Consider the following 72,089-nt stretch of genomic DNA (forward strand, 5'->3'; position numbering starts at 1 on the left):
TAGCCAAAACACAATCTGAGTCTAGCTCTAAAATAACAAGATCATCCACAAGCTGCCAAACAACCTTGACTTGGGTCAATTGCGACTCTCCGCAGCTTTTGTACCCTGGTATATCATCTCAGACTGAGGAATCACTTCCTAGTACGTCAAAGTGTTCTTCTGATCATAAATCATCGTCTCAATCACGCTCAGAGTCTCAATCGTCATCTGATAGGTTTATGTTTACTTTTAACAATTTGTTGACTAAGCCTGATCCTTCAAAAAAACAAAGTGGCAGAGCCCCAAAAGGGTCACAAAATAAAATTCAGTTGTTCAACAAATATGGATCTGTTGAGGACATGGACGTGTCTGAAAACGTCCATTCTAGGGCACATAGATTGTCGCCCTCCAAACAAGTGCGGGGTAGATCCCCAATAAATCCCCCCAAAAGATAGTTTATTCCAATAATATTGTGCAGTGGAACTGCAGAGGACTGATGACTAATTTAAGTGATTTACAGCTATAAGTCCCAAGATTTTACACCATCAGCAATCTGTCTACAGGAGACTTATTTAAAACAGACAGATACTTTTGACCATCGTCATTTTAATGCATATCATTGTTTTGCACCCCCGGGTGATAGGGCCACTGGAGGCTCTTCCATCCTAGTCACACAGAACGTTATCCATAGCCCTGTTGCACTTACTACTAATCTTCAGGCTGTTGCAGTGCGAATTACTTTACATGTTGCGTTTACATTATGCTCTCTATATATCTCTCCGTCTTCAACGTTTCACAAAACCGATCTTCAAGCTCTCCAACTGATCTCCAACTGCCGAAACCCAGTGTTATTATAGGAGGTTTAACTGGCCACAATCCACTCTGGATTGGTGCAACTACAAACGCTAAAGGTAAACTTCTTGAGGAGTTTTGTTCAGATAATGATTTATGTATTTGTAATGATGGTTCAAACACATATTTACACCCTGGTACAGGAACATATTCTGCTCTCGACTTGTCAGTCACTAATTCAGAAATAATAAATGAATTTGAATGGTCAGTCCAGTGACCATTTTCCAACTATACTAAAACCTGTAATTCCATCTGATGTTCCTCCCTCATCACGTCGGAATTTTATAAAAGGCTAACTGGGCTCTATATGAAACACTGTGTGCTGCAAAGCTTAAACCTGAACTTTTTCTGGACGCTCATGATGCTATCAAATGTTTTTCTGATGAACTGAACATCATAGCTGATGAGTGCATACCAATGTCCTCTGCAACTCCACATATTCGAAAATCGTGGTTCAACGATGAGTGCAAACAAGCTAGGAAGGCAAGGAAAAAAACAGAACATTATTTCCGTCGCCACCCTATGGTGCATAATTTAAATAAATTTAAAATTTTAAATGCTAAAGCGCGGCGTACCTTTAAACAGAACAAGTGTTTGCCACTTATATGGCAATGTCCCCCACCGCTAAAGAATGGAATATTTATATTTACTACTTTTTATTTTTGGTTCACGTACAAGATACCTGAAGTGACTGTAGGCTGTCAACATACTTGAAAACATTGGGTGCAATGTTTTATGAGATATCGCCTTTAAAAAGCGGTAAATGTATCGTGGTGACCTTGAAGATAAGGTCAAGGTCACCCAAATAAACTGGTGTCTGTGTAATACCCCAATGTAAACTGTCAAAAAAGTTGAAGACATTGGGTACAACAGTCCATGAGATATCGCGTTAACATGAGTTAAAAGTGTGAAAAGTGTCGTGGTGACCTTGAAGATAAGGTCAAGGTCACCCAAAATCAACTGGTGTCTGCGTAATCCCCCAATTTATGCTGTCACCAAATTTGAAGACACTGGGTTCAACGGTCCGTGAGATGCCGTGTTAAGAAGAGTTTGAAAAGTTTTCAAAGTGTCGTGGTGACCTTGAAAATAAGGTCAAGGTCACCTAAATAAACTAGTGTCTGTGAAATCCCCCAATGTAGGCTGTCACCAAATTTGAAGACATTGGGTACAACAGTCCATGAAATATCGCGTTAACAAGAGTTAAAAGCGTGCAAAGTGTCATGGTGACCTTGAAGATAAGGTCAAGGTCACTAAAATAAACTGGTGTCTGCGTAATCCCAAAATGTCGTCTGTCACCAAATTTGAAGATACCGGGTACAACAGTGCATGAGATATCACGTTAACAACAGTTTGAAAAGTGGTCAGTGTCGTGGTGACCTTGAAAATAAGGTCACGGTCACCCAAATCGACAGGTGTCTGCGTATTCCCCCAATGTAGGCTGTCACCAAATTTCAAGACATTGGGTACAACAGTTCATGAGATATCACGCTAACAAGAGTTTGAAAAGTGGTCAAAGTGTCGTGGTGACCTTGAAAATAAGGTCAAGGTCACCCAAACCGACTGGTGTCTGCATAACCTCCCAATGTAGGCTGTCACCAAATTTGAAGACATTGGGTACACTAGTTCATCAGATATCGCGTTAACAAGAATCGGGACGTACGTACGGACGGACGCCGCTGAATACATAGTCCCCCGTTCTGCGTTGCGGAGGGGGACAATAAACGCCAATCTTGGCAAAATTCTGTATCCAAAATAAATTCTCGAACGCCCATGTCCAAAGTATGGAACATGGTACAGAAACTTAAAGGTAAAGGTACTAAATCTTGCGTCCATCATCTTAAACATGGTGATCAATTACTCCCGATAAATCAGATATTGCGAATAAACTGGGCGAAACTCTCGCTAAACACTCTTCCTCTTCTAATTATGTACCTAAATTCCAACAATATCAAAAACAACACGAAAAGAAAACTATTAATTTCAATTCAGATAATGGGGAAGATTATAATGAAATATTTACTATTCATGAGCTCCATACTGCTGTTGAAGAAGCTCACGATACTGCTACAGGGGCTGATCACATACATTATCAACTCCTGAAACACTTACCAGAATCCTGTCTAGAGACTCTTTTAAATATTTTTGATGATATTTGGATATCAGGTAACTTTACTCCCTCATGGCGTGACGCTATAGTAATACCAATACCTAAACCTGGACGTGATCATACGGATCCGTCAAATTATCGACCGATTTCACTAACTAGCTGTGTTTGCAAAACCATGGAACGCATGATAAATAATCGACTTGGTTGGTACTTGGAAACAAATAACCTTATAACAGATATACAATGTGGTTTCCGTAAAAACAGAAGTACTGTCGATCACTTAGTGCGTTTGGAATCATTTGTTAAAAACGCTCTAATTAATAAACAACACGCTGTGTCTATCTTATTTTATCTTGAAAAGGCATATGACACTACCTGGAAATATGGCATTTTAAGAGATTTACATGGCTTCGGATTGCGAGTCCGTTTGCCTCAATTTATAGCCAACTTTTTAACTGATAGACAATTTCAAGGCCGCGTGTGTTCAACCCTGTCTGATCATTGCAATCAGAATCAGGGTGTCACACTATTTAGTATAAAGATTAATAGTTTATCAAAAGTTTTAAATGATTCAATTGATGGATCGTTATTTGTGGATGATTTTAATGTTTCCTATCGTGGTAAAATATGCATACTATTGAACGGCAACTGCAGTTATGCTTAAACAAAATAGATAAATGGTGTCTTGAAAACGGGTTTAAATTTTCTAAATCGAAAATTAATTGCATACATTGCTGCCGTAAATACAAACCACATAAAGACCCTGAACTATCTCTAGATGGTACGCCCATCAAAGTTGTCAAGGAGGCCAAGTTCTTGGGTCTACTTTTTGACTCACGCTTAACATTTCTGCCACATATTAAATCCCTTAAAACTAAATGCATGAAGGCACTTGACTTGTTGAAAGTGGTTTCAAATTCTAAATGGGGAGGGGATCAAGCTTCCCTCCTCCATCTATATCGATCACTGGTCCGTTCCAAACTTGATTATGGCTCCATCGTATATGGTGGAGCCTGCAACAGCAACATAAAACTATTAGATTCTGTCCACCACCAAGGTCTAAGACAAGGCAGCACTCAACAAATCTGTGACACCACTGTGTATCCCATACTCTGATTACAAGGCTGCTATTAGATCTTATATCCGTGATCTGATGCAAAAGAAGTGGGACACCCAGGTGGGTATTAATAAATTACATGAAATAAAAAACAACTATCGGTTACACCTACTTGGGTTGTCATCATAGGACGATGTCGCATTGGCCACACAAGATATACTCATGAGTACCAATTAAAAGGTGAGGATCCTCCGTTTTGTATCCCTTGTGATGAAAGAATCACGGAAGTTTGAATTATTAACTCAGATTGTTAGTGACTGTATCCTCAAGGGGGATTAAAGTACTGTAAAATTATTGTCCTCCTGAGAGGATATTGATCTTTGATATAATTGAAAACTGTTCTCGTCACGATATGGCTGAAATATTGCCGATGTGACGATAAATATTAACTCACTCATTCACCCTCGCTTTTAAGCCAAACGGACTATAGTCGCAGAGCGGTAGGAATCCGTGCTCCCCACGACGAGAACGTTCGCCAATTGAGCCATCATGACTCAATCGTCAAAAATAATCCAATGGAATTGTAGAAGCCTAAGGAATAACTGAACTATTTACAGGATTTAACACCATCAGCAATGTGTCTACAAGAAACATATCTTCGAGACACAGACAAATGTGATATCAGAATATATAATTTGTATAACCGCTTTTCACCTCCAGGTCACTGGAGGTTCCTCCATCTTGGTGATACAGAGCGTAATTCATAATGTTGTTCCACTAACTACCAATCTTCAAACTGTTGCAGTTCGACTAACATTGTGTGAGTGCCTTAACACCCTGCTCTTTGATCATTCAACCCTCCTCGACCATTCATCTAACTGATCTTCAGTCTTTATAAGATCAGCTCCCCAAACCCGTGTCATCATGGGTGATTTAAACGGGCATAACCCTCAGTGGGGAAGTGTTAGTACTAACGCTAAAGAAAAAATAGTTGAAGATTATATTTCCTATAATAACATATGCACCTTGAATGGCTGCCCGAACACGTATTTACATCCTGCGACAGGAGCGTATTCGGCATTGGATCTACCTCTTACAGATGCCGATTTACCAAATACATTTGACTGGTTTGTCCATGATGACTTATGTGAAGTAACCATTTCCTTACACTTCTTAAGGCTATCACCCCTACTGACGAGCCACCTTTGACTAGATGGAATTTTACCAAAGCAAACTGGCCATTATTTCAAACTCTTTGTACCGGAACACTGAAGCCTCATACTCTCTGAAATATTCAAGACCCTATTCAGTTATTCTCAGAGGAACTGAAAAGTATAGCTGATGAAACTATTATTAACTCCTCTATGAACCAGCACATACGTAAACCATGGTTTACCGATGATTGCAAACGGAAAATGTAGGACAAAGGCAGAAACATATTTCCCTACTGTAACAATAAATAGAGCAAAGGCTAGACGAACATTAAAACAGAATGGGAGACAATATGTATCTAAAATAAAGCAATTCACGCATACCAATATCAAAGGTGTGAAATATGGTTCAAATATTAAAAGGTAAGGGTTTCAAAGAGAGCATTTACCATCTCAAAGATAGTCATCATATATTAACAAATAAATCTGACATCGCAAATAAATTGGGTGAAACTTTGGCCAAACACTCTTCATCATCGAATTATGATCCTAAATTTCAGAAATTTCAACAAAATCAGGAACGGGAAAAAAGTCAACTTCAGTTTTGACAATGGAAAAGATTTCATTGAAGCATTTTCACTTCATGAGCTCAATATCGTCCTTGAACAAGCTCCTGATACTGCAACCGGAGATGATAATAAACATTATCAACACTTGAAACGCTTGCCTAAATCATGGCTCCAGACACTTGTGAGTATATTTGGACATCGAGGAATTTTTCTCCTCCGTGGCAAACGGCAATTGTCATCCTGATACCGAAGTCCGGCCGAGATCATGCAGATCCGTCCAATATCTCTCACTAGCTGTGTCAGCAAAACAATTGAGCGTATTGTGAACAATCGATTAGTCTGGTACTTGGAAACTAATCATCTCATTACTGATATTGATGTGGTTTTCGAAAACAGTAGAAGAACCATTGATCACCTTGTGCGTCTAGAATCCTATATTAAAAATTCCGTTGTAAATAAACATATTGCTCTGTCCCTTTTGATCTGGTAAAGGCATATGATACGCCATGGAAGCATGGCATTTTAGTCCCCCTGAGAGGATACGTCAGTCAGAAAATATTCAAAGTAAATTAAAACTTTCCACGTTTTTAATCGTAGAATACGTGTCTTTTTAATGTATGGCTAGATTTCCTAAATTGCTCACGGCTGAAGGAGTGGTGTAAACCCAGCTAGGGTCCACGCAGGAAGCAAATGTCTCTAGTATGGTGATCTACCTTCAGTTGTTGGCAATATATAGCCTGGGTTTTTTTATATTGTATTGTTATTTATAGTTAAAATATTTTAGATTTAATTTGCAGACAGGTAAGTATATTATCTAAATTTATTTTTATTCATTATATATTTACAACTGTCTTAGTCACGATATGGCTAAAATACTGCCGATGTGACTTTAAATTTGAACTCACCCACTCACTTGAAAATCTAGGCCCTGATATGTAAGAAATAACACCATTTTACATCTCACGTGTTCCTTTGTGTATTGGCATTCAATATATGCCGGAGTGGCTAAATCACAAGATCTCGTTATATTAATGGTGTTTCCCTTGTCACTTCACTGTTTTACGTAGATGTGGTATGTAACACCGTGGGCGTCATATCAAATAACATTAGATAGAATACATTTGGATTATTCTCAGACAAAAATGTTCTTATGCCCACTTATCGTCTCGACTGTTCTCCACTTCGTGGGCTGTTTTGTGTTGGACATTTGCAAGGAGAATTTCAACAAAATGCAAGAACTCATCATTGCATCGGTTTCACTATTGTTGCTGTTACATACATGTACTGAAGTAACAGCGGTGAAACAAAAGCGTTTCGGAATAGAACTCTGTAAGAGACACTGTGCCAGATACAACCGTTGTTACGGCATCAGGTACAACATAACCTCCATTACATGCTTTATACTCAACGACAGACACACCGACGGAGAAGACGTGCACCTGTCCAGGAAGGAAATACTACAGGTTTGTATGTCTCGAAAAGTCATGAGAGCATTTCGATTGGACAGTTCCAACCACTCAAATGAGGATGGTTACCAAGTCATGTAGGCAAAGCAGGTAAGCCAAAAGCCGATGCTGGAGCTAAAGTGTCTTTTTACAAACCTTTAACGCCAACGCTTATCCTCTCCAGTGATCAAGTCAAGTAAATGATCAGAATTTATACTCCAGATCTTATGAATGAGTGAGTTAAGATTTACAGTCAACTCGTCAATATTGCAGCCATATCATAACTAAAGCAAGTTAAAATTCATGATAACTACAGTTAAATTATAAAACACCTGTCGACGAATGACAGTAAAATAACAAGATTATCACAGAGGGTAAAACTAGCATGTAACTTTACAATTAAATCAATTTCTTTCAACAAAGCAAGAAATAAATGAGTCTTAATATACTGAACCGCAAAAGAAACGCAAGTCAAAATCCAGATGTATAAAAACTTTTGACAGATAATGCATGAAAACAGGTACATAATAACAATCAACACTGATTGCATGATTATTGGGACATGTCAGTCAATGCATGGAAACATTGTTGGTTTACTTTGCATTGAAGACAAAAACGAAATTGATCCAACAAGTCAGTAGCGCGTATGTCCACTTCGTGCATTCACTACAGCTGTGCACCGCCTGAACATGGAGTGATTCAGACGGTTGACAAAGGCCCTAGGGATTGCCGCACATGTCCAGATGATGGCTGCCTGGAGTTCTGCTGCAATTGTCGGACGTGGTCGGACTTCATTCAGTCGTCTCTGCAGCTCGTCCCAAAAATGATCGATCGGGTTTAAATCGGGACCGACAGCAGGCCATGGCAGTAATCGGATGTTGTGCTGAAAAATGCCTGAGTGACTCTAGCAGTGTGGTGCCTGGCATTATCTTGCTGAAAAATGTGTTGCTGGTGTCGGACGAAAAATGGCACAACCTGGGGTCCGGTGGATCTGGTCGATATAACGTTGGGCAGTGACTCCATTTCCCCGACCTGGCCCCATATTCTGGAAGAATACCAGCCCTAATCTCTGATTCATACTATACCATACCATAACGCTCGGACCTACCCATGCATCAACTTCCATAACACATTCGTCAGCAAAGCTTTTACCTCGTCTTCGCCATATTCGAACTGCCGTCAGCATGAGAAATGCAAACCCGACTTTCATCAGAGAACAATACCAGTCTCCACTGTGGATGACGCCTGTTTCGATGCAACGTAGCTCACTGCATCCGATTCTGACGATGTCTCTGTGTGAGGATATGACGTCGAGCTGGACGACGACAACGGAGGTTGACTGCTCTGACTGTGCGCCGAGCTGTATCTCCGCTTATTGCTCGGTTGTGACTTCTCGTTGGCAGATAAGAATCGATCCCCGATGTGCGAACGTTGAATGTGTTGATCTTGCCGTGGTGTTGTGACTCTCGGACGTCCAGGACGTTGGCGGTCAGCAGTGGTCTGTGTAGCAGCATTCTGTTCCTGAAGACGGTAGATGGTCGTTATGTGCACATGGAATGCACTGGCAGCATCTGCAACACTCTGTCCAGCTTCAAGACGGCCGATGGCTTGTTACCTCTGTTGCGTCGTTAACCTTGGCATTCTTGGTGGGCGTTTGTTGGAAATGATTTCAAACTGATTTGAGGGCATTTTTATACCCCTATGTGTCCGTGACAAACTGCGGATCATGATTTTCATGAAAAACTTCTGCTACCACATCCCACGGGCAATTCAATTGCTGCGTTTTGGCGATGTACAATATCCAAGAAAAATCACCAAACAGAAGCTGAACATTACAAAACTTTATTCTCAACAAAGGTAACCAATGTGTAGTAAAACTATAATATTTAACAATGTTCTGTCGAATATTTATTAATTTTGAAAATTTTGCGTTTTTTGTGCGGTTCAGTGTATCATTAAAATGATATTTCATAGTTGATGATTTGAAATATTGATCCCTTGTAATCAGAAGAGTCAATACAGTCACGGCGGACATGTTTGACCGCGATAGGGGTGCTGGGGGAAGTCTAGTGGTTAAATCGTTCGCTCCTCACGTCGAAGACTCAATTTCGATTCCCAAAATGAGTACAATGTGGGAAGCCTGGTGTACCCCGCCGTGATATTGTTGGAATATTGCCAAAACGGCGTAAAATAATCTCACTCACTCACTTGACCGTGCTGCTCCCATCACAAGGGATACAAAATAATAATACTCATGCGTAAATCTTGTATCGTCAATGCGACATCGTCGAACCAAATAGTATAATTGCATGTAATTGGGTATCCCACTTGTTGTTTCATTAGACCACAGATGCAAAATCTAAATGCTGTTTTGTAATCATGGTATGGTATATGAAGTGGTGTCCCGGATTTGCTGAGTGCTGCAATAGCAGCAGAATCGGCCATTCTGTAACCAGAAATGCGAACATGGCTGGGTAACCAACAGAGGACGATGCCAGTAGCAAGATCATTATATAATTCAAGTATTTCGATGTCAATGTTTACAAGACATTTTTTAATAGCCTGAAGGCACGAAAGCGAGTCTGATAATATTATATATTGTTGATATTTAAGGTGTTTATTCATATGTTTAAGGGCTGTTAACATGACTGTTGCTTCTGCTGTGAACATGGAGCTGTTGACTGGTTAGTAGTTATTGTTCCAAAGACATTGGCACAAGCGACTGCGCCACCATTCATGGATCATCTGTAAATAAGGATTCATATTATATTTTATTAATATATTTGTTTGTTAACTGTATCAGTTCATGTCTACACTGTAATTGTGATAATATGTGGTCAATGTTAGGTCGGCTCGAACTAATTGCCAAGAAGAAGAAAGCAGTCAAGAAGGAGATATGTTTTCTAGTACTATGTTACCAGCAGAAATGAATGGTTTTATTGTTATGCCATAGGTGGAACACGTGAACATCATGGACAGGGTTAAACAACGCATTGATGGATTCATAGTTTTGTGATATATTGTAAACATAATTTGATACAGGGTGGTGGAGTAGCCTAGTGGTTAAAGCGTTCGGTCGTCACGCCAAAGGCCCGGGTTCGATTCCCCACATGGGTACAATGTGTGAAGGCCATTTCTGGTGTCCCCCGCCGTGATATTGTTGGAATATTGCTAAAAACGGCGTAAAACCATACTCAGTCAGTCAGTCAGTGATACAGCGATATTGTACAGATGACGCATTGGTTTCGACGTAGAGACTATCAGTAGGAGAGGTTCTGAAAGATCAAAGACAAAGTCTTAGACCTTAATGGTGGACAGATCAAGTAGTTTCAGCTTGCATTTGCCGGCTCCACCATTTACGATGGAGCCGTTATGAAGTTTTTATCGGACCAGGAATCTACGTAAGTGAAGGCGGGTCATCAGAATCCGACGTTGTATATATGAAACTAAGTTATTGGTTTCCAGCTACCAAATTATTCTATTATTCACCATTTCATTGTTTTACAGACAAATCATTAAAGACGTTGGTTTGTAGTTAGAAGGATCAATTTGATCCCGGCCAGGCTTCAATGGGACTGCAATGGCATTATGCCAGGTGGAAATTGGTGTACGCGAATTTATTTTGGAAATATAGTTCCTCCAAGATTGACACTTATTTTGTTAAAATTCGAGTCGAGGCTTGACTGTTGGAATTTTAACTTTATCTAAAAAGAGGACTGTGGGATGTCGACGCAAAATTCTTTTCAGCTTTCCTCCTACTCTTTCTTGCCTGTTTACATTCATTATTAAACCATGGTTTACGAATATGTGCAAATGCATTTGACTTTGGACTTGTTTTATCACCAATGCCATTAAGTTTAACAAAACAACCCCGACTGTATAGGATCTTCGCTGTTTCTGTAAAAGTCATGCTTCAAGTATTCAATACACAGAGTCTCATATAAAGACCAATTTGTGTTATTATGGAGTAAACTCGCGGGCGAAAGAAACGTCACCTCGCTTTTTTTAACATGTCACAAAACAACAAACTCATATTTTGGAAATTTAACAATCATATGCGGAATATTAATGGATTTACAACATTCTGAATGATAAATGTGTGAACTACAGATATGAATAATCACTTAGTGTACGATAAAAGATAAAAAAATCATTTTGGTGACGTTTCTTTCGCCCGTGAGTTTATATATACTAAGCAGCAAAAGAAACGTCAGTTTGGAATTTTCCGTCGCAGGAACGGATAACTGTAAACTCATTTAATGTTTTGATTGTATATTGTTGACAACATCTCCAACTTATCTGAGCAAAGACATTCCTTCCCAAACTCAGAATGGAAACCAGAGAATGGTCTCAAAAAACGCAACCTGATCTCGGAGACGGTACGGTGTTCTCCATGTTTTCATGCAACTCATGCTGCACGTGCTGTTCACAAGGACCAGCCCTATAAAATTGACCTCCCAAACCTGGTTGAAACATTCACATTACAACGTCAGCAGGATGCCGCGACACAAGACAGCTCAGAGGAACCAGGCGCTAGGAGGACTTGAATCTGGCCACACTTCACAAGCCGTTGCCAAGCACTTCCAGGTCAACGTTCGGACCATCTACAGGCTGCAGCAACTTTTCCGGGCCACCAACACCACTAATGATCGCCCCCGTACTGGCAGACCAAGGGTGACCACAAGACGACAAGACCGCCATGTTGTGCGACGGCATGTACAGAATCCCGTCATGCAGGCACCCGAAACAGCACGCCAGGCAGTGGGAACACACGGAAGACCAATCAGTACTGATAAAGTACACCGACGTCTTAACAGCGGGAACCATTGCCGTAGACCTTACCGAGTACCTATCCTCACCCCTCGTCATCGTCGTGAACGTCTACAGTTTGCCATACAACACCAAAACTGGCGATACAGGCAGTGGAGGACTGTTCTGTTCACAGATGAGAGTCGGTACTGCGTATCAACTGCAGATGGCAGAACAAGAATATGGCGACGACGTGGCCAGCGTTACTCAGACCAATGCGTTATGGAAAGAGACTCATGGGGAGGTGCAAACATCATGGTATGGGGTGGAATAGGCCTGAACCAGAGAGTGGGTCCTGTGGTGTTCCAGAACCTTGGTCCAGGGAGAGGCGGCGGCATCACAGCGGTCCACTACATCGACCAAGCTCTCAGACCCCATGTCATACCACATTTCGCACGTCACCGGAACAACATTTTCCAGCATAATAACGCCCGGGCATATACTGCCAGAGCTACACGGGACTTCCTACAGCAGAACGGTGTCAACATTATGCAGTGGCAAGCCCTTAGTCCTGATTTAATCCCAATTAAACATCTTTGGGATGAAATTCAGAGGAGACTGAATAATGTCATACCAAGGCCGAACACAGCCGATTTATTGCGCCAGGCCTTTTATTAGAGTGTGGTTCCAGGTGCCAATGTCCTTCATCAATCGATTGGTGCACTCTATGCATAGACGCTGTGCTGCAGTTATTACCGCTCGTGGTGGTCACACAAGATACTGAAGTCAAGAATCTGAATGGACTGCAAACGTTTGCGTAATGTATTCATTGATGTGTCAAGATATTGTACACAAAAAATGTTTTTGATCCGCTTATTATGTCCATTTCTGTAATGATTTGATCACAGTGCCTATCTAATTTTGAATTCGTACTGACGGGGTTTTTTTTGCTGCTGAGTATATGTGTAAACTTGGTCTCGTCGCTTTATTGAAACAATACGACATTAAATTCTAACTCACTCACACTCGCTCATGAATGCTTATGAATCCCCATCAAACAATGACGATACCAGCATTCACTAAAAGTGTAAAGTTTCTTGCCCCCGTACCCTTGGTGCATGTCACACACTTATGCAGAGGCAAATTCACATCTGGAACACCTGTGAAGATCCAGGTTAGACAGTGAGCATCTAGAATTAAAAATGGATTATTTCTTTAATACATATTTTTAACAATAATTGTTTTCTATTTATTACCTTAAGACTCGTGAATATCCGGTTTAGAATTGATCTTCAGCAACCCATGCATGTCGTAAGAGGCGACTAACGAGATCGGGTGGTCATGCCCGCTGACTTGGTTGACACATGTCATCATATCCCAATTGTGTAGATCGATATTATGCTATTGACCACCGGATTGTCTGGTCCAAAATCTATTATTTACAGATCGCCGTAATATAGCTGGAATATTGCTGATTGCGGCGTTAAATATCAAACAAGCAAAACACAATTGGAACATATGGTAAAGTCTGAATAGTGAATGCATCGGACATCATTTGTGTGACTGATGCACCACAGGTAGGTAAATCAGTGGAAAAGAATTGGTTGTTGGTGGTTATTGAACAGTATCAGATCACCATTGTGCCCGATTTTCACGTTAAACGTCTTGGTAGGATTAACTTTTGAACATATTTCGAGCAGGAAACAAATCAGGGAGGTACAATTAGTGCCCATGAGGATGTCCGCTTCTTGTCTAATGTCTCACTCCAAAAGTTCACATATTGTTTTCTCAGTAAGAGTCAGATGATGATTTTTTTTTACAAGATGTTCTAAATCTGAGTGAGTGAGTGAGTTCAGTTTTTCGCCGCTGTTAGGAATATTGCAGCAATATCACAACCGGGACACCAGAAACGGGCTTCACACATTGTATCCATGCGGGAAATCGAACCCGGGTCTTCGGAGCGAACACTTTAACCACCAGGCTACCCCTCCGCCACGTCCTGAGTCTCTGAAGATGTATATGTAACTATGTCTATGAGTGCGGCGAGTAGCAACACATGCCCCATGGATCAAAGAAAGAAGCATTGCATAACGTTTGTACAAACAAATGAAAGAGACCGAAAATAGAACTTTCAGGGTGTACTATATAGTGTAGGGAATAGACCCACCTGGTCCTTTTAACAACTCTACAATACGTTGGTGCTTAGAGTCGTATTGCTGTGTATATTTTGCGTTTATCAAACCGCAATTTAAAGCTGAAAATACTTTGGATCAAATCGTTTCATTAGTCCAACATGTGGATAATGTACATTGCTGGTGAAACACGATGTACCCATGATTGCAAACAGTTACATGTACGCATGCATGTTATTGTTGCTCTATGTGTGTTGCTATTTCTATATCCAGAGTCTCCGACCCCAAGCGGACTGCGTTGCATCCCAGTATTACCGGACTCGTCTCTGCATTGTCAACAACAAAGGTCACAAAATAGACATTGCTGGTAAGCTCCGTTCGTCACCTTTTGTAGAGTCACGTGTCTGCATCCTGTTAATACTGACTGACTGACTGAGTTTGGTTTTACGCCGCTTTTAGCAATATTCCAGCAACATCACGGCGGAAACACCACAAATGGGCTTCACACATTGTACACATGTGGGGATTCGAACCCGGGTCTTCGGCGTGACAAGCCAACGCTTTGACCACTAGGCTACCCCACCGCCCCGCGTCCTGTTAATAACTTAGAAGAATTAACTTCATCTACTTAATAGCTTGAGGCTGTACCCACTACTGGTATGTTTTCTTTTTCAAAGTTGAGATATACAGCTTTTCCATGAGTGAGTGGGTAAATGTTTGTATGTTTTTTGTTGTTGTTGTTAGTTTTTTTTTTAGTTTTGTTAATTTTTTTTTTACTTCTCTTTTTTTTTTTTTTTTTTTTTTTTTTTTTGGGGGCATTTTGTTCCCAAACAAGTGTACAGAGCATATAGAAAGCATGTATACATTGTTGTTACAACTGGGTTCTGAGAGGGTAAATGTTGCTTAAATCCGCATCAGTACCACTTTTGCAGCTACATGTATTCGCGGCTAGAAGAACAATGATTGACATATGTATACGAATATGCATTAAAAGATCAATAACACTTCAGTCAAATGATGGAGGTTGGTTGTTATATAACGACGCACTCAGCGATATTCCAGCTATATGGCGGCGGTCTGTAAATAGTCGAGTCTGGATCAGACATTCCAGTGACCAATAACATGATCATCGATCTACGCAATTCGGATACGATGTCATGTATCAACCAAGTCAGCGAGTCTTACCACCCGATCCCGTTAGTCGCCTCGTACGACAAGCATGGGTTGCTGAAGACCAATTCTAACCCAGTTCTCCACACGTTCGACAACAATGATGAAGAACACTTGTAATCGCCACAGATTCAAGAACTACCGCGGAAATATCTCGAGACAATCCTGACGTATCGGCCACTAAGAGTAAACACTAACTCACTCGCTCAATATGAACTTGTGTAATGCATTCATCAATGTACTAAATAAGGGTTTGAAAAATAATAAGAACCTTCATAGACTGAGGACCAAACATCATATGAACGTCGTCGCAAGCTCTAATATTAAAACAAACCTCTTTACTTTAAGTATCTTGCTTGACTGTGTTGAATATTTTATCACAAGGGATAACTATTTCAAATCACGAACTATGAAGGATCTTTTTACATATAAGTTCTCATTTAATTATTGCATTTTTAAAAGAATTAGATTTGTTAAATGATTTGTAAATAGATAAATATTTTATTATTGGTAGGTTAGATTAGTAACTGAGATTGTTAGTGGCTGTACCTTAAAAGGAGGTTGAAGTATTGTAAAATTATTGTCCCCCTGAGAGGGTACGTAAGTCCCAAAACATTCAAAGTCAATTTAAATCTATCCAACCTTTCTAATCGTAGAATATGTGTGTTTTTTATGTATTACTAAATGTGTCTAAACTGCTAACGGCTAAAGGGATGGTGTAAATCCAGCTAGGGTTCATGCAGGAAGCAAATGTACTGTAAGTCCCCAAAGTCCCTAGTATGGTGATCTACCTTCAGTTGTTGGCAATCTATAGCCTGTTTTTACATTGTCTTGTCATTTCCAGTTAACATGTTTTAGAGTTATAATTACTAGTTTTAAATGGATATATGTGATACTCTAGTAGTTTTACTGTTCTTCGTCAACAGGTTTTAATTTCTAATTTTATTGATATGTGATATAATCATTAATTGTTCTCGTCCCGATATGGCTGAAATATTGCAGATGTGACGATAAATATTAACTCAATCACTCACTCTTTACTTTAACCTCTGGCTGATGATGATTTCATTAAATGTGATTGGATGACACCTGTTGATATGAATCATTGATTTTGTTTCAGAGAATTTCATATAAAACACGTACCTTCTACTGGACATTATAACGTTATATCACTTGCCAGGATTTTTAAACGTAGCATTCTTGTCATTTTAATTGTGGATAACATTTCTTACAATCGCCAGCAGCTGAAGTGATGGTGTAAATCCAACTAGGGTCCATGCAGGTAGCCAAGGTACTGTAAGTCCCCATGGTCCCTAGTTTGGTGATCTACCTTCTGGTGTTGGCGATCTATAGCTGTGTTTTATATTGTATTGTCCAAATAGTGCTATCAGTTTTAACTCTCCATACTAGTTTTAGTTGTAATTGCGATATTCTAGTTGTTTTACTGTCCTTCGTCGACAGGTGTTTTATAATATACATATATTTCATTTCAATATCAAATGTTCTCGTCACGATATGGCTGAAATATTGCCGATGTGACGTTAAATATTAACTCACTCACTCATTACAACGTTATATCAGACTATCTTAATCAACACCTTTACTTTAGAATTCACCATAACACTACAATGATCACAAGACGTTAAGATAATTTATTACAGTCTATCTATTTTGTGCTTTCAGAAACTAGCGCATCCCTGAAAGAAGCACTTCAAGGTGATTTACATATTTTAAAATTTCTTATTTACAAAGACATGGAATATACACAATGCACCTTGGATAATACATGAATAATTAAGGTTTCGAGATTTAATATATTGTAAAACTGTTTTCTCAATAGGAAATCAGTCACTGATCTAAGTGAAATAAGTGTGTACAACAACAAGGTTTACACGAGAGAAACAATAACGCCTAAATACTGTTACTGACTGACTGACTGAGTTTGGTTTTACGCCGCTTTTAGCAATATTCCAGCAACATCACGGCGGGGGACACCAGAAATGGGCTTCACACATTGTACCCATGTGGGGATTCGAACCCGGGTCTTCGGCGTGACGAGCCAACGCTTTAACCATTAGGCTACCCCACCGGCCCCTTAAATACTGTTATGACTCAGATGTTAGTATGAGTCCCTCCACGGTCAATCGATGTGATTATATACGTGTTGAAGATACCCAGGTCTTCAGCGCGACGAGCCAACGCTTTAACCATTAGGCTACCCCACCGGCCCCTTAAATACTGTTATGACTCAGATGTTTGTATGAGTCCCTCCACGGTCAATCGATGTTATTATATACGTGTGGAAGATAAAATGCAATGCGTTTATCATTTGGGGTCAGCTCTGTCGCCTATTCAGTAAAAGGTAAGCTCGTCCTTCTCAAATATCCAGATTCCAATGTAATTCTATGATGTCAGTTCTGGTGGTATTTGCGGCTTCAATAATCCAGAAACCATGAGAAGCTCGTTATCTCTGACCGCCTCCGTGGTGTAATGGTTAGAGCGTCCACCTGGAGAGCGGAAGGTCGCGGGTTCGATCCCCGACCGCATCATACCAAAGGACGTTAAAATATGGTATTTATTGGTCCCTACCTGGCGGCATTAATGGGTACAACAAGGACTGGTCGGCTCGGAGTCAGTATAACGTGTCTGAGTGGGGTATTCATGCTTCACTGCGGCATGGTATCTCAGCGGGCTAGCACTATAAAACCAGCTTAAGTCTGGGCTAGTACAAGCAGCCGCACATACACATACACACGCATGCACGTCGTCATATGAGCGAAATATTCCCAAGCACGACGTTAAACCCAATTTCACCTCACCTCACCTCGTTATCTCTAATTATGCAACGATACAATATTGTAACACTGTTCGTGAGTGCAGGACTGTGAGTGTAGAAATGTGAGTGTGATCCTTTGTTCAAACAGTAACAATAAAAGTACGTAACTGCATCTCTTTTTGCAGGTCCTGATGCCTGGAACACATCATCAAAACATAACGTGGTGTGCCGCAAGATACAGGATACAGTTTTTGCATTGAAATCCTGTTACATACCGGGTGGATCCTATTCCCTTGCAGATGTGTTTGGAGCCGTTATCGATAGGGACTTCCTTCCCGGGCGGAGGTATCTGAACCAAATGCGATTTTATTACAATGATTTCCATTCACGTTCTGAGGTTAAATTACTCACACTATCAGTGAGCAATACATCTGATGTTGACTTCCACCACGTGACATCGAATATCACATATACCGACACTAACAAGAATATATCGGTATATTACTATGGACAAGGGGAAAATGTGACAAAGGTGGATGTGGATCCAAACACTATTGAAATTGTTAGATTTTTGATTGATCGTTCATCTTCCGGAAACTTTCTTCACGACATCGACATTCGTTTTGATAAAGTTAGAGGAAGCATAAAGTTACCAAACATGAATACGCCAGTTCGGATAGCTCTACATTTGTATCTGCCTACAAATGGAACTTTCAATCCCCCAAGATCCGGCTACGCAGGTGATGTAGAAAAAAACTTAGAAAAGTGGTACAAGGTATATTATAATGACTGAGGCGTTGCAGATTTCACACACACACACACACACACACACACACACACACACACACACACACACACACACACACACACACACACACACACACACACACACACACACACACACACACACACACACACACACACACACATACATATATATATCACATGGACACAATGTGTGAAGCCCATTTCTGGTGTTCCCCCGCCGTGATATTGCTGGAATATTGCTAAAAGCGGCGTAAAACTAAACTCAGTCAGTCAGACATATATATACTGTAAGCCATTAAAAACGCAATTGGTATTTGTTGTCCTGAAACTTACAAAAGTTCTATTGAAGATTTTTTCCTGCGATACAGAGGATGGAGGGATAAAAGGCTGTTATTCTGGCCCATGTCGAGTTCGAGTCCCGGAGAATTCCTCTCACATGAACTTTGATACTTAAAACTGAACCTTTGACATTTCTCGTAAACACAACCACATTCATGAAACACGTTGTGCACATGCATTACCTGCACCCAGTCCCTGTAAAAGCACAAGGAATTGTGGAACTCAATCACTTTGAGAAAATGCCACACTTGACACAAGACGAAAGGAATCAGGATATCGGCATGGTCAGCCAAGGTGCTTCAGATGTGATGTCAGGCACTTTAATGTGCATCCATCCACTGTAAGTCGACTCAGACAACGTTGTCGGGCTACAGGAAGTGTTGCTGATCGTCCGCGACCTGGTGCACCACCTGTGATAACAGCTCGACAAAACCGCAATATCCGAGTTTCACACTTGCGAAATCGGTTCCAAACAGCTGATGATTAGGCAAGGAGGACGATTGGGACAAGTCAACGTCATTTCAGCGCCCAAAAGGTGCAAGGACGCCTTGCTGCCTTGAACATCCGGTGTCGTAACCCGTACCGTGGTCCAACCTTATTGCATCGCCACAGACTTGCCAGACAGCGATGGGCAGCAAATGAGGCCACTCAAATGAATCCAGGTTTCACTTATCCTTTGCAGATGGACGTCAACAGATTTATCGCCGTAAAGGAGAAAGACTTGCGCCGAACTATGTCCTTGAACATGATCGTTTTTTACTGCGAGCATGTCTTGCAGCGCACGGTGGACACACACGGTATTGACTGCAAGTGACCCCTCCTTTGTGTGATGTCGTTGTTGCGTCACTGATGTTGTTGTTGACTGGACATTTTCAGATGAAATTATTCACAGATGTTCACTTAAAATATATCTGCCAGTTAGGTTTATATATGTTGAAATTAGTGTGAGTAAAGAATGTATGAATGTCGAATTGCATTTTTAATGGCTTTCAGTATATATATATTTGTGTGTGCGTGTGTTCACTTTTCAGAATGTGTATTAGTGTATATTTTGTACGGACTGAGACACATTTTAGTGTGGGATTAAGTCGAGTTGGATGTTTTGAGATACAGTTTCAGACTGAATCAACAACAGCTCAATCCATGTTTTTTTTTCGAATCAAATACTTCGGCATTAAAAATTGAAATATTGCACAGTGTAAGGACTTTCTATTTTTGACGTATGTCAAACATGACAAAAAAGAACTTTTGTCATCACTGGTCTTGTCTAATCATGCCTGTCCACGTGTTTCTACGTTTTGTATCGTATACTCTCTGACTGTTCTAACTAAAATGTTGACACGCACCTATACAAAGAAATGAATGTGCAACTCCTTGAATCACAAAATTTTAATTATGATCAAAAGTGATCAAATATTCCAATTAAAGCAACACAGTCACCATCATATCCTAAATTACAAGAAATCTCTGCCATAACGAAACTATAGTATGGTATCCGGATTGCTAAAAAGTGTGTCAGATAACTATTAAGTAGTGACGATACCAATTGTTCGCCTAAAGTTAAGTGACGCAGAGAGAATCGGGTTGAACGATGCTTGGACATAATTATATTTGTCGATAATCATGGTGTACAATGTTAATATAAGAGGACGTCCTAAATAATGCCTGTCATACACAACAAGCATCATTCGTTAACATTCCGATGTCGCCGCTGACATGAGTGAACGTTCGTCTTTCTCGTCCGAAACCAGTCACAACTAGTAACTAAAGTAATATCCACCAAGAAAGATAACATATCCAAACAGATTACTGACACTCCGACGCTACAAATTCGGAGGACTGCAAGCAAACTTCTAGCTCTTTCATTACGCAATGCAAGCTGTTCTTTACAAAGAAAGTGTAATCCCAAATATAAAATATGTTACATTTGACCACTTTCTACACGGCATTGTGTAATCATAGCTTTCGGCCGTAGGAGCCGTGCAACTTTACACTTATCAGAGGGGAAGACAAAGTCCGCAGTCTAGACTACAAGCTGTCCGACTTCTATTTTTGTGGAAGTCGCGGTTCCTGAGCGGTCTAGGCGACTGACTTTGTGTGATGGCGATTAGGTGCCTGACTCTGAGGGTGTGGGTTCGAATCCCGCATGGGAGTGAGTGAGTTTAGTTTTACGCCGCACTCAGCAATATTCCAGCTATACGGCGTCGGTCTGTAAATAATCGAGTCTGGACCAGACAATCCAGTGATCATCATCATGAGCATCGATCTGCGCAATCGGGAACCGATGACATGTGTCAACCAATCAGCGAGCCTGACCACCTGATCCCGTTATTCGCCTCTTACGACAAGCATAGTCGCCTTTTGTGGCAACCATGGGCTGCTGAAGACCGATCCCGCATGGGACTCAACCCATCCTAGAATTAGAATTAGAATACTATTCGTTGACTTCTCTTCTGCCTTCAACACGATCCAACCGCACATCATGGAAAGAAAGCTGCAAACTATAGGAGTGAATTCACAACTGATTAGATGGATCGGAGATTTCCTCAATGCAAGATTTCAGTGTGTGAAAGTTAACGACAGTGTATCGGACATGAAGGTATCAATGCAGGAGTGCCGCAAGGATGTGTTCTGTCACCAGTTCCGTTCACTCTACACACCAATGACTGCACTAGCGTAGAAAATAACTGTATAAATGTGAAGTTCGCTAATGATGCAGCCATTGTTGGTCAGATGTACGATTACGAATCAGAGCGACGATACAGAGATAATGTAAAGAATTTCACATCATGGTGTACAGAGAATCATTTGATTCTAAATGTGAAAAAGACAAAAGAACTGTGTATTGATTTCAGAACGAACTCCTCAACAGTACCACCTTTGTTCATTAATGATGAAGCAATTGAGACAGTCACTGAATACAAGTATCTTGGAACTTTTTTTGATAGGTTAACGTGGAATACCAACACAGATGCCCTGTATAGTAAATGCCAACACCGCTTCCATCTAATGCGCAAACTGCGATCATTTAATGTTTCCCAATCTGTTATGATGTTGTTTTATACAACTTTTATTCAGAGTATACTCACTTTTTCTTCTCAGTGCTGGTTCGAATCTCTTTCAGTCAAAAACAAATCAAAACTTAACAAAATTGCAAATACAGCTAGTAATATAGCCGGGGTCACTTTTGATAATCGTTCACGTCTCAATGAGGGCAAGTACTTTCAACGTCTGAAAAAATCATTAATGGACCAACACATTTTTTAAATCAAGAGTTTAAGCTTTTACCATCTGGATGCCGCTACACAGTACTAATCACCAAGACTAAAAGAGCTCGAACGTCTTTTGTACCTCAAAGTATTGCAAATTTAAACAAATGTTGATTGTCCAGTTATCATCTTATTCATTTAATTATTTTTAAGCACATATTTATCTCTTTTTATGTTTTTAGTAATTTCATATTTATGTTGTTATTCTCAAGCTCTGTGATCCAAAACGAATTCCTTTTAAGGAAATAAAGTATTGTCTATCTGTCTAAACATCTATCTATCTATCAAAATACTAGAATCTGTACTATACTGAGAAAGTGTAATCCCAAATATAACATATGTTAGATTCACATATCCTACTGTGAATGAAAAACAGGCCCGGGTATTGATAGATTCCTTTCTTGTTGTTGTTGTTGTCGTTGTTGTTGTATTTTTCAAATAGTTTTGGAAAGAATATAGATCTTTAGATTTATGTCTTTGACAGTGAACAGAGACATTATCGCGTGTATACCTGTAACAAATATGAACAAAACATAACTGAAAAAGTGGAGACCAGTTACTCTATTGAAGGCACTTATAAATGATCAGTACCCCTTATGCTGATCTCTTAAAAATTAAACGACCCTAGATGCCTTTGTACATAAAAAAAACAAACATAGTTTGGACCATGTAAACCCACTACTGAAACGGAAAATAGAAATATACCTGGACCACTTACATTAACTGACTTTTTAAAAAAGCCTTCAACGTACTACCTACAGATTGTATTAAATTGGTGTTTGCACCCCAAACTCTACACTAGATAAAGTTAATAGCTTATGACACACTTTCTAGTTTCATCCAAATGCCCACTTAAGTGATTATTCTACTAATAAAGAGGATGTAGTCAGACTCAATCAACACTACTTTCTGCAAAACTGACAGGTCGTAAGATAATTATAGATAAGACAAAAACAATCTCGATCGATCCAAAGGCATGAACTATTGGGAATTAATTTTGCTCTAAATTTAAATGAATTATGGGTAATGAATACAAGAAAAAGACTGTAAGAAATACGCAGATTATTGGCATTGAAGAGAAAAAGACAATCAACGTTGGTAGGCAAATGAAAGTACCTTTTACAAATTTACTTGGAATGACAAACATGATAAAATGAAAAGGAGCACAGTGAAAAGATTTCATAAAAAAGCACATGGTTGATATAAACATATAAACTATCTACCCTGAGATTGTATTGCGAAAAAAATCCGTCAATGATCCATGTAATATGTCTGTAACTAATCCTCAGATATGGGGCAAATATTGAAAAATAATTTCAATAAATAATCCTTATTGGAAGTATGTTTTAAAAGTATGGCATAAATATTGTAACGGAATTACTGAAGAGGTAGACAACACTCAGGACCTTCTATCCCAACCTTTATGGCTCAATCACTATTTTAAAAAACTTTCCATTTCATAAGTCACTGCGATGATAACAACATGGACATTCAAGGACATGTGTGATGCAAATGTTTCCATTACTCCGAATATTCGAATCCCCACATGGGTACAATGTGTGAAGCCCATTTCTGGTGTCCCCCGCCGTGATGTTGCTGGAATATTGCTAAAAGCGGCGTAAAACCAAACTCAGTCAGTCCTCCGTAGCAGCTCCGTAAATTTAAATAAATTAGATAGGAACTTCAATGGTCATTATAGAAGGATGGAGCTTTTAAACATCCGTTTGGAACAGACAAACACATTCCCCATTTTTCTGCACACCGATATTTTCGATTGCAAAGTACTAGATGCATAACTATGTAACAAAATTATAAACATTTGTATAGGCCTGCATTGAAAATATGTTCAATCTTGTGAAAAGCAAGTGAACAATGTATATACGTTTGACCATATCGTTCTGACTGTTTATTTTCACGTTTCAACTACATCCATTACTGTTTAAACAACTCTATACTCTACCTTCCATCGCGCTTGTGGAGACGTTGTACAATATATAATCAGACATAAGCGATCGTCCAACAATAGTTTATTCCTATACAGAGGTTCCAAGCCCCGGCCATCTGTTCTCCATCTCTGTTTTACTCTCGACTCTGCATTGTCAACAACAAAGGCCACATTGTACACATTGCTGGTAAGCTTGGATCTTTTTTCAACGTAAACCAGCACTTTAAGTCAGCGACCAAACACTGGATTTTGATGGTCATTTGGGTAATGGTAACTGAGTGTTGCTTCTTCAATGTATTACCTTGGCAGAAGGAATATTATTGTAACGAGACAGTGATATACCTTAATGTTATTCCCAATATAATATCGATGTATAAATGTGAAGAGGAAAGCAGGCAAGACAAGCCAGCGTTGAAGGAAGGACTCACATTAATGAAGCGAGTGAGTTTAGTTTAGCTTTAGCTTTGAACAGAATACGAGTTAGGTTAAAAAGGAAAGCCGGAAGATTTGCAGACCTCAGACATTTATCTACCACTGACAATATGGTTTAGAATTGGTCTTCAGCACCCAATGCTTGTCGTAAGATACGACTAACGGGATCAAGTGGTCAGAATCGTTGACTTGGATAACACGTGTTATCTTACCCTAATTGCGTAGATCGACGATCAGTGAATAGTCTGATCCAGCCTCGTTTATTTACAGCCTGTCTCTGTATACCTGGAATAGTGCGGTGTTAAATAACAAATAAAGGCGTTTATCACTTCCACGAAGACGACACTCTATAAACATAATAAGGGCCAACTATGATTCGATTCAAAAGTAAAGGTTTCTGTTTTTGTCCAATGAGTGCGGATAGTGACGCCTGAGTCCACCCAGATCCACTTAGGACATGTTAAGGGATTTGGGAAAGCTGATAAAGTTCTTGCAATCCAATGTCAGGACAAAGCATGGGGGCCATTATTAGTTTTCTGTTACTAAAGAGTTTGATATTCCAAGTGTTTAATATTACGTCATTTGGTTGTCACAAGAACACATGCAATAAAAAAATGTGTATTTCCAGTTATGTGCCTGAGGAATCAGTGAAAATAATGACACACGATACAGCCCGTTAACTGAGTTCTGAAATCGTTATTAAGAGTAGATGATTGAATGACTGATTGATTGATTGATGTTGTTTAACGCCGCACTCAGCAATACTCCAGCCATATGGTAGCGTCTTTAAATAATCGAGTCTGGACCAGGCATGAGCATCAATCTAAGCACCTGGGATGTGAACATGTGTCAATCAAGTCAGCGAGCCTGACATACGATTCCGCTAGTCGCCATTTACGACAAGCGTGGTTACTGAAGACCAATTCTAACCCCGATCTTCACGGGGTTCAGAGCAGATGAAGTCCGTCTGTATCGTGAATAGTCTATTAAATGTCTTCGAGGTACATGACATGTCTGGTATTATGCAAATGATAATGATGAGCCCTGCTGAGAAAACATATGAGTACAATTACGCTTTCTTTTTAAAATCGAGTCTCTAGTATGGTCACCTACCTTCAGTTGCTGGTGATCTATAGCCTGTTTTATTTTCTAATGTCCTGACTAGTTTATACTTTTAAGTCACATGCTAGTTTTTCATTTGTAACTGTGATATTCCAGTTCTTTTTCTGTCCTTCGCATACAGATTTTAAGGCATAACATTATAAGTTATTTAAGTATGACCCTTTTAGGTCACGATATTGCTGAAATGTTGCAATAGTGACTTTTCACTTTAACTCACTAACTTTTTTAAATTGAGGCGTACCATGTCTTCATTGCTGACCTTTTATTGTCTGCTTCAAGAAACCACAACTTCATTGGAAGAGGAAATCCAAAGTGAGTATTGTCCTGTAGTCATGATGTTCATAACAACATGAACATCAACCATACTGTTTACCTTTGACCACTTGATCTGCTTTGGGAAAAGATATTATTTCGCTTGAAAATCCAGACTCCATCACCCCAAACAGAAGTGTGAGTTGTGTTAAACGCTGCTTTTGACAGTATTGCAGATATGTGATGCGTTTCAGTTTAATGGTGGTGAATCTTGGTTGTGTCTTTCAAATGTTTAAAGCTAACATGACGTTGCTCTCTCATTTCATCTCTATTTGTTTTCACCCGTAAAGGTTCGGGTTAGAATGAACCTTCAGTAACCCATGCTTGTCTTAAGAGACGACTAACGGGACTGGGTGGTCAGGCTCGCTGACTTGGTTGACGTGTCATCGGTTCCCGCAGGTCGATGCGCAGGCCGATGCTCATGCTGTTGATCATTGGATTCTCTGGTCCAGACTCCATTATTTACAGACCGCCGCCATATTGCTGAAATATAGCTGAGTGTGGCGTAAACCTTAACTCACTCTGTCCATTTGTTTTCAGAAGCTGCTGCCTCGAACATGTCATCACTCCAAAACCTGGCATGTGCCAAGAAAAAATTTATGAAAACTACTTGTAACATACCGGATGGACATTATTCCGAGACAGATGTGTTCGGAGGTATAATCCAAAAGGAATTCCTTCCCGGGAGGAGGTATATGAATCTGGTAACGTTCCGTGTAGGTTCTGTAGTTCCAGATGTTAAAATACTAACACTATCCGTAACCGACGCGTCTTCTTTTGACTTAAGGCGTATGACGCGGAACATCACGTACCTCCTCAACAAAAACAGTAGCGGAATGGCTCATTATTACGGACGAAGGGGTGTAGCCAAGGCGAAGTTTCAATACCTATTTGGCAATCTTCTCTTTTTGTTTGATCGTGCATCTTCAGGAAACTTTCTGCACGACATGGACTTGAGCGGCAATGTAAGGGGAAGCATAGAATTACCAAATCTAAATGAGGCAATGTTCATAGTTGTACACTTGTATCTGCCGTTAAATGCTACGTTCAGTCCACCAATGGCATATCAATTGCAACATGCAACGTTTGAAAAGGGTTTGAAAAAATGGTACACAGAACATTACAATGGCTCCTTCATTTGATTGGTGGTATTCAAATGCACGTGTTTGTTTTGAATAGCGCGAATAAGGTTTTCAGAAAATTTAGCAGCGGTATTTTATACTCAGACGTTGGATCTTTAAAGATGACGACTTCCGCCATCAGATGCAATTCATGCTGTCTCTTAACAGAATACCCTAATGTGATCTTGGTGAGTGAGTGAGTTTAGTTTTACGCAGCTTTTAGCAATATGCCAGCAATGGGTGTCACCAGAAATGGGCTTGACATATTGTACCTATGCGAGGAATGAAGCCCGGGTCTTCGGCGTGAGTGATGGACTCTGGCATTGTCATCCATGAACATAGGCACATGGGATGAGGTATCCTTGGTCTCTGTTGATTGAATGCTTGTGTCGGCGCCTTTGAACTGCTTCTACCAGTTTTACTTTTGGTGATGTTTTTTTGATAAAATAATTCTACATTATCCCACGTGATGTTGTGATAAAGACAGTTGACGATGTGGTCTGAGATGGATGGTTCTGAGGATTATGGGACATGCAGTTTCACTTACAGTCACAGCTGATTTTTTAGACCTTTGTTTTCTTTTATTGTTTAGAGGTGTGACTGCCATTTGGCATAATCAAAGAATACTTAACATCTACTAAAATGTCAACACTTTCCAAATCCAAAACTATCTGCTAAAAGCAGAGTCGAATGTACAATATATAATGATCATGTATTTATACATAGGGTTGACTACAGGTTTCATGTGGGATAATGTACAATGCTTAAAAACGAAATGTTTTGACGTGTAATGATAGCATTAAGAAATATGGTTAGTCTTTGAGAGAGGTTTTTGGTTGTATGAGTTGTACATACACACATGGAGAAATGGATTATATTGAAAATGGGTAGTATAAGGTAGTTAATAATGGCCAGGTCTCACCTGACACATCTGACAATTTCAACTGTCGAACCAAGTGGGATGCATTCAGCACGCTCTTTTGTGAAAGCGCGACCCTGCACGTGTGCGGGCCCGTGAAGATCCGGGGTAGAATAGGTCTTCAGCAACCCACGCTTGCCACAAAAGGCGACTATGCTTGTCGTAAGAGGCGACTAACGGAATCGGGTGGTCAGGCTCGCTGACTTGGTTGACACATGTCATCGGTTCCCAATTGCGCAGATCGATGCTTATGCTGTTGATCACTGGATTGTCTGGTCCAGACTCGATTATTTACAGACCGCCGCCATATAGCTGGAGTATTGCTGAGTGCGGCGTAAGACTAAACTCACTCATTCACTCACTGCACGTGTGCGGTGTCATGTGACCAAAATTTCATGTGGCTAACCACCAACAGGTGTGTGAATTGTGCTGGCAATAAAAAAGCATGTTAACAATTCTTAAGAGATAAACAGACCTCATGCCACACTTTACAATGTTGAACGTGAACGTGCAATTGGTATGCTCCACAAAGCCATGCGATGCAGTAGCCGGACAATTCACACCCTGAAGACACCCTGAAGACAAACGGGTATGGCATCTGATAACCCCAGGTTAGGACGGCCACGTGTGACATCACATGCCGAGGACAATCAAATTCGGCTACGTTGTTTGCGTAATAGTCCTACGACCGCAACTTCAACCACTAATACCCCAATTTCACTGGACTGCGGCATAATTACAGAAGCAAAAATGGTCCCATCCGCAAATTGTCCGAAAGTATTCCGCTGCTTTCATCCGGGGAAGGCAGTTATGATGCAAGTGTGCCTCATCTTCCGTAATGTTCCGGCAGGCCAAAATGTTCTGCAAACGTGCTTTTGAACATGTTCCGCCCTTTCACAAGTTGTTCGTATTCATTCCTTATATGAACGCACATACAGCAAGTCTTCCGCAAGTATTCCGCTAACCTTCCTTCCCTTTCCGTGTGATGTAATTCGGCCATGGATTAATTGTGTTCACGCACGGATGAAAACGGAATACTCTCGCTCACACACGGAAGGCACTGAATACACACAGAACACGGCGGAAGAATTACGGACGTAACAAGGAACATGGAGGAATGTTCATGGACCGTTCACAATACGATTAAGGAAAGGTCGCGGAAAACACAATGAACGTTTGGAGGAAGGCTATAGGAAAGTGCGGAACACTTGCAGGATAATTGCTACTGGTATAAATACTGGCGAGGTTGACTGTCTGCCATTCATTTGCTAAACATCTCTGCTGCAAGTCACTATGCCAAGAGCCAAGAAGAAGGGTACTAAGAGAGGTAGGTCACCGCCACCAGAACCCTCACACGCTCCAAAACCTGCTCCTGAAGCACGTGACATTGATGCAGAATCAGATGTTGCTGGTGTTGTTGAAACTGATGCCGCCACTGCCCCTAGCAAGAAGCCCAGAGTTTACATTAAGCTGAAAGAGGAAGAGGTCATGGCGGTCAGGGTTAACGAATGTCTGTACGAAACTCCAATCCTGGAGTGACAAGCACCAGAAAGCGAAAGTATGGTCGGACCAGGCCGATCGTATGGGGTAGACCGAAGATGAACTGAAGCAATAGTTCCACAGTATATGGACTCGATTGGGGTAATTGCGACGGTGAAAATCTGGACAAGCTGATGTACAGATGGCTGAATGGGACAGGTGGATTTATGACAGGTTCAGCTTCCTCTGCCCACACATCGTAGAGGTGCAGAGGAGGAACGTTTTGGCCCTCAAAGCGAAGATTGCTGCTGCAGCTGGGTCCGGCGCTTCCACGTCCTCAACCACTGAAGAATCACCACTGCCATCCAAATCACAAGAGACAGAGGACATACCACTCGACATAGATGCCAGCAGTTGAACAGCCAATGCCCACCACAACCACCGTCTGTACAACGCCTGTGACACTGGTATCCACATCAACATTAACTCAGCGGAGCCGTGGAATACACAAGTCTGGTGGATCCGATTCATGTATATCCAGCCTTGGCGATAGAGCTGATAGGATACTATCGTAAAATGGAGCAGCTGGTGACGCAGAGACAAGAGGTTCTGTCAGCCGACCAGTCAGTGAGGGTGACATTCATAAGCTGGGTTGGAATATCCTAAAGAATCTGCCCAAACCTGTGTACCGGGACGCCAAGATAAAGATTCAGCAACTGATGAACAACTGTTTGGACAGAGTTGAAGTCACGGCTTCTCCCCAGCCCCCACGTCTTCAGCAAGTGCAGCAGCAGCATCACATGCAGCAGCTTCATCAGCAACAGCTCCATCATCGACAACAGCAAGATCGACCTGTTCAGCAACAGCATAATCAGCAGCAGTGGCAGCAACAAAAGCAACAACACTACTGGCAGCCCCCACCGTCGGAGTGGCCCGCACAGGTCTCCGGTCCACCCATGTCAGTTTGGAGATCTCAAGACTCGAGATTGGTTGCACAACAATGCTAACAACCGTCGACGTCCTCGGGCAGCAGAGAAACAGGAACAACCGCCTAGACCAATGAGTTGTCCACCCGTGACCTGTACGTCAACGCCAATATCCACCCCTGTTGCCAGAGACATCACAAGTGGGAGTGAGCCGAGCCCCTCCAACATTTCAAGTGTACTAAGACGCTGTTGTGAGGAGTTGGAAGATTCCAGTTCTCCGGAGTGAGTGCTTTGTTTATTGTTTGTTTTGCTTTTTATTTATGTTTAATTAAATTTTGACAATGCAATTAGTGATTGTTTGTTCTCTGTGCATGGTACCCCAGACATGAGGTTATTGGAACATGGTAATAAGAATCTGTGAGATACACGTACAGGAGACATTATGCAATATAAATACAGTGTGGCGCAGGACGAGGGTTAATTAGTATCATTACTGCCGAACAAAAGAATGTGAACAATACACAGGGCATACTACACTACCTGATAATAGTTGAGAATCGCATGCATAATTTCTTAAAGATATAGAAAAAATCATTTTGCTGTTTGTTCCAGTAATGGGAATGAACTTTTTATCGGTTTGGCTTGCTTTACAAAAAAATTATAAATTATTATGATGACTATTCCCGTTGTTATAACTGTTTCATTACATGTTCAACGTTGATTCTAAGCTTTTGTCGGGTTGTATAAATCAAATTATCTCTTAGCCCTTAAATATGTTCACACCCTTTTGTCCGGTACTGAATTGTGATGATGTCTGTAGCATACACTTTTTCAACTACATCCAAACCGTATTGTCATCAATACTGCCAAACAAAAGAAAGTGAACAAGATTACACATTACATACAATATTAAACTCTCTTTTATTGTGTTCACATTCTTTTGTCCGGCACTGAATGATGATGATGTCCAGCTATCAACACATAAGTCACAAGCTTCAAAACCCGACATTACTGTAACTTGTAAGAAAAACATGACAAAGGAAACATTTTAACAACATTTTAATGCAAGAATGAGTAAACGAGAAAACACGAATTCATATCGCAACAATTTACAATGGCATGGCACACATAAAGAGTCCACTGAGTGAGGTGATGCTGCGTCAAGAGTCTAGAGTGCATATTACGTATGAAGGGAGTAGCGTCCATCCATCTTGGCACATTAACACTTCAGCCTGTCTTATGACATATGGTTGCCAAGAAACTTGTCCCACTTCACTGTTGAAGTAGAGATTCAGATACGCTGGCAATTTCTTGGCCTCTACAGTGTCTCTGTTGGGACCCATCAAATTGGACAAACTATGCATAATGGCCGTCTGACGCCACTGCCCAGGGACGATGTTGTGGTCATCGTCTTCACTGGCTACAAGTGCATCCCGGTTGGCAGTGTACCTCGTCCTCATGATGTTGTGAAGGCAGACAGCAGCTTCAACCATACTTCTCACGACGTCTTGTCCTTGTTGCAGTGTAGATAGAAGGCATTGCCAGCGATTGGACAAGATGCCAAAGGCATTCTCAACGACTCTGCGTGCTCTGGATATCCTGTAGTTGAACACCAATTTTTCCTCTGTCAGGCCTCGTCTGGAGTATGGCTTCATGAGGAACTTTCTGAGGCCAAAAGCATCATCCCCCAGAAGGAAGTATGGCGTGTTAGCGTCGTCGTATGGGAGTGGTTCAGGTCTGGGGAAGTTGATGGTTCCTTCTTTGATGCATTCTTTAAGCTCCGAGGCGTTGAATATCTGGGCATCAGACATGTGGCCCATCCCACCGACATCTATCCACAGGAACTTGTAGTTGGCGTCTACCAGTGCTAACAGAACGATGGAGAAGAAGCCCTTGTAGTTATGGTACAGGCTTCCACTTGATGGTGGGTTTCGAATGGTGACGTGCTTCCCATCAAGGGCCCCATGGCATGAGTGATCTCCATTCCTGCTCAGTATGTGGACACTGTATGACACTTCGTCTTTGTATTGATCAATGATAGCCTGACAGACCTCGGGTAGGAAGCTTGCGATGGTGTGGCGAGATACCCTGAAGTTGTGGGCCAGATTGGGATACTTGTCGCCAGAAGCCAGGTGACGCAAGGTGACAGCTAGTTTCAGACCAGCGCTGAGTGCAGTTCTGAAGTTGGTGTCCTTCTTTCTCAGTGGGGGAGCCAAGACCGTGAGCAACTCGTCAAAGAGGTTAGGTGGGACCCGGAGATAACTGAAGAAGAATTGCTTGTCTTCGAAACAGAGCTCTTCCATGAGATTGTCATAGTTCCCAAGACCAATTCTTCGTTCCACCCTCAGCCATGGACGTACCCAGAAGCGTTTGGGCGTGTATGACCTGCGCCTTTGCCGTTTTCTTCGGTGTATGACTATGTGACGTTGTACTTCGTTGTATTCGTGAAACAACAACAGCAGGTGGATCAACTCGAAGTCAGCCTTCTCTGTAGTTTGGTCCATTTGGAGGAGCTTCTTGAAGTGTTTCCAGTACGTCTTCACTTGCAAAATTGAGCTTCCTTGGTCGAATCCGCGTATTTACAGGCGGAATCAGGTGAAAATCCTATGATCTTTGACGACTTTATCCGCAGAAATGATGCATTCATTCCAAAATTAAACGTGGTTGACAAGGGTCTTCCGCAGTCATTCCGGCTATAATGCAAGTCTTCCGATGTTATTCCGCGTGTTTCCACAATTCATCCTTCTCAAACGGATAAGTGCCGTAGATATTCCCCCAATGTTCCGTGGTTTTCGTATGTGTTCCTCTAACACTCCGAAAGTTCTTCCGTAGCATTCCGCACACATTCCTACTTGTTCCGCATTTCTTCCGTTCGGTATTCCATAATTAATCCTAGGTCTTACCGTAGCTTTGCCACAGTTGTTCCGTATATTCCATAAACATTCGGAATGTATTCCGAAGGAGTATCAAATTTCAATTTTCCGAAGGATTTTAACCAATTTTCCATGCAAAATGCCGAAATGTATCCGTAGACTCCATTTCGCCCACTCTCGCGACGATTCTTCCGTACCGCCGTCCAGTGAAATGGGGGTATAACGCACTGTTTAATTGTCACGTATATTCCCAGACCAGACCAAAACCGCTTTCTTGCTGCCTATCTTCGTGTTCTTGGTCTTGGGCACAATTGCACCTGCAGATGGCTGAATTTGACATCTACTATTGGCTTTATAGCAGAATATGTGTTATTTTAAAGTTCTGCTAAATTTCTCAAAAGTCGCAATCAAGCCAATGATTGGAGGTCACAACAAATGTTAACCAATAGCGCAATATGTATAGTCAGGGCAAACCACACAGTCAATGGATTGTAATACACCTAAGGTCGCAGATCTTCACAACGATATTTTCACATCACCTGCCCGCAGTGACCCTATATATACTGTTATGAGAGATGGTTTTTTTTATTAATTAGGATGTTACATTGATTAACTTTTTATTATTATGGGTCACAAAAGTTTAAAGGGCTGAGTGTGATTTGAACTCGCATCTTGCTTAGGTTATGTAATTCCGCCTGTCGAGAGTAAATTGAGGAGCTACACTCAGTAGTTACCTTCTCTTTGCTGCTTCTGGTATGGGACTGTGGCGTTCATTCGAGTGTGATCTAAATGGTCGTAGTGAGGCGTAGCTACTTCTAGAATTCTCGAGAACTCTGTGATATGTATATAAGGATTGGTTGCTGAGATGTTCGACACGATTTTGAGAGCTGCGTTGGAGTTTGGAGCCCATCTGTCTGCTACCATCGTCCTCTCATCTTTTCTCAACTGCCGTCAACAATCTCCAATCAGTACATCGACAAGAATCAAGACTGCCGTAACTATAGACATTTAGTTAATATTTTAGATTTGTGACGTAATATTTTAGATTTATCACTCCATAATATTGTGTTTGAAATCTGTACTGTCCTTCATTGTAACCTTGCTCGGTGTTTATTCAATATATTACTGTATATTTTAGACTTTTCTCTATTTTGTTGGTTCAAAGGGGACTCACAAACCTTTTGTCACGGCCGTGACAATACTTTATTAACTGGCACGTTCACTAAACATGCTACAATATAAATTGTTGTAGAAGCATGTAAAATTACAGTTTTCCTTCCCTCTTTAAATATGATGAAATAAAGGTCTGTATGATTTGCTTCTGGTTTTCTAACAAAGTCAATATTTGGGGAAAGAAGACTATTTCTAGAGAAACATTAAGGTATTTGAAAGCAAGACCATAGCATAGTAAATCACGTTATGTAATAGTTCGCATGACAAATGCCTTCGTGCATATGAGGCACCCATTAAGAGCAACTTTCTCGTGGTGAGTGTTGGGTAACGTTAACTCTTCCCCCGTGTGGGCCCGGGGTAGAATGTGTCCACAGCACCCCATTGCTGGTCGTAAGAGGCGACCAAATCGGGCAACCTGTTTGCCATGGGTTGCGCCACTGTGTCGGTGAAGGAAGGATTCTGTTGGTTAGTGGTTCCAGGAACAACGTCCCTTTGACCATCATGCCACTTCGACCCTCACTTCACCTAGATGGGTGATACAATGGGCTCCGATTCTATCAATCGGCTTGTCACGCCAAGCTCTGTGTGTGGTGAAATACTTTTGCAGTATACAGTCTGTTTGCCTCAAAAGCGGATCAATGAATCACATGAATGAAGTCGAAACCTAATAAACATAAAATGCTCAATGAAACGCTGATCATAATCAAAACATCAGACCAACTATGTGAGCTTTTTGCAGAATTTATGTCCTAAAAATAAAAAAAGTTGTTCAACAGACTATCATTAAAATCTTAACACAGTTCACTATTTGTTACGAGGGAGGTGTGCAGAGAAAGGGACAGCCAGTCAAAAGTCGAGTCAAAATCGATTCCAGCCGACCTTGTCATTAACTTCGACCAGACCCGAGTCAAAGTTGTGCCTGTCAAGTGAGTGAGTGAGTGAGTGAGTTCAGTTTTACGCGGCACTCAGCAATATTACAGCTATATGGCGGCGGTCTGTAAATAATAATCGAGTCTGGACCAGGCAATCCAGGGAACATCACGAACATCGATCTACGCAATTGGGATAGGATGACAACCCAGTCAGCGAGCCTGACCACCCGATCCCGTTAGTCGCCTCTTGCGACAAACATGGGTTACTGAAGATCAATTTTAACCCGGGCCTGTGTCAAGCTGGACATTAACACAACAGGGTGCAAAACAAGTGGACGTTATCGGCGAGGAAGACAAACCATGGTTCCCGGCCTTTCCGCTTCAGGAAACGTACCACCACCAAGTCATCTACAGAGGTACAACAAACAAGTGCCAGGCCAATCACAACTTTCCAGGCGAGTGGCACGTGACTAATTCAGCCAATCATTGGAGTACTGGCACTTCTGGCACGAAGAAAGTGAAAAAACAACTTGGACTTGTTGTGAGGCGTAAACCATTGTTGATTTCTTTTATGTCTTTGCGGCCCGTAGATGTGAATCTTTCCTTGGTCACTTGAAGCGGAAACATTTCGAAGTGCGATCTGTGCCCGCAGGATGTACGAGAGAGCTCCAACTTATGGATTTGTCAGTCAATGGCGGTTTCAAGTTGGCCATGAAGGACCAATTTATCAACTGGTACGCCGACAAAGTGTCCGAGAATTTGATGGACTCAAAGAAGGACATACTTGATTTACGCATCAGCGTAATGAAGCCTCTTCGTGCCAGGTGGATTTCAAAGGTGAGCAAAGATCGCGAAATGATCCTGTGTGGTTGAAGAATGTCCGGTCTGGCTGATGTGCTTGAGTGACTTCAAACAATGACCAGTGATTGTAACCAGTGATAAATACATGTGGTTTGAGATACCTGTAATGAGGAAGTGACCTGTATTGGTGTAATGTGTAACGTCAACACTTACGCTATTGTTATACAATTTGCCGATGAATAAGTGATCAAAGAATTGATATCAATGGATATCAATTAGTGTCAAGAAAATTAGTGCTAGTTTGTCAATTAGTTGTATGAGAGATGTCTAAATTGCTGATATATTCTGTATTGTTATGATGATTGCTAACCTGATGACAATAAAGACAACAAGAGTTTTACGTTTTTTGTCGTTTATTAAGTTCTTAACAACAGACATATTCATGAAATTCGTCAATACAACAATGCGAGAAGAGTAAAGACGCATTTTTCGCATTAATGAAACGCTCATGCTCATTTCATTATTTACAGTACCTGAATCATGTTTGGAAACACATACATAACCTACACCTAGCCCGATCGTTCATTCAGTATCATTTAAGTCCCGTGCGATCTGTACACCATCCAGGTAACTACATGCAATATTTAAAGCAATGTGTCCTCCTGACAGGGTACGTAAGTCCTTAAAATCTCAAAATAAATATCAAACTGATCAGGATTTTAACCGTAGAATTTTTGTGATTTCAATTATGGCTAAATTTTGACTACAATCGCCGGCTGCTGAAAGGATGATGTAGGTCCATGTAGGTAGCAAATGTACTGTAAGTCCCCATGGTCCCTAGTGTGGTGATCCTCCTTCAGTTGTTGGCGACCTATGGCCCGTTTTTGTATTGTATTGTCTTCGTAAATAAAATAGTTTTACATGTTCATGCTAGTTTTAGACTCCATCGGTGATACTCTAGTTATTTTACAGTCCTTCAATGACTGATTATTTAGCAACTTAAATTTATTGTTTATCTTAAACATTTCTCGTCACTATATGGCTGAAATATTGCCGAGGTGACGTTAAATTTTAACTCACTCACTTATTAAAGCAACGTAAAGCCCCGTTACCGTTGGATTGGCTCTCCCACGCTGGCACAACCTGTTAATTCAGGCGCGGCTATCTAACTAAACGTCTAGGTTAAACTACATGTACTCTACTCTAGCTAACTGATGCGGGTTATAATTAGTTAGCATTTGGGACACTAAACTAATTATTTATCTATACTAAACTAATTATTCAGCTGATACTGAACCTCATGCTGAGTTTCACAGCAGCGGTGCCACCAGTGTGCCCCGTGGTGGGTTGACATCCGCTCTATAGAGCTGCTACTCTACCCCTACCACTGCAAGTCTCTAAACGTCCAAGTGTCTCAACGCCCACCCCATACCCACTTACTTCGTGTCATGTCCAGTTTGGAAGCCTTGCACAGAAAGAAGCTAAACATACAAAACCTCAAGTACAACTGCGATATAAATTACCATGCATTTTAGCAGATTCAGACGTAACATGAACCTCTTATTTCGCAGAATATATCGATTTTGGGACTGATATATGGTACAAGGAAGACAGTGAATGAGTCCAAGATTCAAAATTTAGAATCTACATAGTCAAAAGTGATGATTTGACCCCAAGATCGTTCAAATAGGACAGGTCTCTGCGATTTTATTGCGAAATGCAATATTTCTTTAAATTCAGTGGCGGCCATCTGGAATTTTGAGGTGGTATTATCAAAAGAGTAATCCCCAAGGAGTATGTGTGCCAGTTTTGGTGCTTGTTTACGGAAGTGAACGATTCTTTTGAAATTTTCAGTTATCTGCTCCACAATTATTATTGCTTGTCATTGGCCACATTTTCATATTCCATGCAACGATACCCAACGATACTTATCGAATAATAAGTAATTATAAGGTTATAAGTGAGTTAGTAATGTAAAAAAAGCGTTGTTTTGGACGTAAAGGTATTCAAATAAGTTTCTATTTTGTATGGTTTCAGCTTCAACCTGCTTCGTGTGATGTACTTATATAATTGCACAACGCAACACTACGAATGTTTCACTGTCACGGAATAAAGCAGTGTATAAGAATTTGGCAGAATCGGATATTGATGACTATTGAAACTGACATATGCTATGCTATTTTACTTAACTGCGATACACTCTTCGCCACTTAGTCAGTGCAATGTCTTGAATTGAGTCAAACTTTGATCAACTTAACTGTGATATTCTCAAACTGATATTTCTGATTGTAAACATTGTGAATATAGTTATTGTTTGTGATATGAACTGGTACACACTGTGAATATACAATCTGTGATACTGTTCTATTGTGATCAATTACTACTGTCAGAAGAAAAGAGCTGCGGGTGTAACCAACATAACATATATTGCTGCAGCAATCAAAATGGACAGTATCCTACTGATGACTTACAATTGATTGCTGAGGCTATAGGGTAACGCATTTCGTAAGACATATTCGTAAACAGGAATACCAAGCTGCAGACATGTTGCAAACGTATCAGGCTTCCCTATGGCTTCAGCATGTCAATCCAGTGCTGTTGTCCCTTCTTGGTACGTTGTGCCAAATTGATCTGTCTTTATTTAACATCATCAAAGGTAATTCTCTTGCTCTCGCTGTAGACCAGATATATCATTGTTGGAATTCCTATCTGATTGTCACTTTATCGTTTTCAAACTATCACGTTGTATATTACATCAGCTTCCTAACACAGCATTCTTAAATGGGTGGAAAATTGGAGTCATGTGCTTGTCAAAGTGTCTGGTCAAGGTGACATTGTGACTTTCTTTGACAATAACCAAGTCCTGGCACGTAAATGGCGCATCCACGATGCCAAGGCCATGGCATCAGCACATCACTTCTGCACATTTTCCTTGGGAATGAGCATTCGTTACAGACTCAGGAACAGTACAATCCGTCTGGCAATCGTTTCGACATTACCGAGCCATGATTGAGCCTGTAATGAGTGAGCAAAAGTGTTCCATTTCCGGTTTTCGTGATGACTAAGATCAGCATCAACGTCCAGAGTCCACGTCAGCAGGAGCGAAAGCATCATACAGGGCAGTGTTAGATGAGACCTCCGCTAAGAGCAGGGTCATAAGAAGTGACAGCATAGCTCATAGGTACTCCCTTGTGGAAGCTGGCAGTCTTATTGCTCCAGATCTTCTTGTGGGTGAGCCAGTCCTGATTAACATATGTTCCAATGTTGTGATTTGTCCACTGTGTAATCGAAGGGACATCTCAGGGTGTGAGGAGTTCAAAGGGGGAGCACAATTAGACGATTCCAGATGCTGATGCTCGCCGGACATTTGGGTCTATTTTGCTGGTTCCAAGTCCAGGTCACATGGAGATCAACATGACCAAAGCCACGTTGAAACTTCTTTGGCATATTGTTCTCCAAAATCTTGCTAAACATCTTGGTTTCAAATCTGCCAAGGCACAAACCAGTTGTCAGAATGCCTTCGACCATCACAAGGCCTGACAGATTTAAGTGTTGTTTTTGCGAACGGGAGCTGAGCTCATAGTCCCATATGTCAGCGATCTGGAATTCATCCTGATGTTGCTGGTTTCTGGGAGTGGTTGCCCAACAGATCAGATAAGAACTTCGTATTCCTTGCCGATGTCATCTTGACATATGTCATTGCACTGTTTTCGTTCCGTTGTTCAATACGAAGGGGCAACCAGTCTCTTGCACTTCAGTCCTTCAGCAGGTTCTCAGACTTGTTCTTTGGCCTTAACATGACCCAGTACCCAGAGTTGTCCCTTCGATATCACCACACCCTGCATTCAAGCCACCCACTCCTTCCTCAAGGACAACCTGTCCTACTCCGTCAGTGGAGCAGATGATCGAGGAGAAGGAGGAGACTTAATCCTTGAGGCCATGAACAGACGAATTCTGATGTGGATGCCCTTGTCTTCCAACGCCTCACCACTGGCAACGGATCTGTTAAAATCTCGACACACTTGATCGGTAAGTATTAAGTAATAACAAAAACAACAATATTTCATGTTAAATAAACAAATGGAATTTTTAGAAGAGCTTTCAGGTTTCTTCCCTTGACAATGAAGCCGAGGTAGCTGAACTGGGTCCAGTAGTGGCACACAACGACGTAACATCCTACCCATGGTCCCTTTTCCTTGTCCCCTTCCTCATCTCTTTCAATGCTACACTCGTCGCATCTATTACAGTTACCTTGCCTGAAGAATGACACAGTTGTGTGCGTCTTCTTGACTCGTTAACTGTAACAGGGCGCCGATGTTGGGAAGGGAACTCAGGAGTTTGATCATGGCAGTCTCTGGCACTTTTTTTAAAAACCTGAAAAGGAATTTTAGCAATCATTACATAAATTGTAGCTACACACTTAATCAAAAACTTTGTAGTGATGAAATTATATTTGCATTTCTGGATAACTGATATCAAATTATCACAACATATAAGATTAATGTACAGTGAGTTCACCGTAGGTCTTTCCTAGTTTCGGAGTGCAACATTTCCAGTTCTGTTGGGATGACGTGACGACGTGGAAGCAGCATTCAGTTTCCAATTTTTTTGTACAATTCGTCAATCTGAAAATTAACACCAGTTTTTATGTATGTCAGATCCGTGAAGATATGACCACGCCAACAAGTTCCAGCAGTCACCGCGTGGACATCACGAAGGAGATTCGAGACAAGCGCCACCATCTGTGACAGTCGGCCAACCTTGGGACCCCCTTGTCAACTCGTCTCTCTCGGAGCGAAGGCATTGGAGCTGCATCTGTCATCGTTCGCCAAGACTTGCCAGGACAACAACAAGAAGTACGTGGAGGAGACGACCTCAGGCAAACCATTAGGGTCTCACAACAAGCTCCAACATGTCTTCGTCCTGGCTGGCGGGAGGGAGGAGGCCATTGATGTCATCAAAAAGACCAACACCCAGCTTTGTGGTGTGATAGAGGACACCATGGACGAATCCACGAAGCAGGTGCAGGCAACCTTCGACGATTCCCTTCGACGTGCGTACATGAAGGACGTCAGGAATGGGACCAAGGCAGTGCCTCAGACTTTCCTCCAGAGAACTGGTGACTCGTTGACTGAGGTGTTGGGGCAGGAGGATTAATGAGAATGAGAAGGAAAGTAGTTACCGTTAATTATATTATTTCATTTAATTAAAAATAAATGGATTATTACCTTGTTCGATTTCTGCTTCCCTTGCTGCTTCCTAAAAGTATTAAAATTATGTAATGAATGTTATAATATCTCAAGACTGAAAAGAAGCACTTCAAAGCCGCCGACACAAGTCTTCAATCAACAGAGACCAAGGATATCTCATCCCATCTGCCTAACAATAAACTGATAAAAACAACAGAACAGTGAGTGAGTGAGTTAAATTTAAAGTCACATCGGCAATATTCAGCCATGTCGTGACTAAAACAAGTTTAAAATACATAATAAATAGTGGAATTATAAAAAACTGTCAACGAACGACAGTGCAAACCACTAGATCACAGATATGAATATAAAGCTAGTTTGTAAATCTAAATCTTTCTTACTATTATTACAACACAATATAAAAACAGGTTATAGATCGCCAACAACTGAAGGTAAATCATAATACTAACTAAGGACCATTGGGACTTACAGTGCTTTTGCTACCTGCATGGAGTCTAGCTGGATTTAAACCCATTCGTCACCACTAGCCCCTTTCCGTAGCTTGTCCCGGAAAAACACGAGTTGGTCACGAATGGATTTAAACCATGCCTTCAGTCGCTAGTGATTGTATTACAGTTCACTGTAAACCAATAGTGCGTGTTTTATGCATTTTCATTGTTCGATTCCCTGATTAACAAAAGCCGAATAACAGCCCAATGATACGTAAGAATATGCAACACTTTCATTTCCCAAATGGAGGCTAACTCTATTTTGCGTGATCCAGATTTTTTTCTGGGCGCCTTTGATGAAATGTTTGGAGATGATGCAATTGTGGAGATGCTGCAATTTTGGAAGACTAAGTAAGGTAAGTATTTCATTTGTTTTTAAAGTAATGATTGAAGAGACATAAAATCTCAGTCCAACACACACATATATTCTAATAATGACATACAAAGGACAGTGTTGATACAAAAATTCTGAGAATTGACAAATAAATAATATTTAAATGTAGTTACAAGAGTTAAAAACAATAATTTTACTTGGAAATAGGTTTCAACTTTCCCCATGAGTCGTAAGACCCATTCAGGTTGACAACTCGGCTAACGCTGTCAAAATCCCGGACCCGGCCCTGGTCTCGACAACCGAGCGTCCATCAGTATCGGCTTACCAGAGCGGCATCAGTTCTCGCTTTGCAAAAGTCAAGGATGATGACCTACAACAAATTTCATTGCTGGGTCTTCATCAAAGGCGACCAAGAGAAATACAGTCTACACTGTTTCGTGGTGCGTCCCTACATCACTTTAAATACAAAGAGAAAGAGTGAGTGAGTTTAGTTTTACGCCGCACCTAGCAATATTCCAGCTATATGGCGGCGGTCTGTAAATAATCGAGTTTGGACCAGACAATCAACGGCATGAGCATCGATCTGGGGCAATTGGTAACCGATGACATGGGTCAACCAAGTCAGCGAGCCTGACCACCCGATACCGTTAGTCGCGTCTTACAAGCATGGGTTACTGAAGGTTCATTCTAACCCGGACCTTCACGGGTCCAAAATAGAAACAAATGGATATAAATGGTTACCTGCTCTGAATAGTTTAGACTGGCGAAAAGTCTTTCATGTTTTATCCACCATAAGTAAATGAAGCATACACATAAAAATTCTGCATTGACGGGAAAATGCGAATTTACATACATTTTAACGATAATGTGATAATGATTACGTATATATTTTAGCCCAATATTTAATACACACCTGTAAGCGATACTGTACTGTACCATGGATAAAAGTCTATGATTTTCTATCAAATTTCTTACCCTTAAATCTTACCTTCTATTCGCAGAGTGGCTCCAAGAGACGGGGTATCCTACCAACTTTGAGAATTTTGATGCTCAAGCACTCAACACCAATATTCGTTCATTCTATGCTGCAATGGTCCCTGGTATGGTGATCTACCTTCAGTTGTTGGCGATCTATAGCCCATTTTTCTACTATCTTGTCCTAATTTGTAATCCAATTTTAGAGAGAGAGATGCTAATTTAATTCTTGATACTGCGATATTCTAGTTTGTTTTCTGTCTTTCGTTGGCAGGTTTTATAATTAACATATATTTAAGGCCAAATTGAAGCTTGTTTTAGTCACGATATGGCTGAAATATTGCTGATGTGACTGTAAATTTTAACTCGTAGCAAACTGCATTCAAAGTCTAGCTTGTCGGCTTGCGGGCGGCCATCAATCGCCATCTGCGTTCTTCTCCATTTCAACGTGACATCGATATTATGAATGACAAAGACTTCCATACTGCAATGTTTGCAGGACATGTTTGACCGTGGTTCTCTCATCACAAGGGATACAAAACGGAGAATCTTCACCTTTTAACAGGTATTTGTGAGTATAACGCGTAAGGCCAAGCGACATCGTTGCATAATGACCTCCTTAAATCTGTACTGACAACCCAAGTAGGTGTAACCAATATAAGGTTTTATTTCATGTAATCTATTGATACCTACTTGGGTGTTCCACTTCACGGATCAGATCACGGATGTAAGTTCTAATGCTAAGGAATAAGAAGTGGTGTCACAGATTTCCTGAGTGCTGCCTTGGCAGCAAGATCGGCCATTGTGTTCCCAGAAATGCCAACGTGGCTGGGTAACCAACAAAAGACGATGTCGTATTGGCCAGTAGCAAGATCATTATACAATTCAATTATTTCAATTAAAAGTGGATGTTTACAAGAAAGATTTTTTTTATAGCCTGAAGGCAAGAAAGATAATCTGAAAATGTGATATATTGTTTATATTTGGGGTGTCTATTAATATATTTAAGAGCTGTGAGTATTGCGTTTGCTTCTGCTGTGAAAATAGAGCTGTTATTTTGTAATCGAGAAGATATTGTTCTGGATCCAATGACACACTCTGCTATGAAATTCTCCCAGATGTCATGAATGCCTGTTAAAGAAACTTGCATTTGTCATATTATCATTGCTCCTCTGAATGTGATTCTGTCTCAACAAAAGGAGAAAATGGGAAGAAGGGCAACATGTTTAAACAAGGAGCTGTCAGAGAAATATTGCTCAGTAATTATTTCCAAGAGGAGGCCACAACTTATATTGTTATAGATGAGGCACATTGTGTCTTGGACTGGGGTCAGGATTTAAGGCCTGTTTTTGCCAAACTTGTAACACTTCGTGACTTACTTCCAAATGCCACAACTCGGACATTGGTCGGCCTCATGTTTCTAAGACCATGCAAGAATATATCCGTTGGCAGACGGCAGCAAGTCAATCAAGCATTTGGTTTCAGTAATGAAAAAAAGATATCTGCTGAAGTATGTTGTGATGTCTGTAACCCTGACCTAGAACGCCATACCAGTTTTCCATCTCCAGAGATACCTATAGCTTATTATTGAACACGCTAACTGACTACATAGTAAAGGATGGAACACTGTATCTAAGAGAAAAGCTTCCAACATCTGCAATCCAACAAATAATCAGTGCTCCATATGTCTTCAACAAACAAGTCCTTGCTGAAGAATTTCAACTTGATATGGAAATAGCTGAATCACTGGACCATATCATCCAGCAAGTGAAAGCAATATCCACGCCCTGAGGTAATCACAGATGTTGTAGACAAGAAACCATAACAGCTTTGCTCTTTCCATGCCTAAAATGCAGTGATTCATAAATGTTTCCAAATATCAAATTACAAGTTCAACAGTCATATCACACCTACGGTAAATGTATGCTTCAGCTATATATCTACGTAAGTGTCTTTACTTTTAAGTCAGTTTTCAGGTACTGCACAGATTTACTCTCCAATCTCATGGCTGAAGTTAAATTGGTTTTCTCTGACCCATATCATGAGTTTTGCCTTTTTCATGTTGCAGACAGGAATATTCGATAACTCTGATACAGACTGGATTTGGCGTCCAGGGTGACACTGAAATGGTTTGACCCTGCAAAGATTCTTTATTAAGAGTTCTTCATCCGTAACAGAAGAAGGAATTTTGTGCTTCTGTGTTCTGATTAGGACACCAGTTTGTTCACCAGTATTCTCAGAAATTGTGGAAATGCCAGCAAATGAAGCAGTTCTCTTTATCAGTGTTTTCTCAGTTTTGTTAGAGTGAACAACTTGGATGTGACTCTTTGTCTGCTTGACTATGTGTTCCATCTGCATATCAGCTGCAATGTGAGAATTGTACTTTCCATTTGTGTTCACAAAGGGCCCATAGAAAGCTTCATGTGCTGTCTGTTTGCTCAGTGTAGCCATGAAATTGAAACCTGAGGATTTCCGGTGCATACTTGCTCCGATTGTTCTGGCCTTTTAACATGATCATTGTGTATTTTAATATCCTCATCATGCGGTTCCTGTCTGGACATTTGATGGCATCTGGGGGGTTCTTGAAGAGAAGGCCAATCTCAAGAACATTCCTGGAGTGGGACTGAAAATCATCCCGGAAACCCTGAGGAGACTTGCTCTCTGTTGCAGGAGAAGCTGGTATAAGCAAAATACGACTTGTTCCATCTGGCATCCTCACAGTCACCTGCTGAAATTGTGTGGAGTTGCTAGCTTCAACAGGACTCTCTTCAATGTGTTGTTTAGCGTCCTGCAGAATCATAGTGTCGGCCATACTGCCAACTGACCCCTTCACCCAAGCAGCTTTTCGTGCATCGGACATCAAACTCAGTTCACAATCAAGATGCTTTGTTGGTTTATCTTGTGCAGAATCCATACCAAAGTAGTGACAATGTATGCACCTGTTAGCGAAACAGCCAGTTCACTGCAATCCATATAGTGTTTCTTTGCATCACACGCTCACTTACGTCCCAGTCTGATCTCTTCAGCTCCAAGTGTGCCTGTTTCAGTACTCTTTTCATTGTACAAGACCTTATACATCATTGCAATGACTGTCATGTGCAAATGGAACAGTTCAAAAGTTATAGAAGATAAATGTGGAAATTTGGTCACTGGATCAGCGTCATTGTCAGTTGAAGCCCTAAATCTTTTAGCTCCGGAGAATCTTTCTGGTCACCTCCAATGTGGATACTACAGTTTTCACCAAGATCCATCCTAAACAATAAATGCTTTACATAACTTGCCCATTTTAGACGTTTTCTAGATTCGATTGACAATATAAATGGATAACATTGATATGGGTATCTATCTGGATGCATGTGTAATGATCTTATCAAATATTTGATACATTTTACAAAATAAACATTTGCCAGAGGGAGTCGTCCGCTTTCCCCATAAGCACCAACATTAGGAGATCTGTAACCAAATTGTAACATGAACTTTGCAAAACTTACGATGGATAATTTCAACATTCTCTCATTTTTGAAAACCCAACATTTCAGCGCCATATGTAAGAATTGGAGCAATCTTCTTATCAAAAATATGAAAGCATCAGATATACCGTCTTATCAATCATTTAACATGCCAAAGAGTTTTACTAGCTTGTTCAGAGACATTTTTACATGATCTAGTCCAAATTAATTTATGCGTTACCATAAGTCCAAGATACTTATAAACATTTACAGTTTCCATTGGGGTACCATTATACAGCCATTTTTCATGTTTTGATAGAGGGCCAATCTTTAAAACAAAGTGGGTCCATGCAGGTAGCAAAAGCAGCGTTAGACCTCATCGTCTCTGGTATGGTGATCTGCCTTCAGTTGTTGGTTATCTATAGCCTGATTTTTATATTGTATCGTCCTAATTTAAAATCTAATTTTAGAGAGAGATGCTAGTTTTATTTCTTGATACTGTGATATTCTAGTCGATTTTACTGTCCTTCGGTGACAGGTTTTTATAATTGACATGTATTTATGGTGACTTCTAAACTTGTTTTAGTCACGATATGGCTGAAATATTGCCGATGTGACTTTAAATTTTGACTCACTCACACACTTGTTGTATTGCTCACTTTAATGATGGTCTTTTATGATAACATGGTCGTTTAACTTTATATCTGTGAAATTCTAGTAGTTTCACTCATCGGCGACAGGTGTTTATATCTTAAACATTTCATCTTTAATACATTAATTGTTCTCGTCACGATATAGCTGGCCAATATATTAGCAATGTGACGTTAAATATTTACTCACTCACTCACTAGCCATATTTAGTGCTTGTATTAAGATTAGATATTCATTTAAATGATGCACGTTAACATATACCGTGGTGGAATCATTAAGTCTAAAGTATTTCGCATTGCTGTAAGTAAATTCCGAAGCTCCAGCCATATGTTGATGATTGAATACGGTAGACGCCTTGGTCTTGAGCGAAGTGATGGTTATTGTCCTTTCTTGTATCATTTCAACTGAATATCATTTCTCCCTATTGATCCAGAACAATATCTTCTAGAATACCGGATAACAGCTCTATTTTACAGCAGAAGCAAACGCCATATTAACGGCTCTTAAATATATTCAAAGACACACTAAACATACACAATACATAATATTTTCCGATTCTCTTCTTGCCTTCAGGCTATTAAAAGTCTTTCTTGTAAACATCCACTTTTAATCGAAATTATTGAATTGTATAATGCGCTTGCTACTGGCCAATGCGACATCGTCTTTGTTGGTTAACCAGCCACGTTGGCATTTCTGGGAATACAATGGCCGATCTTGCTGCCAAGGTAGCACTCAACAAATCTGTGACACCACTTCTTATTCCATACTCTGATTACAAAGCTAGCATTAGAACTTACATCCGCGATCTGATGCAGAAGAAGTGGGACACCCAAGTAGGTATTAATAAATTACATGAAATAAAACCCTATATTGGTTACACCTACTTGGGTTGTCAGTCCAGATTTGAAGAGGTCATCATGCGACGATGTCGTATTGGCCATACAAGGTACACTCACAAATATTTGTTAAAAGGTGAAGATCCTCCGTTTTGTATCCCTTGTGATGAGAGAGTCACAGTCAAGCATCTCCTGCTTGACTGTGTTGAATTCTCCATCATAAGGGATAAATATTTCAATGTTAAAACTGTTAAGGATCTTTTTAATTCTGTTCATCTTCATTTAATTCTTGCTTTTTTAAAAGAAATTGATTTAATTAATGAATTTTGATAAATATGTTCTGTAGATAGATGTGTTTTAATGATTGGTAGTGTAGATTATCAGCTTAGATTGTTAGTGGCTGTATCCTCAAAGGGGGTTGAAGTAGCGTAAAATTATTGTCCTCCTGAGAGGGTACGTAAGTCCCAAAACTGTCAAAGTAAAATTTTCACGTCCTGTGTTTTTAAACGTAGTATTCTTGTCATTTTAATTTGTGGCTAAATTTTCCTACAATCGCCAACAGCTGAAGGGATGGTGTAAATCCAGCTAGGGTCCATGCAGGTAGCAAAGTAATGTAAGTCCCCATGGTTCCTAGTATGGTGATCTACCTTCAGTTGTTGGCGATCTATAGCCCGTTTTTATATTGTATTGTCTTCGTAAATAAAATAGTTTTACATGTTCATGCTAGTTTTAGACTCCATCTGTGATACTCTAGTTATTTTACAGTCCTTCGATGACTGATTATTTAGCAACTTTAATTTATTGTTTATGTAAAACGTTTCTCGTCACTATATGGCTGAAATATTGCCGAGGTGACGTTAAATTCTAACTCACTCACTCACTCACTCACTCATTTCTCCCTTGTGTGTCCATTTTACAATGATCTCAGAGAATATACAATCATTATCATAAGTCTACATCACACGAGAAGCTGTTTTAACTGTTCACGTCAAAGAGGAGACCGGAAGGTCGCGGTTTGGATCCCCGACCGCGTCATACCAAAAGACGTTAAAATATGGTACTTGTTGGTCCCTGCCTGGCGCTCGGCATTAATGGGTACAACAAGGACTGGTAGGCTCGAAGTCAGTATAATGTGTCTGAGTGGGGGTATTCATGCTTCATTGCGGCATGGTATCTCAGTGGGCTAGCACTATAAAGCCAGCTTCAGTCTGGGCTAGTACAAGCAGCCGCACATACACATACACACGCACACACGTCGTCAAATGAGCGAAATATTCTCAAGCACGACGTTAAACCCAATTTCACCTCACGTCAAAGAATATATTTGTCGTTAATGATCTTGCGTTTTATGATACGTTTTGTGCTTGTGATATCCGTACATTCCGATGTGTATTCTGGTCTGTAGTGTCCATGTTAATGATGTTATTGGCGCTTGTGAAACTGTGCACATTGTATATCATGTATAATGAGCCTGTGGTATACTGAATAAACCTCTCTCTCTCTGGTATTAAGATTAGATTGATTACAATGGTCCACGTTAACATATACCGTTGTGGAATCTACTTCAGTGACGATGCTTTCGGTCATGACTTATTCCCATATTTCCATAGTAAATTTGCGATATGAGAGATAAAACCATATATACTTCATTAACGACATTGTTAAGGATTCACAGTTGTAACCAGGTATGAAAAGATGTGTATCAATAGTATCTTCTTCAGCTCCGGCTGGACAGGTGATCGTTTCACGTTGCTTGTTTTGAAAGATCTTAAGCCCATGTCAATGCTTCAATTTCCAGATGGGCAGATAACATAGCCGAAAAGATTCTGGATAATGAAAATAAAGAGACAAGACAATAGGTGAGGTGAGGTGAAATTGGGTTTTACGTCGTGCTTGAGAATATTTCGCGCTCATAAAACGACGTGCATGCGTGTGTATGTGTATGTGCGGCTGCTTGTACTAGCCCAGACTTAAGCTGGTTTTATAGTGCTAGCCCACTGAGATACCATGCCGCAGCATGAATACCCCACTCAGACACATTATACTGACTCCGAGCCGACCAGTCCTTGTTGTACCCATTAATGCCGAGCGCCAGGCAGGGACCAACAAGTACCATATTTTAACGTCTTTTGGTATGACGCGGTCGGGGATCGAACCCGAGACCTTCCGCTCTCCGGGCGGACGCTCTAACCACTACACCATAGAGGCGGTCAGACAAGACAATAACATTAAAAAGCAATATAATACTTCCTGTTCGAAATGGAAATCTGTACCCCCCACTGAAACATTGAAACTGACACTAGGTTCATTTACAAAGGACCATTGTAAGTTCCAGATTGGTTCAACTCATGATCTTCAAGATAAGTAATGTATACTTCAGGTAATGAACACCATCAGGTCTGCCTGTGTAGATCTGGGTTAGAATTCAGCCTCCTCTGCTTGTTAAGAGGCGACAAACGGGATCGAGTTAAATTGTATATCTACTATTGGTTTAATAGCAGAATATCGGCTAAATTTCTCAAAAGTCGCCATCAAGCCATTGATTGGAGGTCACACAACAAAAGTTAACCACTACGAGAGCAATATGTATAGTCAGGGCAAAACACACAGTCAATGGACTGTAATACATCTAAGGTCGCAGATTTTCACAACCATATTTTCACATCACCTGCCCACAGTGACCCTATATATACTGTTATGTGAGAGTGTTTTTGTTAAACGATGTTACATTGATTAACTTTTCATAATTATGGGTCACAAAAGTTTAAAGCGTGACTCTTTATAGATTTTATTAACAGGTACGTTCACTACATTTAAACGTTATTGATATAGCATTAAGCACCATCCGTCCGTACGAATTGGAATATCTTAAGAACCGTGGACTATATTCTTTTCATATTTGGTACCTAGGTTCATCACTGTATGTGCAAGCTCCGAGTCAGGTTTAGTGGCCTTTGCCAACATTTCAAGGTCACAGGGGACTTTAACGGTTGACCCTTGTCCGCGAAATGTCTCAAGAACCGTTCATTGGATTTTCTTCATATTCGCCACGTCCATAGAATTGTGATCTACCGTCTGTTGTTTGCGATCTATAGTCTGTTTTGATATTGTATCGTCCTCTATAGTTAAAGTATTTTAGATGTAATTACTAGTTATCTGTGATAGTCGAGTTGGTTTTACTGTCCTTTGTCGACAGATATTTTAAATTGATTAGCTTGTTTCCATCGCTATATGGCTGTAATATTGCCGATGGGATGTAAAATTTCACCTCATTAACTCACTCATATTCGCCACCAAGCTTTATCTAGGGAAGGCGCTGAGCCCAGACGATTCTTGTGACCTTCACGTAATTATTAAGGTCACAGCGACATTTTGAAGATTTCAGCATGTTAACCTGCATGTTAAGCTTGTCAGCGAGGTATCTCAAGAACGGTTCACTGAATTGTCTTCATATTTGACACAAAGCATCATCTTGGGAAGGTGGAGAGCCCAGTCGATTTTGGTGACCGGGTATACTTTTACTATTTCATCAATTACTAGATACAAATTTGTGTCACAAAAATAGACTTTGTTGCCATTAATCATAGCAAAAGACGATATCCAAACGTTAATTTAATCAAATATCTAGATAAATTGAACATCCAAGAATAATTAAACGACACGACTGTTTATAGAGGGAAAAATGTCAAGAATTCACTCATTTTGTGAGAGAGTGAGTTTAGTTTTAAGCCGCTTTTAGCAATATTCCAGCAATATCACTGTGGGGACACTAGGAATGGACTTCACACTTTGTACCACTTTCTTTTCTTTTGGAGTTGATAAATATGGTCGTTTGACGTAAACAAGTCAAGATTTCAAGATTCTGGTATCAATCCTCCAGAAATGACATCAGTGCCAAAATCCTGAGCAAAATGTTAATAATATTATCTGATTTAACCTCCCTGACACTCATTTGCGTTGGAGATAGGAGACGTGAACGGTGTAGCCAAGACTGGTGTTGTGTTCAGAGGATGATCACAGACTTATGATACTGTTTAGATTGTCAGTGATGTACCGTTGTCCATTCAGCTCTGTCTGATCACAAGGCAAAGTTTATAGAGAGGCTCCACTATCAAACAGTACTTGCTCCAAAATATTCAACTGTACGTGTGCAGTGTTTCTGCAGTGCCAAACACGAGCTCGGCAATCAGTCACGAACAAAAGAAATCGTCTTTTCTCCAACCAGTGGATCCTCAACATGACCTCAAATCCCAGTGCCTTCCAGCTTGACACCAAGCTATTCGTGCTTTAATAATGGCTTTTCAACAACACAATCAGCATATTTTCCCAGTTATCGACCTGTAAGAACAGTTTCCTGAAACTTCATAAATGTGTAATGACGGGTACACAAATGACATTTTATACTGTATTGTTTTTCCCTCTAGTTAAAACGTTTTAGATTTAATTACTAGTTTTACATACATATCTGTGATATTCTAGTTGTTTTACTGTCGTCACGATATGGCTGAAATATTGCCGATGTGACGTTAAATATTCACTCACTCACTCACAAATGACACGTAAAGCTCGTCTTTGTGCGTAGCACATGCAATTCTAAAATCAATGATCGGTGAGCCCGATAATAAAGAATCATACAATATATACATGAGGATGATATAAAGGAACATCGAGAAGGGCTGAGTCATGTTTCGGGAAGCATGCCCATCTCTCATTGTAACCAGCAGTAATAACTAATGAATATGGTGTTCATTAATAGGGGCTAAATAACAATGTTTTGGAGTTGACTGAAAACTGCTTGGTTTTACGCCGCTTTTAGCAATATTCCAGCAATATCACAGCGGGGGACACAAGTAATGGGCTTCACATATTGTACCCATGTGGGAAATCGAGCCCGGGTCTTCGGCGTGACAAGTGAATGCTTTAACCATAAGGTTACCCCACCGCCCCGTTTGATTATAGACACACTGGTTATGACAGAAAGTTTGTGTTTCACTCAAAGGAACAACAATTTAACAACTGATTGGAAGGTAAACGATGTGAATGAATATGACTGTCTGTCTGATGCGTATCCTCTGTGACAAGAGAGAGGTCCGAAATAGGTGTTGGAAGTTTACTAATTTGGTGACACTTCGGCCAAGGGTGCCTCAATGGTAGTTTTGCACATCGGTTTCTCTCTTTGCAATTCCCGCCAATGTGTCATTGTTTCGCGATGTGTGTGATAAAACACGATATTTTTAGGAACAGATTCAATTTAACAATAGATGGTGCGTGGTATATATTTATGTTTATTTGCAATATGCTGCAGATATACATGTCCAAGTACCATCCAAATGGACACGTTATCGAACAGGACAATAAAGTTACTATAAATACGCATCTCCACAGTATATGATACATAGTACTAAAATGACCTACAGTGCTATTTCAAGACATAGTGTCTTTTTAATGTTATATTATAATCTGCTTATTAAACGAACCGCATACCATGTCTCCTATCAGTAGTCTGACATACAGACCCTGAAACAAATATATCCAAGAACGCCAACACACGTCTAGACAATGTGGCAAGTCTAGATTTCCACAACTTCAGGAAAACGAAGAAAGTCTCAGGGCTCCTTTTCATTATATTATATTTTTTTTCACTATGAGCTTTTTTCTGTAGAATATGTTCTTTTCAGAGACTAGTTAGTCTACACTATCAGTATCACTACAACATGTAACAGAAACCAGATTATTTTCCCCCGTGAAGTATCCTTTCTTAAATTGATGAGTTCAACAAATTTGGACCTTAAAATGGCACTTTAGTGAGCAGCCTTGTGTCCCTCACAATGAAATTAAGCAGGTGTATAGATTTCCATCTGGAAAATGAAGTATTTGCACCTATTTTTAATGTTATTCTATAGTCTCCTTATACTCAGAACCGCCTACATATTCCGCTATATCACACGAATATGTAACAAAGTAAATGTGACCACCCGACTTTGTTCCTTTCCTCGCCGGTATTTCTTTCTTATCCAAAACACGGATATAACATATTATGAATATTCCTTTAGAAGCCTTAAGTACAGTTATCATTTCGCGCATGCCATCAAATGAGTGATTTGTTTCAGTGTTTCCGCGAGCAAGTTGGATACTATGAAGACAATCGCCAACAAGATGCGAAAATGCATCGTTCTGGTTCCTTTATTGTTACTGCTGTATGTACCTGTTGAAGTAAGAGCTGCGAAGCAAAAGCGTTTCGGAATAGAACTGTGTAAGAGACACTGTGCCAGATACAACCGTTGTTACGGCATCAGGTACAACATAACCTCCATTACATGCACTATACTCAACGACAGACACACCGACGGAGAAGACGTGCACCTGTCCAGAAAGGATATATTACAGGTATGTGTGTCGAGATTAGTCACGTGAGTGTTTTCACTGACGGTGTTCACAACTATACCATAATGGAAGTCATCAGTTGAAACATGTCTTGGGAACAAGACAGTGTGGATATCAGCATAATACATTGTCCATGAGGTACATAACTTTTGATGCCCACATAGGGTGACCAAGGTTTGAGGTGTTTAAAATGTAGATACATGACTAATATCAACATTAAAGCATGATAGCAATCACATATTAGCAGCTATTGACTTTTATGGCAGTTATAAAAAACTATCCTGACGCTGCTTCCCTAAAATAGATATGTAATTAGTTGTTAGGGAATATCATGTGTAATCCAATATGGCCGCACTTCCTGTTTACACTGTTGCTACAGAAGATGATGTCATTGGTGACCTCAAAGAGCATTTCAAGCTGCAAAAGTGGTAAGTATTAATTAAAACGGTTTGAAAGTGTGCCAGAGATATTATATCATATGAAAAGCAATTCAAATCACATCATTTCATTCATTATTTTAATGCAAATGAAGTTATAAATTTCCTAATGTCAAGACATGTTTAGCACCAAAGGCTTCATGCACTGTCTAATTCTTTGGAAAACAAATCATAGAAATGTTCACATATTAATATTTAATGTCTAACACTTGTAAGATGTTGATTTTAGTTGATAAATATACGCAAATTGATGATTTTTGTAAAATATTTTCATATAGAGAAGGCACCAAAACTGTCAATCAAATGTCTTAGATACTATTCACCTTCAACTTTTTATATATAATTTTTCTAAGCAAGTTTGATGGTTGATAAACTTTTAAAAGTATGATTCTGTTAATTCAAATTCAATAAATCTGAAAATAATAATGATGAAATTGTGCCATTTATTTAGATGTACTTTCATAGCTGTAGACCCTTTTTGATTTTTTTTTTCATCATACATCAAATACAAGTATATCCTTATTTTCCCTTTCTCCAAGACAATTTGTCTGGCACTTTCTTCTACTTATTCATATTAATTATGTTCATTATGTAAAGAAATTATTAATCTTTACAATTATGTGTGTGGATTAATGTATAAAAATACAGTCAATTCAATCTAAATATGAAAATTCTAGAAACAAGTGTTAAAAGGGAAATTTAAATGTAAAAAGTTGTTTGTTTTTATTTTTTGTTAAACAAATTTTGATTTATAAATATATTACAACCTGATATGGTGCATGCTGTACACTTTTCATTTACACTTTTTTCTGGAAAGTTGGGGCAAAGGTTCAGGAAAGTGTATGATTTATATAAAGAGATATTTTAATAAACTTCTGAACAACCTAAAATAAACTGCTGTTTAGTTTTCAGTGATAATGTCTGATATTATAACAATATTTCTGCCAACTGATGTGCAAGCTACATTCAACAGTGAACAAAATATAATATCATAGTGTTTCATGTTAACAAAATTATAATTTACAAGATATTATAACTGTGTCTCAAAATGACCTTACAATCATGATATTTTCCAGATGTTACATTATCATCATGACAACCCCGGAGTGCATAATTCATACTGGCACAGAAGATCCCTCATCCAATCTCGTGTCACCAAGAGATCTTGAGTCATGGACTACGCTTCACAGGGCAGCCAAGTTGAAAGGACACAAGGCACTCCTTGATTTGTGCGAACATTTGCCAGAAGGTAGTATACCTAATGTTTACTACCACAGAAAATGTAGACAGGTATTTACCATGAAGAGGGATTTAGTGAAAGATGAAAAAGAAAATGAGTCCATGGCAAAATCCCCCAGGAAATCAGCTCGTGACAAGGATAAGAGACCAACCAACATACTTGACAAGGCTTGTATATTCTGCCCTCCTGGAAGATCCAACAAGTACCTGAAGTCCTCAAACTCAAGGGAGCCGCTCACACAGTGTCTGGAACTACAAGCTGATAACACCATTAGAAAAGCTGTACTTGAGAAAGAAGACAAGAGGCTCTTACCCCTTGTAACCACGAAAGACCTTGTTGCTGCAGAGGCCTGGTACCACAAGTCCTGCTACAAGAAGTACACTAAAGGTACAACAAAAACAAAGCATGAAGGTAGAACACCAGAGAAGTTTGAAGATCAGGAAGATAAGAATTACAGAGAAGCTGAAGAAACGGCCCTGGATTTTTTATTCCACTTCATCAGGACAGATTTGTTTGAATCTCCTAGAGTCATGCGTCTTACAGATATGACAGATGTTGTCTCAAGCAAGATGGCGGATTTAGGTGTTCTACATATCAGACAATCGACAAGAAAGCACATCAAGCGCAAGCTTCAACAAGAATTTGAGTCAGCCCTGCAGTTCACCACCTCTAACAGAGGAAAAGTACTAGTTTTTCCAGATAAACTGAGTAGAGAAGAACTTGTCAGAGAAAATCAAAACTTGACAGAAGAGCTGGAGATCACAAAGCTTTCTTCAGAAAACTCAGACTCACTGTTGGTAAAAGCAGCTAACTATCTGAGAAATGCGATAAAACAGTATCATTCACCAAATGTGTGGCCTTTCATTCCTCACAAAATAAAGAAATGTTCAAGATCCCATCACCTGTGAAAACATTCTTGTGCTCAGTCATCACTGGAGAGCCATCACCAAGTTCCATGTCTCAACGATCAGAGTGGCTCGTTGATTCATTCAGTCAAGACATGGTATATGCTGTAAGCCGTGGAGCAATAACCCCACCTAAACACATCCTGCTCCCAAATGCTGTGAAGTCTCTGACAGGCAATGTTGAAATCATCCGTGCATTGAATAGGCTTGGGCATGGGATTTCCTATACCACCATGGAGGAGAATGAAACAGAGCTAGCACTCACAAAACTTTCAGAGGAATCACAGAGAATGGGACTTTCGGAAGCCATGAAGCCACATGTCTTTACTACTTTGTCTTGGGACAATATTGACCGATTAGAAGAAACATTGACTGGTGCTGGTACCACTCACCGTGTGAATGGCATTAGTATACAACCCTTGGTGCTAGGACCTGAGATCTTAACCTCTCCTACTACAACAAAATCAAAATCAGGAAGAAGAAGTATTGACATCCCTGAGCAACAACTACCAGTCTACAATGCTGGCAGGCGACAGGGCCCTGTTGTTCTGCAGGGTGAAGACAACAGAAGAGACGAGGCTTCCAGGGAAGCACTGGACAAGACATTAATCTGGATGATATCGAGGCTTGGAGATGCATCTAATCAGGTTGTCACAGGCTGGACTGGCTTCAACATCATGACAAGGAATGAACAGCCTGTTGTCCCTGATAAAATCACCTACCTACCAACAATTAACGCCCCTGCCACAGACTTGTCAACAGTGAATGAGATACTCTCCTGCTCCCTGGCCATCAAAGATTGTCTCCACCTTCAAAACATTGTTATTGTATTTGATCAGGCTTTGTATGCAAAGGCAACTGAGATAGTTTGGAAGAACAAAGATAAGTTCAAGCATGTCATATTACGAATGGGAACCTTTCATACAATCATGAACTTTCTATCCATACTTGGTAAACGCTTTCAAGATGCTGGCTTAAAAGATATCCTCATAGAAGCTGGAACACTTGCACAAGGCTCTGTGTCAACCACCATGGATGGACGCCATTACAACAGAGGTGTCAGAGTTCACAAATATATGGTGGAAGCACTTCTTCGTCTTGCTTGGAAAGGCTTTATTCCTTGGCTCAACGCAAACTATCAGGAAAGGATACCCATCACACTCACTGGTCTTGATGTTTTAAACCATCTAAGGGAAAGTGTTGATCAAGAGTCTTTCAGTGCAACAATGCAAGATAGTTTTGTGACTCAACTCCTTGAAGATTTCAACAAGTACTTGTCATTTCTGAGGGGGGAATGGTAATCTGTCTGCGTTTTGGATGAGCTACGTGGATATGGTCGCAGGTGTCATGCTGGGTCTGATTCGAGCATGTCGAGAAGGTGACTGGGAGTTGCACATGTCTTCAATTCGGAAAATGATCCCATGGTGTTTCTCTTATGACAGGATCAACTATGCCAGATACCTGACTGCCTACTTCGCTGAAATGTCGCTGTTGCCATCAATGCATCCTGATGTCTACAATCAGTTCAAAGAAGGAAGATTTGCTGTGCAATTAGGAGACAAGAACACCTTTGGAAGAATTCCTGTGGATCAAACAACTGAAGAAACAGTGAACAAAGACACTCAAACTGCAGGAGGTACTTGTCGCTTTAGCACCAAGTCAGGAACAGTCAACCGATTTTACCTTACAGCGGAGCATAGGAGTGAATATATGCACCTGTTCAGAGGTATGCTTGCACTTACATCAAGATCATTCAGTCATGCAGAGTTGCAGAAAACAAGAATTCAAAAGGATGAACAGGCAGTTTCGAAACTGGTGAATGTCATTGAAGAGATGGTAAATCATTTTGATGTACATCAAGACTTTGGGCTAATCAACATCGCCAGTGCAACTTTGGCTCCATCTGATGTCACAAAGGATCTTATGAGAGCACAAAACTCAGGGAAGATGCTTATGATGATTTCAAGAAAAGAGAATGTCAGAAACAAACTCATCAAAATTCTTTGACAAGCTTTCAAAGCAAAACATGAAAACTTTCTCGAGTATCTACAAACCAAGAAAAATGAAAACAAATGGAAGAGAAGTTATGCTGAACAACCGCAAACATTTTTGGCACAATGCTTATGATGGCTCAGACAAGAGAAAGCTGGACCTAAAAAGAAGTTCTGAAGCATCCTCTAGGACCCTTTCCCTGGTCTTTAGCAACATCAGATGGTACACTGCGCAAGACAACAAAGGTAACACTAGCTAAGGAACTACAGAAGACCATTCCAGTTGTTGAAGAAATTCCTCAAGATCACCAAGCTTGCATACTTGATGGCATGGCCATAGTCCAAAAGATGAAGGGTGATGGGAAGACTTTTGGTGAGTTGGCATCTTTAATCCTATCTGTGGCACTATGCGAGGCACGAACAGCTGAAAGAATAGACATTGTCTTCGATGTTTACAACCAGACCTCGATAAAGAATGCGGAGAGGCAGCTGCGGGGAATGTCAAATGAAGACATTGTACAGTACAAGGGGATTTCATCAAAGCAGACTATCACTCAATGGAGACAGTTTCTTTTGAAAACAAACAATAAAACAGAACTGATAAAATTTCTTGTAGATGAATGGCAGCAGTCTCAACTCAGAGACATGTTGGGTAACAGAGTGCTTTATGTTACCAGGGATAAGGAGTGTTTCATGATCAGTAAAGACAGCTCTGTCCGAGCTGAGGATCTCCAGTCAAGTCAGGAGGAAGCAGACACAAGGCTACTTCTACACAGTGCTCATGCTGCAGACCAAGGTTTTCGGAACATTCTGATGGTTTCTGATGACACGGATGTATTTGTGATGTGCTTGATGTATAGCTGGAAAATCAAAGCAAAGATCTTCATGAAGACTGGATCAAGACTGAGAGTACAGTACATCAACATTCACGCTATTTCAGCTTCTCATGGTAAGTCTGTCTGTGAGGCTTTGCCTGGGCTACATGCCTTCACTGGATGTGACTCAGTTAGCGCATTTGCTGGCCAAGGAAAACTGTCGGCACTGAAACTCTTAAGAAGTGACCTGCTGTGGCAAGGCACATTCAAAGAACTTGGAAGCGATATGCAGGTATCAGATACTCTTCAGAGTAAGCTGGAGGAGTTCACTTGCCTCTTGTATTCTACCAAAACTAACACAAAGAAGGTGAACAAGCTCAGATATGAAATGTTTGCTAGTAGAAAAGGAAAGATTGAGCCTCATCAACTGCCGCCATGTGCTGATGCCCTTCAGAAACACATTCAGAGGGCCAACTACCAAAGCGCCATATGGAGGAACAGTCTTGTACAGATGCCAGAAATACCATTACCTACTGGTCATGGATGGAAACTTGAAAACGAAAATCTTATCTTTGATTGGATGGATGGCAGCCCCGCACCTGAGAGTGTCCTGGAACTGATTTCATGCCCGTGTCGCAAGAACTGTACTCTGCCTCAGTGCATTTGCCTTGTGAACAAGATGAAGTGTTCAGAGTTATGTAGGCGAACAGACTGTTCAAATCAACCAGATAATGAAGAAGATGATGAAGGTCATTCTTCTTCAGGAGAAGACAGCGACAGTGATGAGGAGTTTGTCCAGTAACAGAACTGTCTCTAAAATTGTGAGTGGATGTGTAAGTGCTAGTGCAGCCCCACTATGATGCTAGGTGATCTACTTTCATATCAATATGTGTTATCATTCTCCCTGAAAAATAAACTAGTTTTAATAAAAATCATCATAAGGTTACAGATTAGTCTCATTAATTGAATTTCTGTACATTGAAATAAAAAATGGCAGCAATCTTAATATTCAATATTCACATAATGTAATTAAAAATGGTTTGTTACCAGCCCTATATAGCTTTAATGTTATGTAAGCAAGAACCATATTTTCTCTAATAAGGGGTAAAGTAGCCGTAGGGTCTCTAATATTATATTATGTAAAAAGTATTCTCCATGATCCCAAAATAGGTTTATTAAGGACTGGTCTCGTTTACACTTTGACTTAACGCTCACGAACAATTAATTACTCAATAAGCGCAATATTTTTGTGCCGGGTCTCCAATAAGTGCTGGACCTGGAAGTCCTCTGAAAGACTAGGCGCCCGGGTGCTTATTAGAGGAAATACGGTATATTTTTTAAGTCTAAATATCATTAATAACTAGGGTTTACTTAATATCTGTTATATATTTCTTAGATTATTAAAAGGATTTCTGAATAACTACTGCTTGGGAATTCTATTGATTGCAGTGCAGTGACAAGCGTGCAGCGGATGAGGTTTTCCGTTTTTGGGGGTACCTATATTCAAGTAGCCAGGGAAGGGTTGAGCTGTGTCACCCAGTTTGCTATCATGGTTTTATTGAACTAGATGTGTTGAGCCTCCATAAAAATACAACAAACCTTGGTCACCTCAAATGGTACCGATGACCCAATTTTCCAGCCGTACCTCATGGAATAATACATTGTCACACATGTCTGAAAACAGATGTCGAGAAAACTGTCCGATGCTGTGTTTAGGACACTCTAACGTCCACCGTAGCAACTCTTTAAATGTAAACAAAGAGAAAGGAACGTCAATGGTCATTATAGATGGATGGGGCTGTTACCATCCATTTGATAGAGAAAGACTTTCTCCATTTTCATTCACTGTACACTGGTGACTGCATTTTAAGTACTAGATGCAGAACCATATCAAAAATGATATATAATTGTAATGATCTATTATTTCTATTCAGAGGTTGGAAGCCCAAGACGTCTGTTCTTTATCTCAGTTTTACTCTCGACTCTGCATTGTCAACAACAAAGGCCGCGCTGTTCACATTGCCGGTAAGCTTTAATCTTAGCCTTTTGTAGATTCAACATAAACCAGCAGTTTAAATCAGAGAACAAATACTGTTCCAGTGGAGCTCCTAGGACTCCGCAGAGCTCTAGTAGAGGAATGGAATGCGATTCCGCAAGCTTTCTTTATGAACTTGATAAGGAGCATGAGAACAAGGTGTACCTCCGTCTTGCACTCGCGAGGAGGGTACACAAGATATTGAATGACCGTGTGCTTCATGTTTGTCATTTCCATTTTGGGGGGTTGGTCTACACAACTGATGTTTGATAGTGCTGTTTGAACTTTTTGGCTTTATGTCACGGTGTGTCACATTAAACATTACGATGACACTCATAGTTCCATTATTTCTGAGAAACCTTTCTTTACATGTGCTGTATAACATTTGACCCTTTGTTAATGACGCCTAGTATATATCTAATATGTAAAGATTGAGTGTTTCTTAGTAACTGAAAGAGGCTTACAAGAAATTGGAATGGTATTTTTTTAATCTGAGATCTATGTTAGATAGCAGGAAACAAGGATCTACCAACCAGAGGGCTTGTTTTGAGCACACACCCGTTTTGTGCGGACATATCGTCATCCATTTGTGTCAAGATCGTTTAGTCAAAGAGTTAAAATCGGGTTTCAATCAACTTGCAGAAATAACAATAAAGAATTTATAGGTTTCATGATAGGTGATCGATAGGCCAATCATCCATGATTATGTTCACATTAAGTTTTAATTGATTACATGCGATGGTAGCGTAGAGATCGGCAAAGCAAGCGGGTGGGGTATACCGATGTGTCCGGCCTTGTCATAATGTATTGTACTGTGTAGCATTTCGAGTCGGGGGTCATCTCAAAAACTAATTTTTTTTAAAATCTTTAATCTTCGCAAAGACACGAGGGCCTGTGATTGAGAGTAGATACAGTCCACCTGTATCGGGAATAGTCGGTTTAATGTTACGTGGCGTTGAATACCCTGTACCAAACAATATCTGTTGCTTGTTATTTTTATACTGGAAAAAAAGTGACGTTCAAGAAACGATCAGAACAACAGCGCAAACGCGCAAGTGCGTCACAAGGGTTCAAGGAATGACGGCACAAGAAATGTCGTTTCAGGAATATTTTCAGTCACAAGGAAAATCGTGCTTTTATTTTGGAGGCGCAAATGTCTCCAACTATATAATTAGGCTGAATTAGTGATAAGTGATAATCTAGTCGTTATACTGTCCTTCGCTGACAGGTTCTTAAAAAGTATTAATATATTTTTTCTTAGTACATAACTTTTTGTCGTCACGATATGGCTGAAATATTGCCGATGTGACGTAATATTTTAACTCACTCACTCCGACTGTTATATGTGTCACTTAAATTATATCCATAAACATCCGAAATGTAAACACGCGATTATTTCATAGATCTCAATGCAATCTAATCTCTAGAGAAAGCCGAGAGAAAGAACATAATCCAAACATATCCGCCGCCATATAGCTGGAATATTGCTGTGTGCGATGTAAAACTAAACTCACTCACTCACTCTCTCACTCACTCGCAAGTATTATTTGAAGGACTTCTACACATACATGATTCAGTGCTACTCACAAGTATAATTTGAAGGACTTCTACACATACATGATTCAGTGCCAAGGCGCATATTGGTGACAATGCATCAAACTTAGGAATAAGATTTCGTATGTTCACTTATGTAGGGTTAGTTAGGGGGGAACTTAATGATAAACCCTACTTAGATTACATTTCTTTCGAATTCAGGGCTTTACATGTTTCATTGCTGACCTTTTATTGTCTGCTTCCAGAAACCACAACTTCATTGGAAGAGGAAATCCAAAGTGAGTAATGTCCTGTAACCAGGCTGTTCACAACAACACGAACATCAAACATACTGTGTACCTTTGACCACATAGTCTGCCTTAAGAGATAATATTTCGCTTGAGAATCCAGCCTCCATAGAGCGTCCAAATGAAAGGACCCATGAAGATCCGGAGTTAGAATTGATCTTCCATAGCCCTTGCTTGTCGTAAGAGGCGACTAACGGGATTGGGTGGTCAGACTCGCTGACTTGGTTGACACATGTCATCGTATCGCAATTGCGTAGATCGATGCTCATGCTGTTGATCACTGGATTGTCTGGTCCAGACTCAATATTTACAGACCGCCGCCACATAGCTTGATTATTGCTGAGTTCGGCGTAAAACGTAACTCACTCACTCACCCAAATGAAATATCCTCTCTGTGAGAACAATAACAAGCTCTGCATGAAGGTAAAGAGTAAGTGAGTATTGTTTTACACCGCTTTTAGCAGTAGTCCAGCACAACATAAGATATGGGCTTTACATGTACCCATGTGGGGAATCGAACAGTATTCCAGAGTAGGGATATGGGGCTGACAAACACTCACATTACTAGGGTTTTACCCCAAGTGATGGTTTCGCGGTATGCCCAAAGGATGAAACACAACATAATCCAGCACCTTTATGATGCAATTTACTTCGTGTGAAGCACCGCTTGTGCATATTGCTTTTGGGTACAACTTTCAATATGTTCAAAGCTAGCATGACGTTGCTCACTCCTTTTCTATGTATTTCTTCAGCTGTTGCCTTGAACATGTCATCACTGCAAAACCTGGTCTGTGCCAAGGGTAAACTGACGGGCGCTACTTGTTACATACCGGATAGACCATATTCCAAGACAGATGTGTTCGGAGGTCTAATCAAAAAGGAGTTCCTTCCCGGGAGGAGGTATCTGAATCAGATACTGTTCTTTGTGGATTCTGCTAATATGGTTCACGATGGTAAAATAATAACACTATCAGTTACCGACGCGTCTAATTTACACTTCAGGCGTATGACGTGGAATATCACGTACCACCTAACCGAAAACAGAAACGTAAATGTTCATTATTACGGACGAAGGGGTGTGACCAAGACCCCGCTTCCATACCTAACCGGCTATCTTGTCTTTCTGTTTGATCGGGCATCGTCAGGAAACTTTCTACACGACATGGACTTTACTGGCAACATAAAAGGAAGCATAGAATTACCAAATCTAAATGAGGCAATGTTCATAGCTGTACAAGTGTATCTGACGTTAAATGCCTCGTTCAACGCACCAATAGCAAATCAATATTCAGCGTTTAAAAAGGCTTTGAAAAGTTGGTACACAGTACAATATAATGGTACTTTCAATCATGAACATTAAGGATCTTATTGTCAAGAGTGTGGTTATTGAAATGGCATACTACTGGTTCCAGGACGTCTTGGTGAGGTGAGGTGAAATGGGGTTAACATCGTATTTCGCTCATATGACCACGTGCATGCGTGTTTTTAAGCTGGTTGTATAGTGCTAGCTCACTGCGATACCACGCCGCAGTTAAGCATGAATACCCCACTCAGACACATTACACTGTGTCCATTTGCTACCAGTCCTTGTTGTACCCATTAATGCCGAGCGGCAGGCAGTGACCAACATGTACCATATTTTAACGTCTTTTGGTATGACGCGGCCGGGGATCGAACTCTCGACCTTCCGTTCCCCGGGCGGACGCTCTAACCACTACATCACGGAGGCGGTCAGCACGTTTTGGGCGTACAGAGGGCTTATATCTGTGAGCAAAGATGAGATATTTAACAGATCCCAAATACACCAGGTGTATATAGAAATCTTGCAAGGTCACTGTAAATCCTATATACAGTGGTGCACCTGGATATACAGGTTAATACTGCAATGAGCATGATAAGGTACATCACAAGCACACTGCTGATTGCTTTTGGGGTGAACACAAACTGGTATTTTCCTCTACTCCAGGGCGACAAAGTATGAAATTTAATATATCTTGACGATTGTCCTTTAAATATTCCATATATACTGCAAAACCGTATGACCAAAAGTTTTAACATGTACTTATGTATTGAAATCATATTAAATTTTGTAATAGGATTTGGTCTTATTGCAACCCCCTCGTGGTAAGTGCTGAATTACAGTAATAGCTACCCGCGGCAGAATAGGCCCTCAACACCCCGTTGCTGGTCGTAAAAGTCGATTGGGCAACCTGTTTGCCATGGGCTGCGCCCCTGTGTCGATGGTTGAGGGCAAAAGAGCCAAGAAACAGAGTTCCTTCGGCCCAACACACCACTTCGACCCTGACTTCACCTACACCGATGTAAGAATGGGTCCGGTTCTATCAATCGGCTGATCACGCCAAACCCTGTACATGGTGAATGTTTCATTATTGGGTCTTGGTTATTTCGATTTCTAGAGTACACATTATTGATTATATGACATTTCTTGTCATGGGCCGAACTAATGTGGCATTAAATTGGTAGATAAATACAGCTAGTTGTGTTGTATTGTCTGGGGTATAACATCCCTGTATCCCTGGTGTCAGCATCTTGGATATCCGGTGCTATTTCACACCGTACTTGTTGACACTCCATGGTAGGTGCTAAATCATTCCCCCTTCATCATGTCACTAAATCAAGCTGGTTCATCTGAAAACGAAAAGAAGGAGAGAAGTCTAGACGAACCAGGCCACTCAACAGAAAAAAAATCGACAAACGTTCATTCCTGTGCCAGATTCTTAGTTATTGAAGCTGTAGATTATCTTTCCATCAAACTCAATCCCTTTAAATTTGGAAAGCTATCTCTGGAATCTATGAAGAAAGAACCTTACTCGTCTCCGTAGTGGTTCGCTTATTGTCGACTGTCCACGGAGAGACAGCAATCTCTGAATCTTCTGTCAATCAAAACATTTGCAAATATCAATGTTGCTGTGACAGTGCATAGAACGTTAAACTCTTGCCGTGGCATCTTCCGCGACAGAGCACGTTGTCGGGGGCAGTGCTTGAGATGGTTTTACGCCGCTTCAGCAGTGGAATGTTTCAATATCAATAAGAGGAAACCAAACCCATCTATTGATGTTTGCACGTGCGTCTTACCTGCAGTGGATCAAAGCAGGTTATTTGAATATTAAAGTGACCGTGTATGTCCCCAATCCACTTAGTTTTACAAATGTCAACGTTTCGACCACGTGTCACAATCTTGCCGCAACTCCGTGGTGTCCGCTATGACGGTTCTGACTGTGAAAAAGATTGCAAGTGTGCTAACTGCCTTACAAGTGTGCTCATCCTGCTTCATCAAGGTCCTGTCCCGTGTGACAACGAGAATTACAAATAATGAAACCTAAATGTCAACAACCTTTCAAATGTTGAAAATGTTGACAAATCAAGCCTCAACTCCATCAAATATTACCTACTCTGCTGCAGTCGCTCCCTCTGTAGCAACGTTCTCTATTCCCATCAGACTTACTTGACATGGGTAAAGTCAGCTCAACATGTATCTTCAGTTTCAGCCTTTCAAACTACTTCACCAGTCAATCAATCTACGTCTGGTAAAGTCAAAACACTGATTCCATAGTGCTCAGTCTCGTTGCCTGCTGACTGGGTTCCGTCGTATTGCGCAACTTAGTATAAATAACCAGTCCAGAATGTTGAGACCAACTCATTCAAATGAATATGTAAATATTAATTAGTAATTTTTGATACATCTAATCACTTGTACATTGCAACACTACGCTCCTTCTAATCCTTGCAAACACGTCGTGCAGCGTGCTCAGACAAACGGAAATCTGGAAATCGTTGAAATCTCAAAACGAGGCTCGGCCGCTTGAAAAGTTTGGCCGTCTGGTACGGACTTGATATTATATCAATCACATTGTACGTTACAAACATACACTTAATTAGCGCAAAGAGCACATAACAGGTGTAACCATTGAATTGATAAATTGTGAATCATTGTACGACCTCTTCAAACAGGGGATGTCTGTGACGTCTAAGTTAACGACATGCTGCCTAAACGTCGACATAAAATATAGAAATACGATTTTTTTAAACTTTAAAATTAAAATTAATTTGTAAATACCAATACCAATTTCTTATGAAACAAGGAATTGGAATTCAGTGTAACCAGAGTTGTTTGTAGTGTTTGTTTTCACTTTCACACGAGAAAATTCGGATCGGCTGAAAAGTAGGTCATTGTCTGAATTGTTTAATGAGATTCATGTCTCGGTTTGTGTCAGGCAGAAATCCACCATGTAAAACAATCTGAAATGTCTGCTTCTAAAAATCTTGAATAATTCAAACAAGAAGAATACAAATATTGATATAGGATTTTCAATCGTATGCATTATGTCTCCAAGAGACATATCTAAAAACTACAAACACCTCTAATCTAGACAGTATAGTCATTATCATCTTTTTTCTCCTCCGGGAGTGAGTGAGTGATTAATATTTAACGTCACATCGGCAATATTTCAGCCATATCGTGACGTAAACAATTTATATAATAAAAAATGAAAACATTTTCAAGGTGAAGTGAGGTGAAATTGGGTTTAAAGTCTTGCTTGAGAATATTTCGCTCATATGACGACGTGCATGCGTGTGTATGTGCGGCTGCTTGTACTAGGCCAGACTGAAGCTGGTTTTACATTGCTAGCCCACTGAGATAACATGCCGCAGTGAAGCATGAATACCCCACTCAGACACATTATACTGACTCCGAGCCGACCAGTCCTTGTTGTACTCATTAATGCTGAGCGCCAGGCAGGGACCAACAAGTACCATATTTAACGTCTTGTGGTATGACGCGGTCGGGGATCGAACCCGCGACCTTCCGCTCCCCGGGCGGAAGCTCTAACCACTACACCACGGAGGCGGTCAAAACATTTTCAAGAGTAAAACCGTCGACGATGAACAGCAAAAATACTAGAGTATCACAGATATGAATCTAAAACTAGCATGTAAAACTAAAACATCTGAATTAAAGAAGACAATACAATATAAAACACGGGCTAATGATCACCAACCACTAAAGGTAGATCACCATACTAGGGACCATGGGGTTTTACAGTACCTTTGCTACCTGCATGGACCCTAGTTGAATTTATACCATCCCTTCAGCCGTTAGCAATTTGACAGATCTTGCCATACATTAAAATTACACATATTCTACAAATAAAACAAGTGGAGAATTTTAATTTACTTGAATGTTTGTGTACTTACTCCTCTCAGGGGGACAATAACTTTACAGTACTTTAACCCCGCTTGAGGATACAGCCACTAACAACCCGAGTTACTAAATCAAACTTCCAATCATAAAATATTTATCTATTTACAAATCATATCACAAATTGATTTCCCTTAAAATGCTATAATTAAATGAGAACTGATATTATTAAAAAGATCCTTCATAGTTCGTGATTTGAAATAGCTATCCATTGTGATAGAATATTCAATACAGTCAACCATTGACCGTGTTCAACTCCGGGAGATTAATTAACTGGAGGTATTTTGGTATCATACACATCCCTGTCGCTCTTACAAAACCACTCTTCAGACTGTAGCTGTTTGTCAGACTCTGCACATAGACAATGTACATCTGTCATATCGCTCCTTCTGATATTCGACAGTCGGATTTCCTAAATCGGTATGATCAGCTTCTAAAGCCTTGTATTGCCATGGTATTCTTGTTGGTCTTTATATGAGACATAATGCATTCAACACTTACAGCATGACACTTTCGGGAACAGAAGATCGTATACAGTCGTTTTCAAATATACTTAATGACATCACTCACTCACTCCGAGTGAGGTCAACCCTGACTAATTATTATAGCCTGAATCAGGGTGTTCCACAAGACAGCATTTTGTTTGTAACATGTGTAGTAACAAAATAACCAGTATTTCACAGGTTTTGATGGATCACTTTTCGTGGGGGATGTTCATGTTCCTTGTGGTAACATGCACACAACAGGGGGCAGTAACAAATCTGTCTCTGCAAAATTCACAAGTGATCGTTTCATTTTCTAATTCTGTCTGCTGCATGAAGGGAACTTATAGCTCACGTGAGATGTTCAAAGTGAGTGTGTGAGTGAGTTACCCCGCTCTCAGCAACATTCCAGCTACTAGTATATGGCGGCGGTCTGTAAATAATCGAGTCTGGACCAGACAATCCAGTGATCAATAGCATGAGCATCGATCTGTGCAACTGGGAACCGATGACATGTGTCAACCAAGCCAGCGAGCCTGACCACCCGATCCCGTTACTCGCCTCTTACGATACACATGGGTTACTAAAGATTCATTCTAACCCGTACCTTGACGGGTCAGATATTCAAAGTAGTAACCACGAACAACAAAGAGTAAGAATAAATCAAAAGGTTTATTAAACTTATGAGGGTATTCAAACACATAGCCCTGGATTTCCATTCTCGTGAATAAAACCTTTTAAATAACTTAAACCATTTCCTTGAGCAGTGAAGTGGTAAAATAATTTTCTGCCAGTTTGGTGGGAGCCACCGTTCACATAACATCCACATTCTGAGATCGTCAACCTTAAAGTTGGGTAGTAAACATCACAAACTTGTGAACCATGTGTAATGTAAATTTAACATATGTCAAACATCGATCAATTTAAAATCAAGGCTCACCAACATTAATTGACCTTGTAAAACCTGCACATGCTCGTGTATAATGAGTACCTAATAAATTAAGGTAATCGGCCACTAGAGTGTGAAACTCTGTTCCAACTCTAGTCTCATCAAACTTAAGTGGATTTAGCTAGGATAACACAACACATTTCAGTGTATAATGTGCAAAATCATTTTAAAATGTCAATCATTGACATAAAATTACATGTTTACTCACAGAATCATTCAATTTTAGCTTGTACACAATGATAGTGTTCACACATGTTAAAATTAATCACACTTGACTGAGAATTCTCTCCCCAAATAAGGCCACTTTGTCGATCGGTTTGTGATAATAACGAGCAAAAGTTGATTTTGCCGACCAACCTGCAGTATCAAGAATAGATTTAATTGGAACTTTGCTCTTGAAGGTGAAGTGAAAGCCTCAGACCTAATACTGTGAGGAACAAAAATGTTCATATCTATCCCTGATAGAACCCAAACTGTTCAGATCCATCTGGATAATGTATCTTTGTACACTGCGCTGTGGGGTTTAACATAAAACATAACTTAAAAACAGCTGTGTCTTTTTCCCTCGAAACGCCCTTGTCCTCTTAATGGATTCCTTGAAAACAGTAAGGGTACACAACCTCCTATCTGGAGGGTAGGCTTTTATCACTATTTCACCCAAGTGATAACCAGGCTTGTTAGTCCGCTTGACCAAATTCTCCACTCTTATCCTCAGAGCTCCTTTGGTACAGGACATGTTATTAAGATCTATAAATACAAGTGTCTAAATCCCTTGTCCAGGTAACAGTCCTAACAAAACAATAAGTTTTAATGACAGTTTTTTTAAGTGAAAGCTATTTCACTGGAGACATTCTCTGTAAACGCCTCAGAAGTAAATTAGTGTCCCAAGTAACATTAATGCGAGGAAGTGTACATATGTGTGCTTCTCCCCCTCATACACCCCCTCACACTGTTTAGTATCAAGATCAACAGTTTATCTAAGGTTTTAAATGATTCAATCGATGGATCACTTTCTGTGGATGATTTAAATATTTCTTGTCGCTGTAAAAATATGCATACTATTGAACGTCAACTGCAGTTGTGTTTAAATAACATAAAGAAATGGTGTCTTGATAACGGTTTTAAATTTTCTAAATCCAAAACTAATTGTATACATTTTCGTAGAAAATATATACCGCATAAAGGCCCTGAACGTTTTCTACATGACACTCCCATCAAAGTTGTCAAGGAGGCCATGTTCTTGGGTCTACATTTTGATTCCCATTTAACGTTTGTGCCACATATTAAATTCCTTAAAAGTAAATGCCTGAAGGCACTTGACTTGTTGAAAGTCGTTTCCAATTCTAAGTGTGGAGGGGATCAAACTATCCTCATACAACTTTATCAATCATTGGTCCGTTCAAAACTTGACTATGACTCCATCGTATATGATGGAGTCTGCAAAAGCAACCTAAAGCTTTTAGAGTCTGTCCACCACCAAGGTCTAAGACTTTGTCTCGGCTCCTTTA

This window comes from Haliotis rubra, unplaced genomic scaffold (assembly GCF_003918875.1).
Source record: "Haliotis rubra isolate DU_JTF1 unplaced genomic scaffold, ASM391887v1 Scf100, whole genome shotgun sequence".
Lineage (NCBI taxonomy): Eukaryota > Metazoa > Mollusca > Gastropoda > Lepetellida > Haliotidae > Haliotis > Haliotis rubra.